Genomic DNA, 72,089 nt, shown 5'->3' with positions numbered 1-72,089 from the left:
CTAATGGACCTCATACAGTGGAACCAGGATGTATTCCTGGTGCACAAAAGGTCTTTGTGGGCACATCCCCCATGGAGGGATACTCCCTTAACATAGAGACAGGAAAGAAGTCCTAGTCCCTACTCCATAAGACTTGAAAGATTTAGGTGACTCCTCCTGGAGAGCATCACCCTACCTATGGAGTGGGGGAGGGATGGAAGGGGAGGGTGGTAGGTGCATGTGAGTGTGGGAGAGTGAGAAAGAGGGAATGAGAGAGGGAGAGATGGAGGGACAGATGGAAGGAGGGAGGAAGAGGATCGATATGTAAAATAAAAATAAAAAATTATTTAATTAAAAAAATTTGAGACTTGAAGAAGTAATTAACTATCAATAGTAGAAGCAACAATACTAAGAATATAAACTGCCTAGAACATGTTCTTGGTCTGGGAAGATAACATGTCAGAGAACAATGAGCATATGAGAAATTGCATTCAAGTTGACCACAGGTGGCTAGATTACTTGAATGAAAAATTGTCAATGGGTTGTCTCTTTAGTGAGTTTATGTTCTGAAGGTAAACTCATATAGACCAGCACCCTCACTGTCACATCCTTGTATAAACATTTGAGATGTGTCTACAGAGGAAGAGTCAAAATACATTTGACAAAGGGGCAGTTGAGTTATGGCTGTACTCTGACATCCTAGAAAGAAATGGAGTAACTGCCCTTTGACTTTCAACTTCAATTTCATTCTCATTTTGTTCCTGATAACAAGATATACAATCACTTGTTTTTCAAGGGAGCAGACTTGGGGTATAGGGCAGATCTGAATGTAAGTCCTCTATTTTTGTCATTTATTAGCTAAGAAGACAATGACAAACCATCTCTATGACCAGCAGCAATGATGGCCACAACAGTAAGGAAAGTCAATGCATCGACTGTTGTGTATTGTGTCCTGCTTAAGCACTGTGCTAAAAGTGTTTATATATCCCATCAGTTTTTTACTTTTTGAAAAGAAACTAAAATATAAAGAAGTGGAGTTATCTATAAAGAGTAGAAATAACAAGACTAAAAATATAAACTGCCCCTAACATGTGATAGTCTTTAGTCTGGAAAGAAAATTATGGGCAAAGAACAATGAGAAATATGATAAATTGCATGAATTCAGTTGTTTGTCAGTTTATAAGTAGGACTTAGTGAGTAATCAGAAAAGCCCACACCTGAACAGTAGTCATCTGATTAAACAATTACCCAACTGTTTTCAACCAGCTTGGTTGCTCTCAAGCTCTGGGGCTCTGCAGCCACCACTATTCCTTTCAGACAATGACAATTTCACACTCCAGCCCTTTTTAGAGAGTCAAACTCTTCATGTCATATAGTGGTAATAGAAAACCAAGGTTTGTATGTGGGGTATATATTCCTGTATACCTCACATATATTTGAACAGGAAATCCTGGAGGTGGCACATATAGGAATATTCACCAGGTGAGGAGAGGGACTAATTGTCTCTTAATCCCCAAAGTGAGGGAACTCACAGAAGATAAACTATCAGAAAACCTATATTACCTTTTTTCAATTTTTTTATTTTAAAATTTTTACTCATCTTAAATCCCATCTATAGTTCCCCCCTCTATCTCCTCCTCCAACTCTCTTCTCACCTCCCCCAAACCCTCCCCCCATCTACTCCTCAGAAAGGACAAGGCCTCCCATGTGAAGTCAACAAAGCATGGCACACTGAGGAAGAACCAAGAGCCACACACACCCCTGCTGCTGCATCAAGGCTGAGTAAGACAATCCCATCATAGGGAATAGGTTACAAAAAGCCAACTCATGCACTAGGGATAGCTCCTGGTCACACTGCTAGGGGTCCTTCAAACATATCAAGCTACACAACTGTTGTCCACATGTGGAGGGCCTAGTTAGGTCCCATACAGTCTCCCCAGTTGGTCTAGTGTCCATGAACTCCCATGAGCTTGGGTCAGCTATCTCTGTGGTTTCTCCATCATGATTTTGATTCCCTTGCTTATGTAATTCCTCCTACATCTATTCAACTGAAGTCCAGGGGCTCAGCCAGTGCTTGGCTACAGATCTCTGTATCTGCTTCCATCAGATGATGACAGTTAGGGTACTCACCAATCTGAGTATAGGGGAAGGCCAATTCACTATTGCTAGGAGTCTTAGCTGGTGTCATTCTTGTGGATTCCTGGGAATTTCCCTAGCACTGGGTTTCTTCCTATCCCTAACATGGCTCTCTCTATCAAGATATCTTTTTCACTGCTCTCCGTCTCCATCCCTCCCCAACTCAACCATTTCATTCCCTCATGTTCTCATTCTCCATCCCTTCACCTCTACCACACCCTGTCCCCAGTTTACCCAAGAGATTTCATCTATTTTCCCTTCCTGGGGCCCTCCTTGTTACCTATCTTCTCTGAAGTTGTGGATTGTAGTCTGGTTATCCTTTGCTTTACATCTATTATTTACTTATGAGTTAGTACATACTGTGCATGGGTGCATTGGCTGCATGAATGTCTGTATACCATCTCTGGGTACCATATGAGTTCAGTGTCCACAGAGGTCAGATGAAGGTGCAGATCTCCTTGCTGGAGTTACAGACAGTTATGGATTGCATTTAGGTTCTAGGAATTGAACCTGGATCCTCTGGAAGAGCAGTCAGTATTATATATTTATTTATTTGCAGTCAGTCCTCTTAACCACTGACCCATCTTTCCAGCCCCAGAAAAACCTATATTTATCGTGGTAAAATAAGGATCGGGGAAAACAGATAGGCTGAATAGATGTTTATTCTGGGAGAAATAGCTTACAACAGAGATAGATGAATGCCAGCACGTTCCAGTCGCAAGGATGCCTCTGGATGCTCTCTGTCTTAGTCCAGGAAGCAAGAGAGAGCTCCGGGGTTCATGACCCCAGACCGAGTTCTCCCAGGTCACACCTGCCCCTGCCCCGCCATGGGCATGGCCAGTGCAACAGGAGCAGGCAGGGTTGATATCTCATTACATATATCATTAGAGGGTAGTGATAGATAGTCTTTTATATAATGTGCTAAATGTATGATCTAGAAAAGCAGCAATTGGTAAACCATGCTTCCTTAAAAATTAAACTTTTTTTGCAAAGGATACTGGGAAAGCAACAAATACTAGTGAGTGTGTGGGCCAGGAGGGAAGGAAAGTTGCTCATGGTAGGAGGGTTAAGGACCATCACCATCCTCAGTACCTCAGGCCTCTGAGATAGAAAATTCTGCCTCTTAAGAAGTAAGCAGAATGTTCAGCAGAGCATTCCTACATACAGGCTTGTGATTTTACAACCAGTTAAAGAACAGCTCAGGATAGTCTTCCTGTTACAGCTTTACAGCCAGTTAAAGAATAGCTCAGGATATTCCTCCTACTGCAGTTTTACAGCCAGTTAAAGATTAGTTCAGGGCATTCCTTCTACTGACCCTTTCATCCTGCCCTCTTGTAAACCCCAGCTCATACCATGCCCATGGTCCTATATAAGCCTCCCCTGAAAAAATAAAGTTTGGCAGCTTCATCAGAATACTGTCTTGCTCTCATCCTTTTTTGTATCCCTTGTTCTTTGATTCCCCTAGGTGTTTCCCGGTTCGTCGTTGACTGCTCCGCAGGTAGGGGCATACAGCTATTATGGAAACTAGTGTAGGGGTTTCTCAAAAAGGTAAAGATAGAACTACCATATGACTACCACTTCTGGGTGGTATACAGCTGCTGGGCTGTGAATTCTACCAGAGAGACATTTGCACATCATGATAATGTCACACACACAGCATATTATAATGAAATTTTATTCAGATGTAAGAAAAAAATGAAACTATGAAATTGGCAGTAAAATGGATAGGGTTCTCTAGAGAGACAGAACTTGTGGAATAAATCTCTCTTGTGGGACATTTTATCACACTGTGAATCTCTGAGACTGCATTAATAAAATTAACCTTGGATTGGCAGCTAGTTGATAGGAATTTGCCATAGAGAAGACAGAGAAGCCAGGAATACAGATATAGAGACACACAGGAAGGAGCATGGTGGGACTTAGAGATTCACAGTCATTTTCCATTTGGAATGAGCAGAGAGACACTTCTCTTGCTGGGTCTCCATCCAAAAAGCAAGGTCAGCTGATTGCTTTTGGCTTCTCTGAGCTAGCAGGTTTCAACCCCAACATCTGACTGCTGAGTCTTTATTGGTAAATAAACTATAGAGACTTTTTCAAAAACTACATTTGGTGGCTTCAGCTGAGTCAGTTCTGACTGGACTGGAAATCCATCCAGGCCATGGTCTGAGTAGCAGACCACAGATGACAGTTAAAATATTAATAGATTCAGATGTGGTTACTAAGCTGACAGAAAAACAACAAATTCTCTCTCTCTCTCTCTCTCTCTCTCTCTCTCTCTCTCTCTATCTATCTATCTATCTATATATACATATGCAGACTGTCATCCAGCTAGTTCAATAATGATTGTCTATGAACAGAAGGCCCAAGAATCCAGTAGCTGTTCAGTCTACAGTGCTGAATGATTCATCTGGTCTTCAGTATATGCCATAATCCTAAATGAATAGGCTCTAAGGCCAGTGAAGAAATGGACTTAACAGTGAGAGGAGGAAAAACAGGCAAAGAAAGAGATTCTTTTTTCCATGTCTTTATATAGACTGCCAGAAGAAGGTGTGGAGAAGATGAAAAATTTGTCTTCCCATTTCAAAGACCCAGATTAGAAGCAACTCTTCCATTTGAAATGATTCATAAAAAAAAAAAAATCTCACAGGTGTACCCAAGCATTTGGGTTTCAGATAGTTACAGATGTAGTCAAGGTAACAACCAAGAATAGCCATCGCTATCTGGAGAGCATTATACTAAATAACTGACCCTCAGAAAGCCCCATATTGTATATTCTGTCCCCATGTGAATCCTAGCTTATGAACTCCATATGTGTGGATGTAAGTGGAGTTGAGTGTGAATACAGACTGTGAAACTACAAAGAGAATCATCAGAGAGTGGTAGAAAAAAAGAAGTTGCTGGACAAGTGGTAGAGGGATCAAAAGGCACACATGACATGAAGGGGAAGGGAGGCTATGAGAGATGGTAAAATACTGAGCTGAAGACCTTAGCAGACATTTCATCAGAGAAGATACACAATAGTCAATAAAAATATAAAAAGTTAGTCCACTTCAGCTATCAACAGGGAATTGCAAATTAGAGAAACAAAGCACACAGCAGTTACAATAACTAAGCAGAGAGTTGATCTAGGAAAAGTGGGGGCTGGCGTTGATCAAAATACATTGTAGGAAATTCTCAGAGGATTAATACAATAAGTAAATTTCCCCAACATAAAAATATTCATCCACATACATCTATACCCTTAATAATCATTGCTCAAAGGTATGCCCCTGAGATACTGAAATGAAGTTAAAGCAGTCTGAGTTTAGTTTCAACATCTGAAGGAAGCCTTAGGGATCTCATCCCCATGGAGTTAGCTCTGGTAACTATGACTCAAATTTTCTCTATTTAGAGCAATCACAGAACAAACTTTCTTGAGAAGTCATCACACAACTATCATTCTAAGAAGGCTCCCAGAACCAGATTTAGCAAAATTGAAACCATGAGGCTCTGCCTGGACTTCTGCCTTTGCCTCTGGAATCAGGACAGCGCTGTCTTTTGAGATGAAAGCTGAGAAAGTAACATTATGCTGGGACCCTGAGATAAAAGGGGGGGATAAAGAGTTGAGGTCAGAGAAGGGAGGTGTATCGCCCCTTTGAGCAGCTATTAGTCCGGTCTTCATTTCCTGTTACTCTTCTTAACCAGCTTCAGCCAGAGGAGAAGAATAAAGTTGGATGCTGGTTGAGAGGCAGATTTGGAACCAATTGCAGACATGCAGAATGCCAGCTTCTGGAGAAAGCTGGAAGCAAAGATTTTTGATGTGGAGGGGAGCTGGAAGAATCTGTCTGCCTTCCTGGCCATTTCTTAGAGTCTTGTACATCTTTCCTTTAATCTTTGTAATTTCAGACATTTCGTAAATTAGTAACTCTCAAGATCCACCGGAAATCTGAATCTCGGTTTTGGGGTTCTGTCTATTTTGACCTTCAGGTCATCTATGACACAGGTTTTGGAGAAAGCAAAATCCACAGCATTATAAAAAGAACCATTGAATTCTTGTCGTCATATCCTAGAAACATGGGATAAAGACTTGCTGAGTTCTCATGATTTAGATCATTGAATATGTTAAATAACAGCTTCTTGTATATAGCTGGATCAAAATCAATGGAAAGAGTTAACCAAACCACCAGTGTCTCTGAATTCATCCTGCTGGGACTTTCCTCTCGGCCTGAGGACCAAATGCCACTTTTTATCCTCCTCCTCACCATTTACCTGATCACCATAACAGGGAACCTGCTCATCATTCTGGCCATCCACTCCAACCCTCATCTCCAGACTCCCATGTATTTTTTCTTGAGTTTTCTGTCTTTCACTGACATTTGCTTCACTACTACCATTGTCCCCAAGATGCTGGTGAATTTTCTGTCAGAAAAAAAGACCATCTCCTATGCTGGATGTCTGACACAAATGTATTTTCTCTATGCCTTGGGCAACAGTGATAGCTGTCTTTTGGCAGTCATGGCCTTTGACCGCTATGTGGCCATCTGCAACCCCTTCCACTATGTCACCATCATGAGCCACTATAGATGTGTCCTACTGGTAACCATCTCTTGCTCTCTTCCTCACCTCCACTCACTGCTGCACACACTTTTACTGAATCTTCTTACCTTTTGTGACTCCAATGTTATTCACCACTTTCTCTGTGACCTTAGTCCTCTGATAAAATTATCCTGCTCCTCTACATTTGTCAATGAGATTGTGATAATGACAGAAGGAGCAATTGTTTTGGTGACTCCATTCCTATGCATTGCTTTCTCCTACATAAGAATCCTCCTTACAGTTCTAAAGATTCCTTCTGCTGCTGGGAAACGCAAAGCCTTTTCCACCTGTGGTTCCCACCTCACCGTGGTAACCTTCTTTTATGGAAGCATCTTCTATGTATATTTACAGCCAGTGTCTACTTACACTGTCAAGGACCATATAGCAACAATTGTCTACACTGTTTTGACATCTATGCTAAACCCTTTCATCTACAGCTTGAGAAACAAAGACCTGAAGCAGGGCCTGAGGAAGCTCATGAGCAGAAGGAAAGCCTAAGACACATCCTCTTGACAGAACTGCAAGTATGTTCCACTGGGACCTGGCTGGTTTCTGCTGCTTTCTCTGTGAGCAGCTTAGGTGTCAGAGGTCAGTGTTTGTTAGTGCACACAAGCAAGGTAATGGTGACAGTACATCACCAATATACTCCATGGTGGCTACCAGTTATTCCTCACAACTGTATAAGCACAATGTCCATATTCCCTATTTCTTTGCCTCCATCACATTCTCTGTTTTTCAATCTTCCAAATACTGCTTTTAAATAATCTTTTTTAATGTTTTTTAAAATTTAAATTAGAAACAAGCTTGTTTTACATATGAATCCCAGTTTCTGAACCTTCTCACCTTCCCCTGTTTCCTCCACCACCACCAACCCCCCTCAAATCCCCAGTCTGATCACCAGGGAGGGCAAGGACTTCCATGGGCAGTCTTCAAAGTCTGTCATATTATTTGGAGCAGGGCCCAGGCCATCCCCCATGTGTCTAGGCTGAGAGAGTGTCCCACTATGTGAAATGGGCTCCCAAAGTCCTTTCCTATACTAGGGATAAATACTGATCCACTACCAGAAGCCTCATAGACTGCCCAGTCCTCCCAACTAACACCACATTCAGTGAATCTGGGTTGATCCTATGCTGCTTTCCCAGCTATTAGACTGGAGTCCATGAGCTCCCCCTTGTTCAGGTCATCCGTTTCTATGTATTTCTCCAGCCTGGTCTTGGCCCCTTTACTCATCACTCCTCCCTGTCTGCAACTGGATTCCAAAAGTTCAGCTGTGAGTGTCTGCTTCTGTTTCCATCAGCTACTAGATGAAGGTGCTAGGATGGCATATAAGATAGTCATCAATATTATTATTAGCAAAAGGCATTAAAGTAGCCTCTCCACTATTGCTTAGATTGTTATTTGGGGTCATCCTTGTAGGTCTCTGGACATTTTCCTAGTGCCAGATTTCTCTAGAAACCAATAATGGCTCTCTCTCTATTATGATATCTCTTTTCTTGCTCTCCTCCATTCTTTCCCAACTAAATCTTCCTGCTCTATCATGCCCTCCTCTTCTCCTTAACCCCCCTCTACCCTCCCCACATGCTCCCAAATTACTTGAGAGATCATGTGCCTTTCCCCTTCTCCAGGAGACCATACATGTCTCTCTTAGGGTCCTCCTTGTTTCCTAGCTTTTCTGGTGGTATGGATTGTAACTTCATAATCCTTTGCTCTATGTCTAAAATCCAAATATGAGTGAGTAAATATCATGTTACTCTTCTGTGACTGGGTTACCTCATTCAGCATGGTTTCTTCAAGTTCTACCCATTTGCTTGCGAATTTCAAGATGGTGTTGTCTTTTCCACTGAATAGATTTCCTTTGCATAAATGTACCACATCTTCTTTACTCATTCTTCAGTTAAGGGGCATCTAGGTTGCTTCCAGGTTCTTGCTATTACAAATAATGCTGCTATGAACATAGTTGAACAGATGTCTTTGTTGCGTGGATTTGGATCATTTGGGTATATGCCTAAAAGTGGAACTGCCGGGTCCTCTGGAAGACTGATTCCCATTTTCCTGAGGAAATGCCATACTGACCTCCAAATTGGCTGTACAAGTTTGCACTCCCACCAGCAGTGGAGGAGTGTTCCCCTTTCTCTACATCCTCTCCAGCATAAGCTGTTTCTGATTTTAGCCATTCTGACAGGAGTAAGATGGTATCTTAGAGTTGTGATTTGCAATTCTCTGATGGCTAAGGATGTAGAGCACTTTATTGTCTTTCAGCAATTTTGGATTCCTCTATTGAGAATTCGATATTTAGTTCTGTACCCCACTTTTTAATTGGATTATTTGGTGTTTTTATAACTAGCTTCTTGAGTTCATTGTACATTTTGGAAATCAGCCCTCTGTCAGATGCAGGGATGGTGAATATCTTTTTCCATTCTGTGGGCTTCGTTTTTGTCTTGCTGACTGTGTTTTTTGCCTTACAGAAGCTTTTCAATTTCAGAAGGTCCCATTTATTAATTGTTGATCTCAGTGTCTGTGCTACCGGTGCTATGTTCAGGAAGTAGTCTCCTGTACCAATTCGTTCAAGGGTACCTCATAATTTGTCCTCTCAGAGGCTCAGTGTGGCTGGATTTATGTTGAGGTCTTTGATCTATTTGTACTTAAGCTTTGTGCATGGCAATAGACATGGGTCTATCTGCACTCTTCTACACACCATCATCCAGTTATGCCAGCACCATTTGTTGAAGAGGCTTTCTTTTTTTCCATTGTATAATTTTAGCTTTCTTGTCAAAAATCAGGTGTTTGTAGGTGAGTGGGTTAATATGAGAGTTTTCAATTCTATTCCATTGGTCTTCCTGTCTATTTTTGCGCCAGTATCAGGCTGTTTTCATGACAATAATTCTATAATAGAGCTTGAAGTCAGGGATGGTGATGCCTATGGAAGTTCCTTTATTGTTCAGGGTTGTTTTGGCTGTCCTGGGTCTTTTGTTTTTCTTTCAATGTCTGTGAAGAATTGTGCTGGGATTTTAATGTAGATTACTTTTTGGCAAGATTGAAGATTGCCAGTTTTACTATGTTGATCCTATCTGTCAAAGAGCATGGAAGATCTTTCCATTTTCTGGAATCTTCTTTAATATCTTTTTTTAAAGTCTCAAAGTTCTTATTATATAAGTCTTTCACTTGTTTGGTTAGCATTACTCCAAGATATTTTATGTTGTTTGTGGCTATTGTAAAAGGTGATGTTTATCTGATTTCTTTCCAAGTTTCTTTATTGTCTATATATAGTATGAACACTGATTTTTTTTTTCAGTTAATCTTGTATCCTGTCACTTTACTGAAGGTGTTTATCAACTGTAGGAGTTTCTGGTAGAATTTTTTAAGCTACTTATGTAAACTATCATATCATCTGCAAATAGTAAGAGTTTGACTTTTTCCTTTTCAATTTGTATCAAGTTCAATATTGAAGAGATATGGAGTGGGTTGACAACGTTTTCTTGTTCCTGATTTTAGAGGAATTGCATTGAATTTCTCTCCATTTAGCTTGTTGTTTGCTGTTGGTTTGCTGTATATTGCTTTTATTATGTTTAGGTATATTCCTGTTATCACTGATCTCTCTAATACCTTAATCAAGAAGGGCTGTTGGATTTTGTTAAAGTCTTTTTCCGCATCTAGTGAAATGATCATGTGGATTTTCTTATTCAGTTTGTTTATGTGGTGGTTTACATTGATAGATTTTCATATATTGAACCATCCCTGCTTCCCCAGGATGAAGCCTACTTGATCATGGTGGAGAAATTCTCTGATGTGTTCTTGAATTCGATTTGCCAGTAATTTATTGAATATTTTTCATTAATGTTCATGAGGGATATTGATTTGTAGTTCTCTTTCTTAGTTGTGTTTTTATGTGGTTTGGGTACTAAGGTAATTTAAGCCTTTTAAGCCTTGTAAAAAGAGTTTAGCAATGACTCTTCTACTTCTATTGTGTGGAATGCTTTGAGGAGTGTCAGTATTAACTGTTCTTCGAATTTCTGAAACCATCTGGCCCTGCACATTTTTTTTTTTTTTTTTGGGATGGGGAGAATTTTGATGACTGCTTTTATATCATTAGGTGTTATAGATCTTTGTAAATTGCTTATCTATTCTTGATTTAATTTTGGTATGTGATATCTATTCAAAAAATTGTCCATTCCTGTTGAATTTTCTAATTTTGTGGCATACAGATTTTCAGAATATGACCTGAAGAGTCTGTAGATTTCCTCATTGTACATTGTTAAGTCCCCATTTTCATTTCTGATCTTGTTAATTTGCATGTTCTCTCTATAGCTCTTGGTTAGTTTGGATAAAGTTTTATCTGTCTTGTTGATTTTCTCAAAAAACCCACTCTTTGTTATATTAATTTTTTTGTGGTTTCCTTTATTTCTACTTCATTGATTTCAGCCCTCAATTTGATTATTTCCTGGAGTCTACTCCTCTGGGGTGAGTTTGCTTCTTTTTGTTCTAGAGCTTTCAATTGTGCTGTTAATTCTCTAGTGTGACTATTCTCCAGTTTCTTCATGTGCATACCTAGTGCTTTCAAAGTGTTCCATAAGTTTGGCTATGTTGTACCTTCATTCTCATTGAATTCTAAGAAGTCTTTAATTTTTTATTATTATTATTTCTTCTTTGACCCAGGAATGGTGCAATTGTGCATTGTTCAATTTCCATGAGTTTGTAGGATTTCCACAATTAGTGTTGTTGGTGAATTCTAAGTTTAGTGCATGGTAGACTGATAAGATACATGGGATTATTCCAATTTTTTGTACCTATTGAGGTTTACTATATTGCTGAGCATTTGGTCGATTTTGGAGAAGATTCCATGTGGCACTGAGGAGAAGGTATATTCTTTTGTGTTTGGATCAAATGTTCTATCAATGTCTGATAAACCCAATTAGGTCATAACTTATGTTAGTTCTTTTGTTTCTTTGTTAAGTTTCTGCCTGGTAGACATGTTTAGTGGTGAGAGTGGGATGTTGAAGTCTCCCACTATAAGTGTGTGTGGTTTTATGTACAATTTGAGTTTTATAATGTTTCTTTTATGGATGTGGGTATCTTTGTATTTGGGGCATACATGTTAAGATCTTGATGGATTTCTCCTGTGATGAATAAGAAATGCCGATCTTCACCTCTTTTGATTGATTTTAGTTCAAAGTCTAATTTGTTAGATAATGAGATTGTTACACCTGCTTGTTTGTTGGGTCAGTTTGATTGGAACATCTTTTTTCTAACCCTTAACTCTGGGGTAACATCTTTCTTTGAAGTTGAGGTGTGTTTCTTGTATGCAGTAGAAGGATGGTATATGCGCACACACACACACACACACACACACACACACACACACACATATTTAAACAAAAAATGTGAAGAGGACTGTGAGTAGAGAGAAGAGGCCTAAAAAATGGGGACGCAGTAGAAAAGAGCAATGGAATATTTGTGACGTGAATGCAGGGACTATTTGAGGAAAGAAAACCAGTAAGAGGAAGGTTCAGGAAGACAGTGCAGAGGACACTTTAAAAATAAATAATCAATAAAGCAAAATATCTGTGGATGTCAAACATATGAAATAATATATGAATGGCAGCAATTTAAAATAGTATCAATCAAGAAATAAAGATGTGGTTATTTTATAGAATACTATCATATGCTGCAAGTTCAAGGAATCAAATATATTTTACTGCTGCCTTGAAAAGCTATTGAGGAGCAAGGATCAAGATGTGGGACAAAGCAGGGTATGGAGGCACTTGCCTCTAATCCCGGCACCTGTAGGCAGAGGCAGAGGCAGGTGGATCTCTGAGTTTGAGGTCAACTTGGGCACATAATGAGCTCCAAGTTAGACAAGGCTATGTAGTGTGACAATGCCTCAAAAAGTTTTTAAAAATGGAACAAAATGAATATACATGTGTGTAGTGCCTGCCAAGAGGGGAAGTGTGGGGAAGGATAAGGCAGGGTACTTCTACTTTCTTGTATCCATTCATAAAGTTGAAATTTGTTCAAATAAAATCTGTTGAAAATTAGTTTTCTAAGTACATGAGTATCTGAAAATATTATTTGGCACAACAGCTTTAGGCAGATAACTTGATAACCCTGCAAGATACAATTATAGAGGTCAAAACTTGTCTTTGGAGAATTTGTTTTATTTCATCTTGTGTTTTTTTAATTCAAATTTTTAGTTTATTTATTAGATCAAATCCACTCCCTGCTACCCCACTCCAAGTCTTCCCAGACCCGGCCAAGTCTTGGCTTTATTTCCTGTTTGTATAACCTTCTGTCCGTGATGCCTATGAATGAAAGGATGTGGGGTCATCCTCGGAGCATGGACAACCTATCAGAACTCCATCCCTAAAGAAAATGGACTCTCCCTACCGCTGTAGCCTTCAACAGCTAATGACTTCCCAGCTACAGATGGGGCATTGTGACCCCTCCCCCGGTGTATACTGGAACTTGGAACAGTTTGATCACGCAGGTAACAATTGCCACTGCGCATTCATGACTTCACGAGCCTTGCTGTATCCAGAAATATTGTCTGTAGGAGATATCCTAAAATCCTGACTTTTCACTCTAAATTAAAGACTTTCACAAAACATTGTTTTCGTTGGGAAGAAATTAATGTATCACCCACGAATACATGTAAGACAAAATAAGTAAAAGAGCTAAAGGTCATAACTTATAACAAATATGTCTAATTGATTTTTAATAAATAAGAATCTCTGAAGTCAGTGAATAATTGAATATCTAGAAAGGCTATCTCATGGAGTTCCCTGGAGGACATGTTCAGATAATCTTTTTTATTCTTTGATATTTCATGTGTATATATGATTAAATATGATAATAGACCCACAATTTCCCTCCAGCTCTCCCTATATTGCCCTAACATTTTTTAAAAAAAGTTTATAGGTATAGGTATTTTGCCTGCATATATGGCTATTGTCACATGCATGCCTGGTACCATACCCCATCCCAAGGGGCCAGGAGAAAATATTAGATAGCATGGAACTGGAGTTACAAATGATTGTAAGCATCAGATGGCTGATGAGAATTGAACCTGGGTCCGTTGGAAGAGCAGCAAATGCTCTTAACCACTGACTGAGCCCTCTCTCCAGACACACCACCTAACATTTAAAACAATTTTATTTTAGTGATCTTGAGCTCCTAGTAGTTAACTTTAAATAGAGAAAAGCAAAGAGAGAGAGAGAGAGAGACAGAGACAGAGACAGAGACAGAGAAAGAGAGATCTACTGAAAAATGAATATTTCAAAGTATCCAGCTATCCAACCATAAGCAAATTATTTAAAACAGGATTAAATATTGATATAAACATCCTGATTAAATCTTCAGTGAATGGTATTAATTGTGAAAACAGTCAGCACTCTAAAGCTTGCATACTATGACTCCATTCCTAGCACACTCTTGAATTAGAAGATTGCATGAGTGGGGAAGGGTTTGGTGACTAGGGTTGAAGAAGAGGGTTAAGGGTAAAAGCATGAAAAAAAATGCATGTGGCTACAAGTGGGGAAAGTAGGAGAACCTAGAAACTGTGTAAGGGTTCTGTTTGTTGACTGTGCACAGGTCAGTAAAATAATTGTGATAATAATTTTGAAAGGTTATCTTTGGATGGAAACTCCTTAAACAGTACATAGAGATCTCCATATTATTTCATATAATTGCATATAGATGTACAGTTACATGCATGATAGATATCTTTAAATTAACCTCTGCCATTAACCTCATTTCCACATCCCCCACCCTCTTCATGCTTGAACATTTCTACCCTCGGTATCCCCCACCAAGGTATAATTTTACTTGCATTTATTTTCTTCCTCCCTTGAGGTGTCCACCTTTAACGGCCTACTTCTATTTTCCCAGCTTGCACAAAAGATTCAAAGATAGAATCTGCTCATGAAAAAAAAATACAGTGATTATCTTTCTGATCCTGGGTGACCTCATTCAGTTCATTTTTTCCATTTCCATTCATTTACTTGCAAATTTTATTTTTTCCCTAAACCTGAATAATATTCCATTGTGTATATGTAGCAAATTTTCCTTATGTATTCATAGTAGATAGATATATTGGTTGATTTCAATTCCTAATTAATAACTGAGCCTCAATGTCAAGTATCTCTGTACTATTTATATAAAGTCTTTCAATAATATATGTCAAAGAATGGTATAGCTGAATCACATGATAGTTCTATTTTTAGTTTTTTGAGAAACCTCTAGAGTGATCCCCAAAGACTGTACTAGTCTGCATTCCCACCAGCAGTGTATGAGCTTCTCCTTTTGCCACATCCATGCCACTGTTTATTGACATTTGTATTCCTCACTTTGACTGCTGTAGCTGAGATAAAATGGATGCATAGAAAATATAAATGGGATCTTCTGATCTTCCCAACCAAGAAAAAAATGTCACTTAAGGGGGACTGTAGAACACAGATGACAGGAAAAGAAAAGGTTGCTATACTTGGGTTAAAGGTATAAGAGGGGATAGGAGGCTTGAGAATAGAAGAGGATAGAAGGGTCACAAAGACCAAGAAGGTGTGAAGAAATCTTATAAAATATGCTAATATATAAAATTGAAAACACACACACATTTTAAGGAGAAATTTGAAGAAAATCAACTACTCGAAGAAAACAGGCTATTAAATGAAAATATTGAGTATACCTCTCTATGAATTATTCATCATGGAGTTTGAAGAGGCACCCCAAAACAACACAGGCTACTGTCATTATTCTCAGTAGACCACCATAACTAGGTGGTAAGACCCTATTGCTAAAGACAGTTTCACACTTTGGATGAAGGACATAGAGACACCAGCCTTAACTGGCCAGAAAATGCTCTCCATGCTGGCTAGCTCACATAAAGTGGAAAGGTGATATACAAACTATAAGGGGAGAAAAGACATCTACGGTCCTACACAGCTCTGAACCCTATGTTACAACAATGACCTGCTAGCAAGATTTGCACACTAGTATAATAGAAGTGTGATGGCTGTGGGGGGCAGCCAACCACTTTCTGATGGGTTTGAGGCCTGCTCCATTGGTAGAAATCAACAGGCTCGGTTCTATAAACCAAAAGCCTATGAGTGGGGATATCACAGGCCTTGGGTGGGGGTAGCCTCTAGTGTTACTGTTTTGCTAAACACACTGTCAACACAGCCTTATCAATACTGATGCTTATGCTTACAGATTTGTGTTGTTCTCAACTTTTTTCATAAAGGGTTCTTGTTATGAGTAGGTTTTTCCACTGGCCTGGCTCCACCACTGCACCAGCCCCAAATAACACACAGAAACGCTGTATTAGATATAAAGCTGTTGGCCCATTACTAGCATTTCTTATTGGCTAGCTCTGTCTTAAATATTAACCCATTTCTATCAATCTCAGTATTTCCACGTGGTCTTACCTTACAGACAGAGGGCCTGGCGTTCTACTCTCTCTGTTCTCCATGTTGAATCTCCTCCCTACTTCTTCCTCTCTCCTCCTAGTCTCCTAGTTCCACCTATTTTGCTTTCCTATTAGGCAACAGTGCTTTATTCATTAACCAATAAGAGAAATATATTTACAGAGTGACATCTCCCATCATCTCATCTTTTCTGTCTAAAATAAAAAGAAGGGTTTTAACTTTAACATAGCAAAATATATACAAAACAGTTATCAAATAAGAACCACAGTTAACAATATTTAGTCCATTAACATTTAGTGAGATTTAAAGCAAATATTCTATCATCTAAAGTCTTATACATAACTTACCTTTAACTAAGGAAAACTATAACCAAAAAATGTGTTATAGGTAACCTAAGTAAAGACTCCCTTCTGATGGATTAGCAAGAAGCACTCCTTAATTTAGAAAAATGTAAATTCAATAAAACAAGCTTTCACCTAACAAAACTAGAGAAAGAAGAGAAAATTAAAGCTAGTGGGAGAAGTAACAACAGTTAGAGCAGAAATCTAAGAAAATGCAAAGGAGACATCACAAGTCAGGGACAAGGATAGCAAAGGCTGATTGTATACAAAGATCAGCAAAATGCACATCATCTCAGAGACAGGGTTTTGTTATGCAGCAAAACTATCCTTGAACAGAGATTCCTGTAGCTTTCACCTTCTAAGTGCTGAGAATTGAGGCATGAGCCACTATAACTCAATGCAAAAAAAAAAAATCTATAAAAATGTTGTCTCTAATAGGAAAGCTTGATAGCAAGGGGGCAGATAAATAAGAGGAGCAGGAAAGAGAGGGGAAGGGGAGAGAGAAACTGAAATCAGAAGTGATTAAATACAGTACAGATCCACAGTGTGAAACAAATGACAAAGAGACGTTATAGGAAACTCCGCTCTCACAAGTTTGCTAGTCCAAATGAAATAGACCAATTCCTTAAAAGTCACATCTTCTCAGGATCACACAGGAGAAAATTTACAAAATCAATAGTTGTACATCTATTAAACAAATAATGTAACTTTTAATGCTTTTGCCAAAGGAGACACTGACCTCAATAGTTTCAATGATAAATTCTATCAAACTTTAAAGTAAAAATGAAGCCAGATCTTTATAATCTCATCTAGAAAATAGAAGCTGAGGGAGTGCCCACAATACTAAAACTTGAAAAACATGGTATATGAAAGAAAACCTGCTAACCAATATTTTTCAGGAATTTTGATGCAAAATCTTCCATAAAATTCAGAAAAAATTAAATGGAACACTGAAGCAAAAGAATTATACACAACAACAAACTGGTATTTATCCCAGTTATCCAAAGCTATTTAAAATGACAAGAGTAATTATTGTATATCTGGAGCAATAAGACAGTAAAAGGAGATCGAGGGGATAAAAAGGAAATAAAAAGGAAGAATTCAGAAGTTCACTATTTGCAGATGTTAGGAAAGTTTATATAAGCAACATAAAAATTACACCAGGAACTCGTACAGCTGATAAACAACTTCAGTAAAGTGACAAGATACAAGATTAACAAAACAGAAGAAGAAGAAGAAGAAGAAGAAGAAGAAGAAGAAGAAGAAGAAGAAGAAGAAGAAGAAGAAGAAGAAGAAGGACTCTGAACAAAGGAGACCTGCCTATGCACACGGAAACACCCATAATTTCCACCTGCTTGGTCTCTGACCCCACCTCCAGCCCTCTGCTGGAGTCCTGGGCCCCTCCCAGAGATCTGCCTATCTCTGCAGGTCCACTCTGAGTTGCTGCCCTCAAGATCCCTGACACCCAAAGCAGGGCCTCTGCTAAAGAAAGAGGTCTAAGCTGGAGAGTTCCAGTTTCCAGTGAGATCCATCTATCCTGAAAAAAACTTCCCAAGTTACAGCTCAGCCTTTGTCCTCTTTCACCAGCCATTGGTTAGAGCCATTGGCTAGATGCATCTTCTACTGGATCCTCAGCCCTGACCCATCCCTCCATAGAATTTCGACCAGCCAGAGCTACAGATATTGGATCTCTGACTCACATAAGCCCACGGGGGAAGTACCACAGAGAGAGGGGGAGACCTTACCAACAACTACTGGAACAATGTGCAATTGCACCAGACCTGGGTCAAAGAAGAAATAAAGAAAGAAATTAAGGACCTTCTAATATTCAACGAGAATGAGGATACAACATACCCGAACTTAAGGGACACCTTGAAAGCAGTGCTATAAGGGAAGTTCATTGCACTAAGTGCCCATATGAAAAAAACAGAGGATAGTCACATAAGAGAATTAACAGTGCAACTGAAAGTCTTAGAACAGAGAGAAGCAAACTCACCCCTTAGGATTAGATGCTAGGAAATAATCAACTAGAGGGCTGAAATCAACAAAATAGAAACCAGGAAAACAATACAAAAAAAATCAATGCAACGAAGAGTTGGTTTTTTGAGAAAATCAATAAGATAGACAAACCTTTATCCAAACTAACGAAAAAGCAGAGAGAGAGCATGCAAATTAACAAAATCAGAAACAAAAAAGGGAACATAACAACAGACACAGAGGAAATCCAGACAATTTCCAGGTCATACTTTGAAAATCTGTATTCCACAAAAATTGAAAATTCTAAGAAAATGGACAAGTTTCTGGATAACTATCACTTATCAAAATTAAATCAAGAACAGACAACTTAAATAGACCTATAACCCACAATGAAATAGAAGCAGTCATTGAAAGCCTTCCAACCAAAAAAAGTCCAGGGTCAGATGGATTCAGTGCAGAATTCTACCAGACATTCAAGGAAGAACTAGTACCACTATTCCTCAAACTCAACCACAAAACAGAAACAGAAGGTTCATTTCCAAACTCTTTTCATGAGGCCACAATAACCTTGGTAGTCAAGCCTCACAAAGACACAACTAAGAAAGAAAACTACAGACCAATATCCCTGATGAATATTGATGCAAAAATACTCAATAAAATACTGGCAAACCAAATTCAAGAATACATCAGAAAAATCATCCACCATGACCAAGTAGGCTTCATTCCTGGAATGCAGGGATTGTTTAATATAAGAAAATCTATCAACTTAATACACCATATAAACAAACTGAAAAAGAAAAACCATATGGTTATCTCCCTAGATGCTGAAAAAACCTTCGACAAAATTCAACACCCTTTCATGATAATGGTCTTGGAGAGATCAGGGATAACAGGAACATACCTAAACATAATAAGAGCTATATACAGCAAACCAACAGCCAACATCAAACTCAATGGAGAGAAAATTAAGCCAATTCCTCTAAAATCAGGAACAAGACAAGGCTGCCCTCTCTCTCCATCTTCAGCAAACTAGCAAGATACAAGATAAACTCAAAAAATCAGTAGCCCTACTTTTTTCAGTCGACAAAGAGACAGAGAAAGAAATCAGAGAAACATCATCCTTTATAATAGCCACTAACAACATAAAGTATCTTGCGGTAATGCTTACCAAACAAGTAAAAGAACTATATAATAAGAACTTTGATGCTCTAAAGAAAGAAAGTAAAGAAGATACCAGAAAATGGAAAGATCTCCCATGCTCTTGGATAGGTAGAATAAACATAGTAAAAATGGCAATCTTGCCAAAAGCAATCTACAGATTCAATGCAATCCCCATTAAAATCCCACCACAATTCTTCACTGACCTTGAAAGGATAATAACCAAATTTATATGGAAAAATAAAAGACCCTGGATAGCCAAAACAACCCTATACAATAAATAACTTCAGGAGGCATCACCATTCCTGACTTTAAGCTCTACTACAGAGCTACAGTCCTGAAAACAGCCTGGTATTGGCATAAAAATAGACAGGTAGACCAATGGAATTGAATTGAAAATCCTGATATTAACCCACACATCTATGAACACCTGATTTTCGACAAAACAGCTAAAAGAATACAATGGGGCGAGGACAGCATCTTCAACAAATGGTGCTGGCACAATTGGATGAGAGTGTGTAGGAGACTGCAGATAGACCCATGTCTGTCGCCATGCACAAAACTCAAGTCCAAATGGAACAAAGACCTCAACATCAATCCAGCCACATTGAACCTCTTAGAAGAGAAAGTAGGAGGTACCCTTGAACAGATTGGTATAGGAGACCACTTCTTGAACATAACTCCAGGGGCACAGACACTGAAAGAAACAATTAATAAATGGGACCTCTTCAAACTTAGAAGCTTCTGTAAGGCAAAGGACACAGTTGACAAGACCAAACGGCAGCCCACTGACTGGGAAAAGATTTTCACTAATCCTATATCCGACAAAGGGCTGATGTCCAAAATATACAAAGAACTCAAGAAACTAGTCAACAAAACACCAAATAACCCTATTAAAAAATGGGGTACAGAACTGAAGAAAGAATTCTCAATGGAGGAAATCAAAAAGGCTGAAAGACACTTAAGAAAATGCTCCACATCCTTAGCTATCAGGGAAATGCAAATCAAAACAACTTTGAGATACCATCTTACTCCTGCCAGAATGGCTAAAATTAGCAACAATGACCAACCAAATGACCACTTGGGCTGGAGAGGATGTGGAGAAATGGGAACACTCCTCCACTGCTGATGGGAGTGCAAAGTCATACAGCCAATTTGGAGATCAGTATGGCGGTTCCTCAGGAAAATGGGAATTAGTTTACCACAGGACCCAGCAATCCCCCTCTTAGGTATATACACAAATGATCCACATCCATGCAACAAAGACATGTGCTCAACTATGTCCATAGCAGCATTATTTGTAATAGCAAGAACTTGGAAGCAACCTAGAAGCCCCTCAACGGAAGAGTGGATAAAGAAGATGCGGCACATCTACACAATGGAATACTACTCAGCAGAAAAAAAAATGGTATCTTGAAATTCACAGGCAAGTGGATGTCACTTGAAGAAACCATCCTGAATGATGTAACCCAGTCACAAAAAGTGGAACCTGGTGTGTACTCTCTCATATATGGTTTTTAAACCTATAGGAAAGGCTCACCAGCGTATAATTCACACCACCAGAGGAACTAGGATACAAGGTGGATTCTGAGAGGTTCATGTAAGGTCCTGTGAGCAGAAGCGGGAAGGGACAAGTCCCTCAGAGCACATTGTAAGTTTGGAAGTGTGGGGGGGGGGCTGTGAATGGAGAGAGAACTAGGAGAAAGAGAAGGGGCAAGAGGAAAGCAAGTGCGACTATGAAGATTGAATCAGGTTGGAATAGAAGACAGATAAGAGAGGTTGAGAGAGAGTGAGAGGTCCAGAGAGAGAGAGAGAGAGAGAGAAAGAGAGAGAGAGAGAGAGAATGAATATAAAAGAGGGAGCCATTATTGGTTTGAAGAGAAAACTGAACCTAAAGAAAGGTCTGGAGAGGTACAAGACTGCCGCCAAGTAACAATTTGAGCAACCGTGGAAAGGCCCTTCCCCAATAGTGAGATCAACAACTAACTTATCCACCATCATGGAGCTCTCATCTATCATCTGTTGGAAACAGAAGCAAACACCCACAACTAAACACTGAGTAGAACTTGAATCCAGATGCAGAGGGAGAGGAAAAGATCAGGTTTCAGAAACACATAGAGACAGCTGACCTGAACAAGGAGGATCTAATGGGCCCCCAGACTGATAGCTTGGAATCCAGCATGGGACTGACTCAGACCCCCTGAATATGGGTCTCAGCTAGAAGGACTGAGCAGTCTAAGGGACCTCAGACAGTGGAGCCAGGATGTATTCCTGGTGCACAAAAGGTCCTTGTGGACACATCTCCCATGGAGGGATACTGCCTTAACCTAGAGACAGGAGAGAAGCCCTAGTCCCTACTTCAAATGACTTGACAGATTTACATGACCCCACCTGGATGGCATTGCCCTACAAGTGGAATTGGGTGGGGGTATGGGAGGGGAGGTTCGTCAGGGTGCATGTGAGGGGGCAGAGATGGTAAGGGGTTGGAAGGAGGGAGGGTTGACAGGAGGGAGGGAGAGGGAACTTGGATTAACATGTAAAATAAAAAATAAACGATAAAAAAGATTTTTTAGTTTAAATAAAAAATTAATTAAAAATTATTATAAATCATTACATTAATAAACTAGAAAAAATTCACATAATACATATGAACAATATTAGACAAAATTCAACACTCATTCATATGTTATCAATAAAAACTCAGAAAATTGGAAATACAAGGCAACCACCTCCACTTGATAAAGAATATATCTGAAACACCCAGATAACATCATACTTAGCCTCCTTCCCACTAAAATTGGAAATAGGCATCAAGGTTCCCTTTCATCACTATTTTTCAATGACATTCTTGAAATCTTAGCTCATATAATATGACAAGACAAGGAAATTAAATATGTACAAATTGGGAAGAAAGAAAAGTCTTTGTTTGTTAGAAAGCATAATCTATGAAGAAAATTTAAGAAATCGCTAAAGAAACCCTCATGGAACTGATAAGAAATTATAGCAAGATTTATAAAATGTAATATACAGAATTCATTTTCCCCTTTTAATATTTTTGACATTGTTTTGAACTTGATGTAGCTCATGCTGATTCTTTTTCCTCAAGTTACTTTGTGCTAGGATTATAATTTTTTTTCAGTGACGTTTACATTTTATTTACGTCAGTAGCACTAAATACATTATGCCTTGTGGGTCACATTTCCACAACACACATTAATACCAATCCACACTCCATGGTAACTGCCCACACTACCTCCCACTGAAACCAAGCAAACACAGCAAACACTTCGTGGTCATGCCCTCAAACCTCAGGTGACTGTCCCAGGCTCCTAGTTATGGCAGTGCCCAAAACCCACAAAACTCCCCCTTTTCACGCTACTGAACCCAACTGCTGGCATCGCAAGCCCACCAACACTTTCTGTGATGTTCTCCTTTCCAAGGAGACAAAGTTCCAGCAACAGATCCTTGTGGCCAAAAGGATCGCGTCCCCAAGAGGCACATGTAGCCCAGAAGAGAGATGACCACTCAGTGCTCAGTGCGAACGGCAGGTTAGGTGGCGGCAGAGCATGGGTTTGTGGCAAGATGCTTGTAAAGGGCCATGCTTGCAATCTGAAGAACCGAGGTCAAGCTTCTTGCTGGATAGCTGATTAATTCTGCACGCACCTGTGTGTGCTGTGTGTTTGTGTAAACAGCCAGGTGGCACTGGCCTACGAAAGCTAGAAATGATATTGCTAAGTAAAACCTTTTGACTGAAGGAAAGACAAATATTCCTCCAAGAAGAAAAGATGAGATTTCCCAAAAACTAAACTACATTTGGTATCAAATTTTGTCTACCTGGAGAAGATTAAGAGTTGAACAATAGATATAAGCAGCCTCTACGTCTGAAGTGGCTGAAGTGGCTCACAATGGCCTATGTGTTGCCAGAGTACCGAATCGAAAGTACCCTAACACCTATGGCTCAAACGCAGCTTACATTACCTGTTCCGCTGTTCTAAAACTGCACACTGTACCGCCGCCAGGAGACAGTCATGAACAATGAACACATATCCAGCTCCCTATGGACCCTACTGGACTCCTACAGCTAACAAATACCGCGGTGCTGGGAGCAGGGCTTGGACTGCTGAAAAGAATGAGGCAGATCCTTACAACTCAAGAGGAAAACGTTACAGGTTTAGTGTTGGGGAAAAGCAGAGTTACAAGGCTAAGGCTGTGTCACAAGCTTATACTATACAGGCCACCCGGGATTGTCGCCTCCATCTCCAACTCCCCTGATCCTACCGATCCATGGGCACATGTCCATAATCCTGCTAAGCGAAGTAGCCCTGGGCGTCACCGAAAGGATGCTGCTGCCGTGCGCGTGCGCACCGCACACCAGAGCGGCTGCTGCGGCTGCCGCCAAGTCCAGCCTAGTGGTTCCCTTTGGTCGACTTCTTCTTGTTCTTCGAGTCCTCTTTCTGCTTCTGCTTCTTCCTCTTGCCACCTTCCTTGAGCCCTGCTGAGGTCATGGGGGCATCCCAGTTGCCAGGAACCCGCTGCCTGTCCTGCTCTTCATCTTCCCAGTTGCTTTTAGACACAAGTTTGGCCATCGGGGCAGGCCTGGGTGGCTTCTGTGGGCGGGTGCTGACAGAAGAGGCCTGAGTCTGGGCTGTTGGTGGGGCCGGGGGCCGGGCCGGGGAGGGGGCCCCGGCCGTTGGTGGGGCCGGGCCATGGGCCAGAGCTGGTATATGTTGGCCTCTCCGCTGGCATTCTTCTGCAAGAGCGTTCTCGTCGGCCACACCATTTATCGTCAAGGACTTTAACTGTCCATCTTCAACTTCTACTCTTTCTTGACCATTCTCCACAATTCTCTTTGTAGTGATTTTTTTTTGCCATTAACTATCTTAGTAGAAGTTGATATTGATTTGAAGTTGCCCATTCCACTGCCACCAAATGATGCTGAAGAGAACGAAGTGAGACCCCCGTGCCCTAGTGACCCGAACGAAGTGAATCCTGTATCAAAAGCAGGAAATCCACCTCCAAAAGAAGGAAATCCACTGAAGGCAGAGAAAAACAAGCCTGCACCACGGCTTCTATTTCCTCGGGAACCCCGTCTGTTCCCAAAAAAGTCATCAAATGGGTCTTCAAAGAAGTCAAATGAAAAAGGGTCCCTCCCACCAAAAAATTCCCTGAAGACATCATCTGGATTCCGGAATGTGAAGCCAAATTCAAACGGACTATCAAAATGACTTCCACCTCCTCCTCCACCACCATTTAATCCTTCTTTGCCGTATTTGTCATAGATGTCCAGTTTTTATTTTGCATCTGATAACACCTCATATGCCTCAGCTACTTGTTTGAACTTCCGCTCTGCCTCTTCTTTGTTTTCAGGATTTTTGTCCGGATGCCATTTAAGTGCCTGTTTCCGATACGCCTTTTTAATGTCCTCAGGTGAGGCATGTCTCTGCACGCCCAGAACTTCATAGTAATCCACCATGTTTTAACAGATTGTTGGAACAACTCCGAGGACTCAGCGGCCGGCGAGGGGGGAGAAGTCGGGCGGCTGGTCTCCTCGCGGCTCTGGCACAGCTGCCTAGGATTATAATTTTTTTGCTATATTCAAAGAGAAAACAAATGGTATTTAAAATTAAAATCCCATTAGAATTTACTTCAATGACAACTCAAAATGACAGATATGCCCATGTAATAAACTATATAAAGGCTCTTTATGGAAAGTTTTATTATTATTTACTAAAAAATATTATGACTGTAAAAGCTCTCTGACTTTTTATAATCCCAATTCCCACCAGACTAGTTTTGATACAATCATTGTTCTCAAAATTTTCAGCCTATTTGAGTTTCTTAGAATTTTAAGAAACATTTCATGTAAAACCCCAGAGAATGAATCATGTATAATCAATTTCAAAATTGGCACAATGTAGACACTTAAGAACAGTTTTCTTTCAAAATATCTATGACATTAACAAACTGTAATGAAATGAACAGTGAGGAGATAGCATAGTGTATTACATTGATATTTGTCTCTAATGGTCATTGCTCAATACTATCCTTAGGCTGTTCTTCCAAAACCTTCTTTGTCATGGTCAGCATGGTGTGGCAAAATAGAAGTCACAGGTTCTGGAATCAAATTTACCTGGTTTTGGAAACTTACTTACATCCTATAGGTTTACACCTTCTTTCAAATACCTGATGAGTGATAGTGCAGACAACCAACAGATGTTTGATTCCTTGTCCCTTCATTTCATTGCATGCTTGCCTCAATGACTGCAGAATAAACAGCATACGGACTCAGTCCATCACAGCTGATATGCTGGTTTTAAAGCTGAGGATCAGGGATGGTGTTCTATTGTCAACAGTAGCTGTCATACTGAAGCTAAGAAAGATCAAATCATAAAACCTCATTTCACATCATAGCCTATTTTTCCATTTTTAGCTCAGGGGTTTGATAATAGCATTAGGATTAAACATTAGAGTTATAGTAAGAAGACTGCTTTTCCTCCACCTAAATTTTGCTCAATTCCTTCTTCATGTCTCTTTTCCCCAAGCTGTAGATGAATAGGTTCAACATGGGAATGACAATCATGTAGAGAATGGCAACCCTGCTTTCCCTCTCTGCAGAGTGAGTTGATGGCGGAAGTAAATGCACACCCATCAGAGATCTATAGAAGAGTAGAATAACTGTAAGATAAGAGCCACAAGTAGAGAAGGCTTTCCAATGCCCTCCAGGAGAAGGGATGCCCAACACAGCCCAGGAAATGCAAACATAAGAGAAAACGATCAACATAAGAGGAATAGCAAGAAACACCAAGCCATGGGAGTATTTGAAAAGCTCTTTAAGTTGGTGCATTAGAACAGAGGTGGAAATCTTCATCATCACTCCCCCTCTTCTCCTAATACATGCACAAACACACAATCACACACACACACACACTGAAAACATCTTTGAACTTTTCTCTATTTGGGAGCTTTGGGAGCATGGGCTGAGGGCAGTCATAACCCACTCTTGTGGCTACTTTAAGATGCCCAAACTCTCCCCTTTATCTCTTTCTCCCACCCTTTTTTGTATCTCCCTGTGGCAATCTGGGGATTGGTATTTAAGACCTTCTTTCTTCTTCACACCTACTATTTTATTACATCTCTCTGTTACTTGATTATCACCAGCTGGAAAGAAAACAAAGATTTTTGGGTCCTTTTTTTTTTTTTTTTCTCTTCTGCAATCAGCTTTGTCTATTGTTTTGGGATTCAGTGTAAGATGGTATTCCACAGCCTTTGTAAAGGTGTGGCCTTAAGAATATTCTTCATCTTTCAGTTTTCTCTTTGCTTGGTGGTTCATAAGAAGCTTCTAATGTTAAGAATAGACTTTGGTTGCATACCAGTAAAATGATAGCCTATTTGGGGAAGGGGGGAGGTGTGTGTGTGTGTGTGTGTGTGTGTGTGTGTGTGTATGGGTGTGTGGGTGTACATTTGAGCATTGGTGAAGGTAAATCTTATCCCATCCAGGTCCTCACCTGTCACAGTGTGTATCAATATGAAGCATCTTTAGATTATCAAGTTTTCTCCTCTAGTGTAATATTCTCAGTGAAGATCTGACAGAGACCTTTTCTGACTGACATGGTCAGGAAAAGCTGGCATCCACTCAGTCTAGTTTTCTTTGAGAACAGCTAGTATATGACTCAATTTCTGCTTCCTTGAATCAAAAAAGGACAGGGATTTCTTAGGGCTATAAAGTTTCCTTACAGATCATTTCCCAACTCACTTACTAAAGACAACTCCAGTGTCATTGTAGAGCCTGCTCTCCAGACAGCTCTGTCTGGGTCCTAGGGGACCTGGAGGCATTTCTGTCCTCAAGGGTAAACTACCAGGTGCAGGTCTCTGGAGTGTGATTCTGAATCTCTTGGTGGTGTATCCTTTAGCTCCTTGGGCCTCACACCTATACAATGGAGAACTCCTTAGTTTTTGCCCTCATTAAGATAAGATAGAAAAAGGAATATATATTGTGATAACAGCCATTTTTATCGGTTTATGTAGGGCCCTGCATGGACCCCCGAGACACCTTGAGCAAGCCTGAAGCTGTTGGCTGGAACTCCTTACCCCAAACCTGTTGTTGGTACTCTTCCTGTTTTGCTAACACACACCTGGTGGGGAGGAGCTAAGCCTAAAATTCCTGTAATTTTCCACTGTGCTGTAAGTCAGTATATAAGCCCATTCCATCCCCTCAATAAACGGCATTCAGCAGTTGGCGTTCCGACATTGCCATTGAATGAATGACCCATTGTCTTGTCTCTCTATTTCAATCTCTAGGCCTTCGCCCAATTTGTGGAAAAGATTGTAGCATGGGCGCTACAAGTGGAGGTCCCACCGAGATCGGGAGATAAAGGATAACCTAAGAGATCACCCTTGGAGGCTGGACAGCAAAGTAAGTGAATGAGGTTGTATTGAAGGATAGATGCCAGTAACTATAAGGAAATGTTCAGTGGGCAATTAGTGGCCCTATTGAAAAGACATGGCACCAGGATTAAAACAAGACAGCTAAAGAATTCATTGCCATAAAGTAAAAGAAAAAAATGGCAGAGATGAATAGGACTTTTGAGGAAGTACAAGATTTAGAATCTTCAATCTATCAGGGAATGAGAAGGGATCCCAACTAGGAGATGATAGTCCTACCATAACTTATGAAGAGGATACTTTGGAATCAGAAACTGAAACTGATGAGTGCATATGCCATCCGTCATGGCACAACCCCTTTTGTGATCCCTTTAGTAGGGCCCTGCACCTCCAGGGTTAGAAGAAGAGGTCAAAGATTTAGTAATCAAGATAGAAGCATTAGAGAAGGAAAGACAAGTGTTTCCAGTGACTGAAACAGTGGATCCTCAGGATAACAGGGTTAGGGAGCACAGCCCATTAAATTTTAAGGATACAAAACAGCTTAAAGAGGCTGCCACTGCTTATGGGCCCCATGTTCCTTTTACTCAGACTAATTTTTAGTCTTTCACAGCGTTAAATTGTACCCCTAGTGATTGGATGCAGCTCTGTAGAGCCACGCTGAGTAGCTCTGGAGAGGCGAATTTCAAGAATTTTGCAAGGAAACCACCCAATTCAATGCAATGCTACTGTTGGGTTTTCTGCTAGGAACTTAGACATGCTCACAGGCACTGGGCAATATGCTACTGTTGCAGCTCAAATTCTTTTTGACCCAGCAGTCTATGCACAAATTGCTGTTGCTGCTACTAGAGCTTGGAAAGCCCTGCCTAATAAGGCTTCAGGGGATCAACTATCTAAGTTATTGCAGGGACCGTCTGAGCCCTATTCAGAATTTGCAGACCGCCTCCTACAGCTGGCAGGTCGCATTTTTGGTGATGTTGAAAATGCCATGCCCATAGTTAAACAATTGGCATTCTAAAATGTAAACTAGTGTTGTAAAGAGGCTCTATGTCTCCCTAAGGCCAAAAGTCTTAATTGACTATATATGCATATGTAGGAACATAGATGGTCATTACATTATGGGCCAGATTATACATCCAGTCATGAAAGGAGGTGGGAACAATGGAGGAGCCAGGCCAAAGACTTGCTCTGGATATGGACAACCAGGACATTTCAAAAGGAACTGCTCCAATGGTGACCCTTACTGCAACAGGAGCAAGGAATGTAGGTCAAAAGCAGATGCCCTTGGTAATCCTTTGCCGGCTCAGGGAAACTGGAAGCAGGGCCAGCCTCAGGCCCCTCAGGCCCAGGTGTAGGGGGCAATGAATAAACCTGTAACCTGCCCAATAAAGATGATCCCTCAGAGAAACCCCTTTATGTCCAGAGCCTTATTAGAAGTACCCCAGAAAGTGCAGGATTGGACCTGTTTCGACACCTGAGCAATATTAACACCACAAATGGGCACTCAAGCCTTAATCACAGGAGTCTTTGGGCCTCTTCCCCCTGGAGCAATGAACTATTGTTAGGATGCAGTAGTGCCTTGTTGAAAGGAATTAGCGTTATTCTAGGAGTAGTAGATTCAGATTTTCAAGGAGAAATAAAAATCATGGTTAGGGCAGAAATGGGGATATTAATGATACCACAGGGCACTCGGATAGCACAATTGGTTCTTCTCCCTATGTTCAAAACCAACAATCCCTTTTTAAAGGATACCAGTGAATCTGCTGGTTTTGGGTTCACAGGCTCCATGGGTCCTTTTGGGTATCAAGTCTTGAACAGCGCCCCATGCTTACCCTTACCATACAAGGTAGACGATTTTCTGGAATTGGGAACATGGGGGTGGACTCCTCAATAATAGCAAAAGAAAAAAAAGAAAACCATTGGCCACAAGCATGGCCTCTTCAGCTGGCCTCCACTCATTTACAAGGAGTGGGAACTGCTGTGGCTTCAGAATGTAGTACTCAGTTTCTTAAATGGTCAGATGATGAAGGACATACAGGACTTTTTCAGCCTTTTGTGTTAAGTCATATCCCTGTTAATTCTTGGGGGAGAGATGTGATTCAGGCCATGGGAGTGGTCCTTACTACTAAGCCTGTTAAAAATATGCTGGCTGACCAAGGTAATGTACAAGGAAAAGGACTGGAAATATTCCTACAAGGTGACCCTCAGTCTGTTGCATCTAAAAATTTAATTATCAAAAGAGCTGGAGATCACTCTGGGCTGGGAAATTTTCCCTAGGGGCTATTGCTGTGCAGCCTGTTCCTGTTCCTATTATCTGGAAAACTAATAACCCAGTATGGGTGGAGCAATGGCCCTTATCTATTGAGAAATTGCAGGCTGCACATCAACTTGTAAAGGAAGAATTGTAAAGGAACATATTGTTCCTTCCACTTCCCCATGGAATACTCAAATTTTTGTTATAAAGAAAAAAAATCTGGAAAATAGAGGCCCCTACAAGATCTCTGAGCAGTTAATGATTGTATGCAAATTATGGGAACTACACAACCTGGCTTACCTTCCCCTGTTTGTATTCCTCAAGGCTATCATTTACTAGTTATAGACCTAAAAGATTGCATTTTAGCATTCCCTTGTATCCTCAGGGTCAGGCCATGGTGGAGTGTGCACATCACACAATTAAAGCCTATCTTCATAAAAAAAAAAAAAAAAAAAAAAAAAAAAAAAACCAGGGGAATTTACAGGGTCTCCTCATAATCACCTTTCTCTTGTCCTTTATATTTTAAATATTTTAACTATTGATGGTGCTGCTCGATCTGTGGCTGACAGGCATTGGCACCCTTGGTCATCTGATTATGGCTCATTTATATAGAAGAATGTCACTACTAGACAATGGTGCAACCCCAACTCAGTTCTAGTATGGGCCAGAGGGTCAGTTTGTGTCTTTCCACAAGATGCAGCTAACCCTGTTTGGGTGCCTGAGCATCTGATTTGCCATATGGGGAGGGACCGTGATTGTAATAGCCAGAAAGAAGGTCTGATGGGCCTTCAAGAATCTACCCATTCTGATGCCTGTGGGTCTGAGTAGCCATATGTGGCCCTTTTTCTTGACCACTAATTATAGTTTGGGTCAAGCAGCTATAAATTTACACTCTGACCCAAAGGATACAAATTTCACCTTCATCTCAGGCACTTGTATTCTGGTTCCCTTCTTTTTGTTGTAAATAATGCTATTAATTTTGGAGAAAGTTTCAATTGTTCTCAGCAGGCCTGCCAACTGGTTAGCTGCTGGACATAAGAAGTAACAGCTGTCGTGAGCCATATACCCAGGTGTGCAGCAGAGAAGGAGATTTCGGGATCACGGCTGCCAGTGCTGCCTCTGCAACTGAAGCAACAATTTCTATGATAGCCCTCTCCCAATCTGTAAATACTGCAAGCACAGTGGATCATCTATCAGGTGATTTGGCTGAAGCCTTAGCCAACCAAAGCACACTTGATTATTTAGTACAAATTGGCATTTTTAAACTAAATCTACAAACTAGCCTCCTATATGGACACTTGAATTTTTTGTGAGAAGCTCATATGGCTTCTTGTTCTCTGTCTTTCATACATATCTGTGTTAATGCATCATTTTTCTCCAGGGATCCTGGAGTGATCAGTTTTTAAATTTTACACATGTTTTAGCCATGCCGACCATTAACATCAGTGGAATCTGAATACCACCTGCTAGTGCAGAAGACCTTTTAAAAGGACATCAACTTGTGGGAAGATTACTGGGGTTTGTAGCCCTTGTACTTGGTGCTATGTTGTCACAGCATTAGACAGGCCCAGACCAACTTTCAAACAACACAGATTCTACTGTCTTTGCCTCAAGAGATAATGCCTCTGCCCACGTGTGGCTGACAAACTATTCACTAGAGATGGGTATGGCAGAAGAGGGCAAATATCCAACCTAAGACAGGAAGGTTACGGGCCTGGGTGACCTCTCCAATGATGGGTAAGGAATTATGCTGAAATCCTCTGCCACCTAAGACAGGTGTTAGTTTATATTAAGAGAAAGGGGGAACTCTAGGGCCCAGCATGGACACCCAAGGCGCCTTGAGCAAGCCTGAAGCTGTTGGCTGGAACTCCTTGTCCCAAACCTGTTGTTGGTACTCTTCCCGTTTTGATAACACGTACCTCATGACATCTCGTGGGGAGGAGCTAAGCCTAAAAATCCTATAATTTTCCATTGTGCTGTGCTGTAACTCAGTATTTAATCCCATTCCATCCCCTCAATAAACGGCATTCGGCATTCCAACACTGCCATTGAACGAATGACCCGCTGTCTTGTCTCTTAATTTCAATCTGTAGGCCTTCGCCCAATTTGTGGAACAGATCGTAGTGTAGGTTTATATGTTGATTTTCTGGGTAGTGAGATATTTAACTTGTCTGCACCTGTCGAATAGGCCATGTCTGTGGGGGGTGGAGACAGGGCCAGATGTGACCTGGGGGAACTAGGTCTGAGGAAGGGGCTCAGAGAGCTCTCTTGCTTGCAGCAAGGGGACAGCAGCACTTCCGGAGGCATCCTTGGGACCAGGAACCTGCTGGTGTTCATCTGTCTATGTTGTGAGTTATTTCTCCCTGAATAAACATCTGTTTGGTCTAATTGTTTATCCTGATCCTTATTAAACTGCAATATCTGATGTCAGAAGCAGGATCTGGAGTTTCACCGGACCTGGTTTTCACCAGGCAGCAGACACCGCTCCCTTCCCCCACTGGAAGAAGGTATGGGAAGATGACAACAACAGAAAGACCAATATGACACCACCAGAACTTAGGGACTCTATACCAGCAAGACCCAAACATCCTAACACAGATAAAACAGAAGAGAAGAACCTTAAAAACAACTTTATGAAGATGTTAAAGATCCTCAAAGAGGAAATGAGAAAATCACTTAAAGAAATGGAAGAAAAAACAAGCAAACAAAAAATACAAGAAGCAAAGGAAAAGAGAAACCAAAAAATTTCAAGAAATAAACAAATCTCTTAAAGAAAGCAAGAAAAGCCAAAGCAAAAACAACCAAACAAGGGAAGAAAACAATTTAAACAGTTCAAGGCTTGAAAGCTGAAATAGAAACAATAAAGAAAACACAGAATTAGGGGATTCTGGAAATAGAAATTCTGTGTAAACAATCAGGAACTACAAATGTAAGTGTAACCAATAGAATTCAAGAGACTGGAGAGAGAAATTCATGTATTGAAGATTCACTAGAGGAAATAGAGTCATCCACCAAAGAAAATCTTAAGTCCAACACATCCTTAACACAAAACATCAAGGAAATATGGCCAAACCTAAGAATAATAGGTATACAGGAGGCGAAGAAATACAGCTTACGGTAACAGAAACCATATTCAACAAAATCTTAGAAGAAAACTTTCCCAATCTAAAGAAAGACCTGTCTATGAAAGTATAAGAAGTTTACAGAACACTAAATAGACTAAACCAAAAAATTTCCCATGCCATATAATAATCAAAACACCAAACATACAGAATAAACAAAATAATATTAAGAGCAGCAAAGGAAAAAGGCCAAGTAACATGTAAAGGCAGACCTATCAGAATTATGTCTGACTACTTCATGGAAATTCTGAAAGCCAAAAGGTCCTGGATAGATATTCTACCAGCACTAAGAGACCACAGATGCCAGGCCAGACTACTATACTCAGCAAAGATTTCAATCACTATAGATGGAAAAAAACAAGACAAAACCATGACAAAATCAGATTTAAACAAGACATGTCCACTAATCCAGCCCTACAGAAAGTACTGCAAGGAAAATTCTAACCTAAGGAAGTTAACTACACTCACAAAAACATAGAGAGTAGATAATCCCACTTTACCAAACACCAAAAGAAAAAAAGGGGGGGGGAATCCACACACAATACCACCACCACCACAAAATCCAAAACAAACAAGAATTAACAATCAATAGTTATTAATGTCCCTCAATTTCAATGGTCTTAATTTGCCTATAAAAAGACAGGCTAAAAGAATGTATACGAAGACAGAATCCATTTTTCTGCTGCATACATGAAACACACCTCAAATTCAATGACAGACATTATCTCAGAGTAAAAGGTTTGCAAAAGATATTCCTATCAAATGGACTCAGGAAAGAAGATGGTGTAGCAGTCCTAATATGTAACAAATTAGACTTCAAACTAAAACTAATCAAAAGAGATAAAGAAGACCATTTCATATTTATGACAGGAAAAATTCATCTGGATGAAATCTCAATTCTGAACATTTATTCCGCAAATACAAAGGCACCCACATTTATAAAAGAAACATTACTAAATCTTAAATCACTTATAGTAGGAAACTTCAACACCCCACTCTCACCACTGTACAGGACCACCAGACAGAAAATTAACAAAGAAACAAAGGAACTAAGAGAAGTTATGGCCCAATTGGGATTAACAAACATTTATAGAACATTCTATCCAAATGCAAAAGAATAAACCTACTACTCAGCACCACATGGAACTTTCTCTAAAATCTACCACATTCTTGACAACATAGAAAAATTCAATAGACATAAAAAATAAAAATAACCCCCTGTATGTTACCAGACCACCATGCTTTAAAGTGAGAGTTCAACAACAACACAAATTGCAGAAACCTTACAAACTCATGGAAATTGAACAATGCACAGTTTCACCATCCCTGACTCAAGGAAGAAATAAAGAAAGAAATTAAGGACTTCCTAGAATTCAATGAGAATGAAGACATAATATACCCAAACTTATGGGACTTTTTGAAAGCAGTGCTATGAGGAAAGTTCATAACACTAAGTACCTACATGAAAAAACTTGAGAACAGTCACACTAGAGAAGTAACAGCACAACTAAAAGCTCTAGAACAAAATAAAGTAAAGTCACCCTGGATGATTTCCTGGATGACCAGGAAATAATCAAATTGAGGTCTGAAATCAATAAAGTAGAAATAAAGAAAACAATAAAAAGAATCAATGTAACAACAAGTGGGTTCTTCAAGAAAATCAACAAGATAGACAAATCTTTATCCAAACTAACCAAAAGACAGAGAGAAAAACATGCAAATTAACAAAATCAGAAATGAAAATGAGGACATAACAATGGACACTGGCAAATCCAAATAATCTTCAAGTCATACTTAGAAAACTTGTACACCTCAAAATTTGAAGATCTAAAGGAAATTAACAAATTCCTGGATAGATATCATTTACCAAAATTAAGTCAAGAACAGATAAGCAATTTACATAGACCTATAACTCCTAATGAAATAGAAGCAGTCATCAAAAGTCTCCCCATTAAAAAAAAAAAAGCCCAGGGCCAGATGATTTCTATGCAGAAATCACAAGAAATTCAAAGTGCAGCTAATACCACTACTATTCAAAGTGTTCCACACAACAAAAGCAGAAGAGTCATTGCCAAACTCTTTTTATAAGGCTACAATTACCTTGGCACCCAAGTCACACAAAGACACAACTAAGAAAGAGAACTACGGACAAACATCCCTCATACACATTAATGCAAAAATACTCAATAAAATGCTGACAAATCGAATCCAAAAGCACATCAGAAAAATCATCCACCATGATCAAGTAGGCTTCAATCCAAGAATGCAGGAATGGTTTACCATATGAAAATCCTTCAACGTAATCCACCATATAAAAAAGCTGAAAAAGAAAAACCACATGATCATTTCACCAGATGCTGAAAAAGCCTTTGACAAAATCCAACACCCCTTCATGATAAAGGTCTTGGAGAGATCAGGGATAACAGGAATATACCTAAACATAACAAAAGCAATATATAACAAACCAACAGCCAATATAAAACTAAATTGAGAGAAACTCAATGTGATTCCTCTAAAATAAGGAACAAGACAAGGTAGCCCACTCTCTCCATATCTCTTCAATATTGTACTTGAAGTTCTAGCTAGAGCAATAAGAAAACAAAAGGAGATCAAGGGGATACAAATTGGAAAGGAAGAAGTCAAACTTTCACTATTTGCAGATGACATGACAGTTTACATAAGTACCCTGAAAAACTCACCCAGGGAATTCCTATAGCTGATAAACTGATAAAGCAAAGTGGCAGGATATAAGATTAACTCAAAAAATTAGGAGAAATGTTCAGAGACCTACAAGGATGACCCCAATTAACAATATGAGCAACAGTGGAAATGCTACCTTAAATGCCCTTCCCTGATAATGAGATTGATGACTAACTTATCTGCCATCATAGAGTCCTCATCTAGTAGCTAATGGAAACAGAAACAGACACCCACAGCTAAACACTGAGCCAAACTGGAATCCAGTTTCAGAGAGGGAGGAGTGATAAGATAATGGGGTCAAGACCAGGCTACAGAAACCCACAGACACAGCTGACCTGAAGAAGGGGGTGCTAATGGGCCCCCAGACTAGATAGCTGGGAAACCAGCATTGAACTAACCCAAACTCCCTGAACATGGGTCTCAGTTAGAAGGCCTGAGTTGTCTAAGGGACCTCTGACAACAGAACCAGGATGTATCCCTGGTGCACAAAAGGACTTTGGGAGCACATTCCACATTGAGGGATACTCCTTTAACCTAGAGGCAGGAGGGAAGGCCTAGTCTAAATGACCTGACAAATTTTGTAGATCCCTCCTGAAACATTTCATTCTCCCTGTGCAGTGGGGGGGGATAGGATTGGAGGGGGGTCAGGGAGCATGGGAGGGAGAGGGAACTTGGATAAAAAAAAAAGAAAAAAATTAGTAATCCTAAAATACAAGAGGATAAAAGGAGCTGAGAAAGAAATCAGAAATATCCAATTTAAAGTAGCCACAAACAACATAAAATATCTTGGGGTAACACTGACCAAACAAGTGAAAGACCTGTATAGCAAGAATTTTGAGTCTTTGAAGAAAGAAATTAAAGAAAAAAAAACAGAAAATGGAAAGATCTCCCATGCTCTTGGATAGGTAGGATCAATATAGTAAAAATGGCTATCTTGCCAAAAGGAATATACAGATTCAATGCAATTCCCATTAAAAGTACAGGCACAATTCTTCACAGAACTTGAAAGAACAATACTCAACTTTATATGGAAAAACAAAAAATTCAGGATAGCCAAAACAAAGGAACTTCTGAATGCATCACCATCCCTCACTTTAAGTTCTACTATCGAGCTATAGTGTAGTGAGATTTCACTGTGTCTGCACCTGTTGCACTGACCACGCCCACTGGGGGTGGAGACAGGTGCAGATGTGACCTGAGAGAACTAGGTCTGCGATAAGGACCCTGGAGCAGTCTTTTGCTTGCTGGACAGAGACAGAGTGCATCTGGAGGCATCTTTGGGGTGGGAACCTGCTGTCATTCATCTGCCTCTGTTATAAGTTATTTCTCTCTGAATAAACATCTATTCAACCCATCTGTTTTCCCAGTCCTTATTATTCCACAATACTATAGTAATGAAAATAGTTTGGTATTGGCACAAAAACAGACAGGTACACTAATGAAATCGAATTGAAGACCCTGATGTTAACCCACACTCCTATGAACACCTGATTTTTGACACAGATGCTAAAATTATACAATGGAAAAAAAGAAAATATCTTCAATAAATGGTGCTGGCATAACTGAATGAGGACATGTAGAAGATTGCAAAATGCATCCATATCTATCACCATACATAAAACTTAAGTCCAAATGGATCAAAGACCTAAACATAAATCCAGCCACACTGAACCTCTTAGAAGAGAAAGTAAGAGGTACCCTTGAACAAATTGGTACAGGTGAACACTTCATGAACATAACACTAGTAGCAAAGACACTGAGATTGACAAATAATAAATGGGACCCCCTGAAACTGAGAAACTTCTGTAAGGTAAAGGACAATGTCAACAAGAAAAAATGGCAGCCTACTTAATGGGAAAAGATCTTCAACAATCCCACATCTAACAGAGAGCTGATTTACAAAATATACAAATAACTGAAGAAGCTAGTCACCAAAACATCAAACAATTCAATTAAAAAGTAGGGTATGGAACTAAATAGAGAATTCTCAATAGAGGAATCTAAAAGGTCTGAAAGACACTTAAGACATCCTTAGCCATCAGGGAAATGCAAAACAAAACAACTATGTAATACCATCAAAAACACCAATGACAGTCTGTGCTGAAGAGAATGTGGAGAAATGAGAACCCTCCTCCACCCCTGGGGGGAGTGCAAACTTGTACAGCCACTTTGGAAAGCAGTATGGCAGTTTCTCAGGAAAATGGAAATCAGTCTATCTCACGATCCAGCAATTCCACTCTTAGGCATATACCCAAAGGATGCACATTCATACAATAAGAGCATATGTTCAACTATGTTCATAGCAGAGTTTTTTTTTTTTTTTTTTTTTTTTTTTTTTTTTGCAGTAGTCAGAATTTGGAAGCAACCTAGATTCTCCTCAACTGAAGAATGGATGAAAATGTGGTACATTTACACAACAGAATATTCCTCAGCAGAAAAGCAAAACAAAACAAAAAAATGGAATCTCAAAATTCTCAGGCCAATGGATGGAACTAGAAGAAACCATCCTGAGTGAAGTAACCCAGTCACAAGCATGGCATGCACTCACTCATATATAGATATTGAACATTGAGCAAAGAACTACCAGACTACAATCCACACCATCAGAGAAACTAGGAAACAAGGAGGGCCCTATGGGAAAAAAATGCATGATTCTCCAAAGAAGGGGAAAGGTATAAGAACTCCTGAGAAAATTGGGAGCATGGTGGGAGAGGTTAGGGAGGTAGGAAAAAAAGAAGGGAGAAGATGAGGGAAGGAGGAGAACAAGAGGGAGCAGGAAGATTGAGACAGGGGAGGAATAGAGAAGAACAAGAAAAGAGACACCTTAATAGAGGGAGCCAGCATAGATTTAAAATGAAATCTGGCACTAGGGAAATGTTCAGAGATCCACAAAAATGACCCCAACTAAGAATCTAGGCAGTAGTAGAGAGGCTGCCTTTGATGGCCTTCCCCTATAATGAGATTGGTGACTACCTTAATTTCTATCCTAGAGTTTTTATTCAGTAGTTGATGGAAGCAGAAGCAGGCACCTACAACTTATTACTGAACATACTCCTGGGAAGAGAGGGAAGAGAGATGAACAAAGGAATCAAGACCGTGCTGGAGAAACCTACAGAACTGCCGCAAACCTTTCAGTGGGCGACGGGTCTGTGGGGAGACCAAGACTCGGATGAACAGGTCAGGAGTGGCTTTGGCTTGACAGACAGACACAAACACACTAGAGAGCATCGGGTTTTTATGCAGAAAGTTCAAAGAACAGATCTTTGGCCACAGTTTAAAGATTTACAGACATAAAGATATCAGCAATTGCTTTGAAGCATGAGATCATAAATACATTTAAGCAAGTGTGTAGCTGTTTATTTTGGCCTGCTTGTGGTCAGCATATCAGAGATTTGATTCACTGAGTTTAGGGAGTAGTCATTGCCTCTGATTATAATCTTTTAACAGCATTGATAAGAACTCTTGTACTGTAATTGATTTAGGGGCCCTAAGATCTCAAGTTAGAGTTTTGTAGTGAATCCCACAGCAGCTTTGCTACAGGCGGGCCAATTACAGGCAGGGTCACATTATGGGCTTATTCCTACATCTTTAACCCTAATTGTTTATTTGACCTTGGGCTAACATCTGGAGTCATAGCTGGTACTGTGGGATTTGTAACTGAGGGCACAGAGGGCAACATCTATCTGTTGATTGCTGGTTTGTATCTCTTTCAGTTCCTGAGACTATATCTAAGTGTTTTCTGGGCTTCTCTGAATTGACAATGGAGCTACAGGCCAAAACACCCATGATCAAAAGCATTATTGTTATCATAGCACAAAATACATCTAGCACCCATTCCAGACCACCAGTCAAGCAAACACCTGCAGGGACCTGGACCACTTTTCCCCAGGAGGCGTAACCACATGTGGTATGAACCTCTGGACAGGTAGCCATTGAGATTTCTCTCAGCCATTGCTACACTGTCTCCACTGGGGCTGGTGTGGCACAGAACCAGCTGACCTGACCTACTGAGAACACTGGAACACCAGTCATAAGGCTGGGGAACCAGCATTGGATTGAACCAAACCCTCTGAATATGGGTGCCAGTTGAGACCTCTAACAGTGGAACCAATATTTATCCCTAGTGCACAAATGGACTTCAGGAGCCCATTCCCTATGTAGTGATACGATTTCACCCCCAGATACAAGAAAGAGGGCCTAGGACCTCCCCCAAATGATGTGACAAACTTTAATGATCCCCCATGAAAGGCCTCACCATCCTTAGGGAGTGGGAGGGGTTGGGTTGGGGGCTTGGTAGGGGGTATGGGAGAATGGGAGGGAGAGGGAAGGGGGAGATTGACACGTAAAATGAGTATTTGTAACTAAAAAATAAATTCATGTTGCTGTATTTTTCCTTTTTCCTACTGAAGTGTTTGTACCTTTTAAAACAAATATTAGCAACAATAAGATTAAAAAAGATATTTTATGTCCTAATCCTTATCTTACTCAAAAGTATTTTTGTACTCTAATTGTAGTTATTTTCTTTGTAATTTCTCCCCAAGTATCTTTATACTAAAATATCCTGTTCCAACTACTGAATGGGGGTAAGTCTACTTAATTATTTCTTATAAGTGTATTATTTTATTTTTAAATCATTATTGCATTGTATAGATGTTTTGGTTGCATGTATGTCTGTGCATCACAGGTATGCCTAGTGCCACAGAGGCCAGATGAAGGCATCAGATCTCCTGTAACCAGAGTTTCAGATGGTTGTGAGCTGCGATGCAGGTGCTGGGACCTGAACCTAGGTTCTCTGGAAGAGGATCCAGTGCTCTTAACCACTAAGCCATCTCTCCAGCTCTCTTCTAAATTTTAAACATTGAATTTAAATATTTAGGTTAAAGAGTTAAACTAAAAGTTGTTTTGATAAAGTGAGAGGGAAAAATCTACCTGTACAAATATCTATTTGCATCAATACTGTTTCACTAATTCATGCATTCTACATTTCTTAGATTTGAACATCTGCTGCTGGTGTTTCTACAACCTGAAGCAGCTCACAGTTGGACATCAGAGCTCTGAAAGCAAATAGCTTGTGAGCAAGGATTCTAAAAGGTCATAATGGAAGCTCAATGATTTATTAACATTTGGATTGTAGCTTATGGAAATCCAAGAATCACACATTCACTGCCTTTTGAGGGGAACATAATTTATAGTTATAAAGTTTCTAAAGTAAATGTAAACAGAAAGGAGTTCAGGAGCCTATATCTGGAGGAAAACACCTCCAAAATTTAGTCAAGTTGGGGGGCTACATTCAGGCTCACTGATCTATCTGTATTCCAAATTCCAAATTTTTGTTACTATTATTTACTGTCCTTATTGCTCTTGTCTTATGGCATTTGTGCCTTTGTAAAAAGCATCACCAATAGTAGTTATGACTGGAATCAGATGCATGAGTTTAATATGACTACTTTAACTATAAACATGAAAATTCTTTTTAAAGTGCATGTCCTGTGACGTTAAACTGCATGCATGGTGAACATGTGCAGATTTGGTAAAAGTCTAGGAGCAGGAATCTTGTTCCATGGAAATATGTTTATTTTCTTACATTTTTACTATAACTGTCTATAAACCAATGCAAATCAAAACAACTTTTAATGTCTCTCCATAGCAAAAGAAATAAACCATCACTTTTAAGGGACACCAGTGCTATCCAAACTTGGTCAGTTACAGTGCAGAGAAGAGACCTGAAATAATTATGCGTGTTTGCACAAACAAGGCTCAAGGGAACTCTGTCCCCTGAGTCCTTGTATATGCAAATGTCCAAAGTGGAGACTGCCAAGTCTCTTCCAGTGCTTAGACTGATAAGCTATCATCTCTGTTTCTCTTTAAGTTCAGGTTTCAAACTAAAAATATACAATGCTTTAACATTCCTGAAGACTGGGTTCAGGTGCAATCTGAGCACCATGTGTCCTAGGTCATCTCCAGGGGTCCACTCAGAGCCTTTCCTCTTGTGATCTTTTTCTTCCAGCCAGTGAACGCAGCTGTGACTGCAACAGCATCCCACTCAGACACTACCTTGACTTGCCTTTGCAATCATTTGCTAACCTCTTGACTCTTTACCTAGAACCTTTGAACCTTTATCTCCTTTTGCCCCTGCCATTGCCCCTTTTAAATTATATTTTCCATCTAAGCTTATATAAATAATTTCATGTCATTTTCTGTTTATTATTATTATGACCCCTAATTCTTATTGATCTCTCACAAAGTCTCTCAGGAAGACTGAACACTTTCCCCTGGGTTAAGGGAACATTTCCAATGCTTTCTGCTCATCGGCCAGGGTAGAAATTAGCAGTGGAACTTGAGTCATGTCAGCACTACTCTCTCTACTATTCCTGAGCCAACTGTTACCTTTTTTGATTGACTTAGTAACAGAAAACACTGTGAGGGTAAGTAAAATTTCTTAACCTTGGATGTCAGAGAGAGAGAGAGAGAGAGAGAGAGAGAGAGAGAGAGAGAGAGAGAGAGAGGAGAGAGAGAGAGAGGTTTCCCCAAGTCTCTTGAAACACATCATTGGTATTTAAAAATGTATATAGTTTCTTGAGGCCACAAATAGCAAAATGAGGGCAAAATTTTTCAGGAAAGAGTGAAGTGAAAGGGACCAGTATGGACAGAGTAACAAATGAGAAGGCAAATGATACACTTCAAGTGCATTCAAGAATGTGGGAGGTGGTTCCTACACTGACATTTCATGCTGTAGACTGAAGCACCTCCATATAGCAATGTGCTGACCAATGCATTGCATGCTGGCACAGCTAATACAAGACTCATTATTCATTCCTAAAATGATTTACATTTTATTTTAAAAGATTCAATGGAAATGAATAGATTTTCCTACTGGAGAAAGGTATTTGATACCTTACATACTCATTGTCTTGACTGGGTTTTAATCCATTGGGTATTAAGAGACTTTGTAATTTTAACTTGATTATATGTTAAGTAGCAGATTCTAGCCTTTACATGGCATGGTGTCCCTCATCATGAGACCAAGGGAAAGAAACAGCTTTCAGCTCTCAGATCTTTCTGGAAGGTATTTAATTCTGAAATGGTATCCAATTCAGTTAGTATAAAATATAGGAGGAGAGAAATATGTAACCATTCTCAGTTATCTCTCTTCTTAACAAAGGAATTATTGACTTGCAAAATGAGTAATATTTAAATATCTCTTTAATTTCAGGTAAGTCGTCTTTAGGTCTGGATTCTTACTAACAAAATGTGCGTCCAACTCTGACTTAGTAGAGCCCTAATTGAGAGTCTAATAGAGTGTACTATATAGTTTGCTATTCCACACATTCTAATGCATACTTTTTCAATCACCTTACATTTGAACCCAAACTTACTTATCCATGACTCAAACACATATGTGGAACTAAATTAACATATCTTAACATCAAGAACACTTGAGTTTTCAAGATCAGTTTCACAGACTGTATCATAGAAAATTAGTTCAATAGTTCTCAATGGATAATAAAAATTTATGTTTTTTAACACGCATTTGATATGGTTCTGGTTAACTGGCCTACTGTAAAAGGTAAATCTCTGGGCCAGCTGATCTCTTATATTCTGCTCAGTTCTTGAACATCACATTTGCTCTTCTAAAGTCAAGGAGGCAAAATAGTAAGGACCAGTGAAAAGTTGTTAAACTAGGAATCATGGGAGGTCAAATATAAATGAAAGTGATATCTGTATTTATGAGTGGTGGGTGTCTGAGAAAACCATGCAAAGACTTCCATCCCTTCTCTCTGTAGGTAATAGTGCCAGCCTCTGTGCCTTAGTTTATTTAAGGATGTAGAGAGTTTGTGTATGTTCTTAACATGTCTGGCACTTAACAAGTGGCTAGTAAGTGTTACATAAATAAAGAATGTAAGGCCAATGGTAAAGCCCTCATGCAGGATTTGATATTTGTATTGACACAAGTGATGAAAATAAGTAGACAGGAGTTATCCAGATACATAACCTACGGGATAAAAGGAAGTGCTCTCTCTCTCTCTCTCTCTCTCTCTCTCTCTCTCTCTCTCTCTCTCTCTCTGTGTGTGTGTGTGTGTGTGTGTGTATTAGATAATTTCCCCAAGAACATAAAATTATCCTACTTCAGCATATTCATGAATACACCATACTGTGCTAATGGAAATGATATGATCTAGAAACATAGGCTAAGGCTTGATAATGCTAGAAAGAGCATGCCTTGAAGATCAGGCTGTGTATACAACTTCTAATGCAGAGAAGAGGGAATATGAGAATAATCCAAAGAACATGAACATGAAAGAAGGGTGGTCATGCTGCAAGTAACAAGAGTGAACTTAAGTACAGATGGCAATAGAAGGCTCAGAAGCCAGTGCCTACAGCTTGAGAATCAGCCCTCCAATCTCACTATCTTTTCTTACCTCCAGATGCTGTAGGCTCATGGAAAACCAGTCCAGCGTCTCAGAGTTTTTCCTGCGAGGAATATCAGGGTTTCCAGGGCAACCACAGCTATTCTATGGGCTTTTTCTGTGTATGTATCTTGTCACCTTGACTGGGAATGGGCTCATCATCCTGGCCATTGTCTCTGACCCACACCTCCACACTCCTATGTACTTCTTTATGGCCAACCTGTCTCTTGCTGACATGGGTTTAATATCCTCTACAGTGACCAAGATGTTGTTTAATGTTCAGACTCACTGTCATACCATCTCCTATACTGCTTGTCTAACACAAATGTACTCATTCATGATGTTTGGTGATCTGGACAGCTTCTTCCTGGCTGTGATGGCCTATGACCGTTATGTGGCCATCTGCTGCCCTCTCCATTATTCCACTATCATGAGTACCCAATTCTGTGCTCTGATGCTTGCCCTGTGTTGGGTTCTCACCAACATAGTTGCCCTGACTCATACTCTCCTCATGGCTCGACTGTCTTTCTGTGTTGTTGGGGAAATAGCTCATTTTTTCTGTGACATTACTTCTGTCTTGAAGCTATCATGTTCTGACACTCATGTCAATGAGTTAGTGCTTTCTGGCTTTGGAGGCACAGTACTCATGGTGCCCTTTGTAAGTATTGTCATATCCTATGTCCACATTGTATTTGCTGTTCTTAGGGTTAAGACTTCTGGTGGGAGTTCAAAGGCCTTTTCTACCTGTAGTTCTCATCTCTGTGTGGTCTGTGTTTTCTACGGGACCCTCTTCAGTGTCTATCTGTTCCCCCCCTCTGTAGAGTCCACAGAGAAGGATATTGCTGCTGCTGCAATGTATACAGTAGTGACTCCCATGTTGAACCCCTTTATCTATAGCTTAAGGAACAAGGACATGAAGGGGGCCCTGAAGAGGCTCCTCTGTCACAGGAGTATTTTCTCTTCTTAGATAGAGCAAGAGTAATGTTTAATGAAAAGACAGGACTGAAGTAACATTAAGGGCTTTCAGTTTGGGAACAGTCACCTGCTAGATGAGAGGTTATTGTCCAATTTATTCAGCTTCACTGAACTTTAAAATACATAAATTTAAGACTATGGATAATGTAGCTATTCTTTCTGAGTTGTTTTTGTTTGTTTGTTTGTTTTGTTTTGTTTTGTTTACTTAGGATACAACCCAGGTAGGCTCTGTATATTCGGTAGCTCACAGTATCCTGAAACTCATAACCCTTCTGCCACAGCCTTCTGAGTTTTGATATTAGAAGCATGCACCACTCCAGATAATTCAAGATTTTCTATTTAAAGTTTTAATATTAAGTAAAACATGCCATAAAAGTATTACTTAGCAGTACAGTCACAAATAGTAAATAGTAGATGTTGACAAATGATGGCTGCTCCTGTTGTCCCTCTTTATGACTCCCTCAACTCAGAAGTAACACCTTTGCCCTAAATTAACTTATTCAGTGGGTATTCAGAGTATTCACTATGTTCATAAGCTCTAGTTCGTACATAGAACTAAATAGGTAAAGTCCCTGCTTTCCTGACATGTCGCCCTAGAGCAGTGGTTCTCAACCTTCCTAATGCTGTGTCCCTTTAATACAGTTCCTCATGTGTGATGATCCCCAACTAGAAAATTATTTCTTTGTTACTTCATAACTGTAATTTTGCTACTAATATGAATCATAATGTAAAGATCTGATACATGACCCCCAAAAGGGTCAGAACTCACAGGTTGAGAACTACTGTTCTAGGCCATTTGTTCATAGATAAGTCAAAAATAAGAAGTATCTGTCATGTTTATAGGAGTAAGTGCAGGTTAGAAGTGAGGAAGTAGTGTTAGTTACATTCTAGGAGAGACAAAATAGATGAAGGATTGCCCACAAAATAAATTCAATGTTTAGGTTCCTATGATGGTTGCCCCGCTTCCTATGATCTGCCAAGGGCTCATGGGGGATGTTGTTGGAACTTGTCCACTGCTGGTCAAAACTACAGCTTCCTTAGACCACTGGGTGAGAATCATGAAAGGTTCTTCCTGTATTTGTTTGGAGATTTGATTCTGAATCTAAAATGTATTCCAACAGTTTAAAATTATCTGATAAATAGAAAAAAACATTTGAATGCATATGAAGCTGGTATTTCTGTCTTCAGGGAACTTAGAAATAATAATTTTTAAAAATATGGACCATATAATTTTGACTATTGCATTTTGTGTGGCTACATCCCTCCTTATTGCTGTCTCTACTTTAAGACTGGCTTTTCTAAATAAAGAGCTTTGAATCAGCAAATGTTGAATTGATTTAGTTACTTGTCTCTTCTATGGGAAGTCTAAAAATAGTAGTTATACAATGCTTGGTTTTCCATATTTAAGGCACTTTTGAAGAATCGCCATCCTCCTGGGATTAAACATACCTTGGGGTATTAAAATCTAGCTTGGGCAAGTTTTCTTTAATTTCCAACCATCAAGGAATGCAAAGCACTTGCTTCTTAAATAAGGGTATTTACTTAAGGGTTTTACTCTCTGGCCAGAATTTTAAATGCTAAAGCAACTCTGAAGTTTTAGGAGTCCTGTGGGAGATCAAGGTACTTCCAGGCATTTATGAGCATGTTGCAATTGATTTTAGCTTAATTTCCTATTCATATCTTTAGAAAAGAAGATTTTAAGATGGCCCCTTTTAAAATATTACCAAACAATGATGAAAATTCTCTGAAAGTATCATTATTTTCCTCAATGCTGACCATCCTGCATTTATATACTGGCTTCCTAAATGAGAAATGAAACTAAATTCAAACCTTAGCACCCATAAGCATTCTTAGAGATCTTGCTTTACAATGAATCCAGTCCTGAGATTTAGAGGCACAACTTCTGAATCAGTGTTTCTGGGGTGGAGTCCAAGATTTTGTGTTTTCCTAGGTTCCTCAGGGCCCTACAGAATGTTGACACTGTAGAGCAGTGTTCTCTTTCTCTAGCCCACCCATACTGTAGTATGTGTCTACTTAGCATGGGATCAAACTTATTTCAAACAAACTCAAAACCAAATAAGAGAGATAAGAGTGTGTTGACTTTGTTCTTCCTAGTATTGTGGCAGTAAGGAGTTCTGTCAGTTCAGAGCGTTCAGAGGACCACCAAAGGACACTAATGACCATCACTTTTCACTGTTCTAACACTTTAGTTTCTGCTCAGTCAAAAAAAATCTAGTTGGTTTGAAGTTCTAAATTTCTCCCTTGATATTGCAGAAATAGCCATCCCACCAAGAGCAATTACAGATTCAAATCAGTGTTATAAAGGTTAAGGGGGGAATAATGGAAGAGGAAGGCTTAAATGGGGCTGGGATAGGATGATGGGGTAGGAAGGGAATAGACTGAGGGATAACTAATATTAAAAACCCTTTAAAAAGTCATAGAGAGAATTGCTATTGTGGAAGCTGCTGAAATACATACATATACACACATAAAGATAATGTAAATGGGGTTATTCTCCAACCAGGAAATTATGCCCTCTTAGACACCACAGGGTTACAGATTAAAAAGCCCAGTGTCAGGAATGGTTTACCTCTTTGGGAGTTATTCATTGAGGTTCCAGGATCCCCACAATCATTACAGGATATTACAAATGCTCTTGTCTACCATCCAGACCTTGACAATGTCATCTTATTGCTAAAGACATCACATACTTGAAGTCATGAAAAACACCAAGATGGTATTTTATTGGAAACTTCATCCCTACTGGCTAGCTTACATAGTGATGGAAGGCTCTATGCATACCACTAGAGATGGAAAAGTCATCATTGCTCTTACATAGCTATGAACCCTGTGAGGTACAATAATGAATGATCTGGCAAGACATGCCCATTGGTGCAATAGTGGCAAGAATGTCATGGGAGTAGCCAATAACTTTCTGATTGGATTTAAGGTTCATTCAACAAGTTGAAGTCCACCCCTGACACTATTACCAGGGACAAAGACCTAGGGGAAAAACCTACTTATTATTACTCTGCTAAATTGGCACAGTATTAAATTGATCCTTAAAGACTAGATGAGTTATTGTTATATCCATAAATAAATGGATCTGTAAGCCTCAGCAGAGTAGCTTTTTTTGAAGTAGATAGAGATGAAAACAAACACTGACAGCTGGCCAAGCTATAAAAAACTATGAAACTACTGAATGTTTAGCCATACACGGAACATATACCTCACTCGCATTCACTGGAGTTCACTGTGGAAGGGGGAGTAGACAGATCATAAGAGCTATTGAAGATGTTCATAAAAAAAAAACTCACTGTGGTTGTGATGTTGTGATTGTATTCACAAGACTTGCACAAGCTTGATCAAGACCAAATCCCAGCATAGGAGGGAGGTGATTATGGCATTCCACCCTTTGCTAAATAGGAATTGGCAATTGATAACTGCTACAAAGAGTGAGCTTTCTTCTAGGAGGTGGGCCCTGAGGACTACTTATGCTCCAGTAGACAAATAGGCACCATGAAATGGATTCAGTAGGTTTAGGGGGAAAACACATAGTTAGGAGAGAAACATGGTGGGAAAAATAGGTAAGACAGTGGAGAGGATGGAATGTTGGGATGCTGAGTGCATTTGATCAAAACCCTTTATACATGTACAAAATACGTGAGCAATATAAAAATTCTATTTAGTTTTATAACACTCAAAGATATTTATTTTAAAACAAATATTCTATGCATTATATACAATATTTATTTGTTAAAGACCAAAGGAAATGTTCATGCTAATGAGAAAGATATATTTTTTAGTACAATACAAAAATACACCAATTTGATACATGTTGAAGCATTATTGTAGTTAAATATTGTCTTTTTATTTCTATAATTAGGCCATTACATTTCTATAAGAATTGAAAACTGGCCCCATCGGCAGGCCTCTGCTAGAGAGGGAGGATCCAACAATCCTGCCACCTTCAGGGAACTTCCTGAAGCTGCTCTGAGCACACTAGACCTGCCTATGTATGCAGGACCACCCTGAATCCCTGCCTGCCTGATCTCTGACCCCCACCACCTGTCCTCTGTGGAAGTTCTGGGCCCCTCCCAGAGATCCACCTATCCCCTTGGGACCATCCTGAGACCCTGCCTGCTGGATCTTTGACAACCATTGCCTGGCCTCTGCTGGAGCCTGATCTTTGACCCACATCGCCCAGCCACTACCTGAGGACAGACCTCTTACAGTTTGAATGACACAGAGCTACAGACATTGAACCTCTGACCCACCTAAGCCCACCAGGGAAGTATGAGAGAGAGAGAGAGAGAGAGAGAGAGAGAGAGAGAGAGAGAGAGAGAGAGAGAGAGGGATCCCACCTGCACCTACTGGAAGAAGCAGTGGGAAAATGGCAATACAAGAAAACACCTAACAATAGAAAGACAAGCATAACAGCACCAGAATCTAGGGAATCTACACCAACTAGAACGGAACACCCCAAAGCAAATGAAGCAGAAAGGAACGACTTAAAAAATATCTTCATAAAAATGATAGAGGCATTAAAGACTATGTGAGAAAATCGCTTAACGGACTGGAAGACAAAACAAACAAAAATTGGAAGAAAGGAACAAATCGCTTTTTTTAAATTTTATTTATTCATTTTTTATTTTACATGTCGATCACAGTTCCCTTTCTCTCCCTCCCTTCCTGCTTTCCTCCCTCCCTACCTACCTCTCTGCCCCCTCACATGTGCCCTGGCCACCCTCCCCTCCCATCCCCCACCCCAATTCTACATGTAGGGCAATGCCATCAAGGTGGGGTCATGTAAATCTGTCAAGTCATTTGAAATTGGGACTAGGACTTCTCTCCTGTCTCTAGGTTAAGGCAGTATCCCTCCATGGGGGATGTGTCCGCAAGGTCCTTTTGTGCACGAGGAATATATCCTGGTTCCACTGTCCACGGTCCCATAGACTGCTCAGGCCTTCTGATACCCATGTTCAGGGGGTCTGGGTCAGTTCATGCTGGATTCCCAGCTATCAGTCTGGGGGCCCGTTAGCTCCTCCTTGTTCAGGTCAGCTGTCTCTATGTGTTTCTGCAACCTAGTCTTGTCCTCTCTCTCTCTGCATCTGGATTTTAGTTCGACTCAGTGTTTAGTTATGGGTGTTTGCTTCTGTTTCCAACAGGTACTAGATGAGGGCTCCATAATGGTGGATAAGTTAGTTGTTGATCTCATTATCAGGGAAGGGCATTTATGGTAGCCTTTCCACTGTTGCTCAGTTAGTTGGAGTAAGTCTTGTAGGTCCCTAGACCTTTCTTTAGGTTCAGTTTTCTCTTCAAATCAATAATGGCTCCCTCTTTTATGTTCTCTCTCTCTCTCTCTCTCTCTCTCTCTCTGTCTTCTATTCCTCCCCTGACTTTCCTTCTCTTTTTCCTAGTTCTCTCTCTCCTCACTGCCCCCCCACTTCCCATGTGCTCTGGAGAACTTGTCCCTTCCCCCTTCTGTGAGGGACTTTATATGAATCTCTTATAATCCACCTTGTATCCTAGTACCTCTGGCAATATGAATTATAGGCTGGTGATCCTTTTCTCTAGGTCTAAAATCCATATATGAGCGAGTACATACCATGTTCCTCTTTTTGTAACTGGGTTACCTCATTCAGGATGTGCTCAACTATGTTCATAGCAGCATTATTTGTAATAGCAAGAACCTGCACGCAACCTAAATGTCTCCTCAACTGAACAATGGATAAAGATGTGGCATATCTACACATTGGAATACTACTCTGCTGAAAAAAAAACAGTGGAATGTTGAAATTTGCAGGCAAGAGGATGGAACTTGAAGTGTCAGTTTTAAAGTATAATTCAGAGTTGTGATGTTTCTCACTGGGTAAAGGTACCTGCTTCCTGTCACCCCACATAGGATCCCCTGAGCCTGCATAATAGAAGAGAGAAGTTACTCTCACAAGATGTCCTCTCACCTCTGTGTGCATGTCGTCATGACTTTTACACACACACACACACACACACACACACACACTGAGTGAATGTAATAAAAACAATTATAATAATACATAAGTCCATATTCAATTCATTGATATAGACTTATTCATTCTGAATGCGTTGTTTGATATCTTATATTTGAGAACTTTGTTTAAGATATCTTCAGTTTTGGTGGATAAATTTATGTTTCTGTACAATTTTCCTACCATGAATGAATAAAATGTTCTTTAGAATTTCTACTTTTTCAACCTAATATATTAAATATTTTTAATGTACAACCCTTACCTTGATTGTACATAGTTATTTTACCAATTATCCTGTTAATAATAAACAATTTCTTATAATGAAATTGCTAATTATTTCCTCTTTTAACATTTATATATGTTTTATGAATTCCTAGAAATGGACTCAGGAGGAATATAGATTCATGATTTGATAGATGGTCAATTACAGAGGCTGAAGTGTTGAGGACATTGAACTCTAAATGTTCTTTTAGAAAGGAGTGCTAATTCACAAGGCTGCCTTTTGAAAAATGCAGATAGGCTCTCAAGTGCACTGTGTGGTGACAGTTGGGTTAGGGCACATGAAGAACAGACTATTCACTCCTCTATGCAGCCTGGAGAGGTATCAGGTTGCAGGATTACAAAGAAGCTAGATTATGAAAATCCCTTCCAGTTTAGTAGAACATTCTACTTCCAGTCACAGAGCTGTGGGAACTATTGGTGCATCCAAGAAAGTGCTTAACAAATAAAGTAGCTGCATATATAAATGACTTTCTGAGTGTTGTTCACAGGAATCCACAATTGTTTTAATAATTTAAACATAACACCCACTTATGCTTGGATTTTTGCAGCAAAAAAATGAATGAAATTGAAGGGATGTGGAGTAAATTTGGAAGAAAGTCCACCAAAATATACTGAGAGATAAAGATAAGCAAGAGGGTATATTTTCCACTCTCTTCTCAAGAAATAGATACAGACTAATTTTTAATGAAATTATTATATATGGATTAGGTTTTATGCTATCATTTCAAAATTTGGATAGTCCAGTTAAAGAAAAATTTCCACCTTGAGTTATTGACATTCTATATTAGACATGGAAATCACAGTTAATATCACACTGTGGATATATACAAATGCACAGACCCTTCAAACATCACTCAACATTTGTCTCTATACCTTTTCCATATGACCTCTTAGGTGATGAGAACAAATACCTTCAACTTAAAAGTTGGCAAACTTCTTCCATTTATTTCATGGTCACATAGAAGGTGGTAAAGCAGATGGTATCTAAGGACTTCCAAATCACAGTTCAGCAGGCAAAAGAATTATAAGATCACAGGCAAACAAGACAGATAGAGCAATATACAATGACATGATTTATAATTTTTTAAACCTTCAAGAGGAGCATCACCTAGCTCAAATTAGAGAAAGTCGGATATAATTGCTTTATTGCCTGGATCCCCTCTGGGAGTGGAGCTACTTACTGAAGAACACATAAGGGTTTTCCCTTAGAGAACCCATGCTGTTAATGACAAAATAACCAACAGGAACTTGGTGGTTCACAAAGATTTTCCATTTTCAACTTCTCTCAAGGAAAATGTAATTCAGAGTCTGTAATAACCCAAACTGAAGGTTAAGAGTGATAACCAAAGTCTCTTGCTTGTGAACTCTTAAGACATTTTGTGATGTGGGGGTATACATGTGCAAGGTTGAGTGCATACACATGATGTACACACATGTGTATGAAGGTTGGAGTTCAATGTAGGGGTGTCTTTCTCACCTATTTTCCTAGCTGTTTTTGAAACCAGGCCTCTCATTAAAACTGTAGCTCACTAGATTGTTCGGTCAGCTATCCCATGAGACAGTCTTTCTCCATCTCCCGACTGCAGGGACTATAGTCAAACAGTATCAGATTCAGTAGTTTTGTTTTTTAAGTATTAAATCTTTGAGAATTTCATATTTTATCTTCAATTCTTTTCCCATTTCAACCCAGATCCACTCCCCATTTCATACCCACACAACTTAGTGTCCTCAGTTTTTAAAAATCCATCAAGTCTCATTGGTGTGTCTATATACACTTAGGTAGATTAGACCTTTCACTGCACGGCTGACTCTTCCAAGGGCCATGCTCTTGAAGAAAACCTAATCTTCTTCTGGAAGCAATTTATTCCCACAGCTCCAAATAAGACTTCATGCCCACACCTACCTCAATGCTGTGATTTTATGTGGCTTCGGGTTTTATAGGTCTTGTTCACGATATCTTAACCAATGTCAATTTATATGTAATTATCCTATTGTGTCCATAAGGACACATATACCCAAATCACACTGTGGATGGCCACAGCAAGCTAATTTTTATGTGTATGTGCATGTGTGTATGTATGTTCATTGTGTATATATAGGAACATACAGAGGTCAGAAGAGGTGATTGGATCCCATGGATCCAGAGTTACAGGATGTTGTGAGATACTCATGTGGGTACTGGAAACTGAACCTGTGTCCTCTGTAAGAGAAGCAAGTGCTCTTAATCACTGAGCCATCTCTCTAATCCCAAATTACATTTCTGATGTTTAATTTTTTTCAAGTTAAAGTAAATAGAGAGGAGTTCAGAGATTTAGAGCTGGGGAAAGTCTCAGTGATGGAAATATTCAGGCTCACTGGTCTATCCAGCTTCCAACTTCCAAATTTTTATTACTATTATTATTCTCTTTGTGGGTTTTGTCTGTTAAAAATCACTTGTAGAATATAATCAAATGAGTGAAATTTAATAGGTGACTTTTTTGTCCTTAATCAGAAGCATGAGGAACTTTTAAGAAAGCAGTAGGCACATTTAGACTCCTTTAGTAAAGGAGCTTCTGAGGAGAGACCCTGATCACAGAGGCAGATAACACCTTCCTAGAAACCATGCTTTACTGTAGACTTGTGGTTCTTGGTCTACTCAACATTTTGACCCTTAACACAGTTCCTCATGTTGTGGTGGCCCCAACCATAAAGTAATTTTGTTGCTACTTTATAGCTATGATTTTGCTACTGTCATGAATTCTAATGTAAATATTTGACATGCAGAATATCTGATATGTAACCCCAAAAGGGTTGTGACCCACAGGTTGAGAACTATTGCTATAGCTGGAATTATTGATCAGTGGCAAGAGTGTTTAATGTGTAAAGAAAACAGTGAAACATCCCAGATTTTATGGAGCCAAGTGCTGTACTAATTTGGTCTATTCTAATAGGGACAGAGGGGAATCAAGTATTATAAATGTTCACTAACAAGATTCTGTGTTCCCTGACTTCTTGAATCTATAGACATTCAAAGAGGATTTGTTCACCCACTTATAGCCTGATGAAAAACTGCAGCTCTCTCACTATTAAATTGGGCTTCAAACTGAAATCATAAAATACTTTAAAATTCCCCAAAACCTCATCCAGGCAGAATCATATTTGTCTCAAGTCATCACAAGTTTTCAGAAAACAAAACAAAAACAAAAAACAAACAACTCATCTTTCTGGATTTTTCTCTTCAAGCAGATAAATGAAGCCATGACTGATTCTGCCTCCCATTACAAATAGGAATTTGACTTGTCATTTCAATCTTTTGTTCACTTCTTGGACTCCTCTTCATCTAGAACCTTGATACACTTTTCTTCAAGCTCCTATTCTTTCTGCATAGTTTTCAATCTTCATTTAATAATTTGACTTTTGCCTTGGTCTATTTGCTGTTTTTATTTAATATTCTTTACTCACAACCTGGATTCCAGTCAATTCCATTAAAAATCTTTCAGGAAGATTGAGTCATTCTTCCTAACTAAATACTTTGTATGATTTCCATCTCAGTGAACAGGGTGGCAATTAGCACAGGAACTTACTTAAAACTTTCATAGTTTTCTTACCATAAGGCTCACACCCTCTCACCTTGTTAACTGGAAGAGTAGATGAAGAGGCAGTGGTGGTAAATAAAGGAACTTTCTTGACTTGGATGACAGGCTGTGAGCCAATTTATGGAAATATCTCATTGATGTTTCAAAGATATGGTGAGATTTCTTAGGCTAAGATTCCAAGAAGGAAGATAAAGCTTTCTAAGGAAAATTATAACCAAGAAATAGAGCAGGAGGTACTAATGCAAAGTACTGAGGAGAATAACAAAAGACAGAACATAAAATCTTGGCCCTACAGGGCCACAGGTAGCTTAGTGTGTAAGCACAGCTGCTGCCAAGCCTGTAAATCTGAGTTCAAGTCTTAGAATCCACATGGTAAAATGAAAGTACTGACTCCTCTTAGTTGTCCTCTGACCTCTACACAGGCGCAGAAACAAACACATACATGCACACACACACACACACACACACACACACACACACACACACACACACACGCACATACACACACAATAAACAAATATTTTCAATGACTTTAAAGTGGAGATATTTGGACTCCTCTATTGAGAATTCTCTATTCAGTTCTGTATCCCATTTTTTAAAGAGGGCTATTTGGTGTTTTGGTGACTAGTTTCTTGAGTTCTTTGTATATTTTAGAGAACAGCCCTCTTGTCAGGTGTGGGATTGGTGAAGATCTTTTCCCAGTCTGTGGGCTGCCGTTTGGTCTTGTTAACTGTGTCCTTTGCCTTACAGAGGCAGTCTCAATGTGCTACTGGTGTTATGTTGAGGAAGTGGTCTCCTGTACCAATTTGTTCAATGGTACCTCCCACTTTCTCTTCTAAGAGGTTTGGTGTGACTGGATTTATGTTGAGATCTTTGATGCATTTGGACTTGAGTTTTGTGCATGGCAATAGACATGGGTCTACATGCAGTCTCCAAAATGGCTGAAAGACACTTAAAGTGCTCAACATCCTTAGCCATCAGAGAAATGCAAATCAAAACAACTCTGAGATACCATCTTACTCCTGTCAGAATGGCTAAAATTAGAAACACCATGACAACTTATGCTGGAGAGGATGTGGAGAAAGGGGAACACTCCTCCACTGCTGGTGGGAGTGCACACTTGAACAGACATTTTGGAGATCAGTATGGCAGTTCCTCAGGAAAATGGGAATCAGTCTACCACAGGATCTGGCTATCCACTCTTGGGCATATACCCAAATGATCCACATCCATGCAACAAAGACATCTGTTCAACTATTTTCATAGTAGCAGCATTTGTAACAGCAAGAACCTAGAAACAACTAGATGCCCCTCAACTGAAGAATGGATAAAAAAGATGTGGTACATTTATAGAATGGAATACTACTCAGCTGAAAACAAAACAAAACAACAACAACAAAAACCAATGGAATCTTGAAATTGAAATTTACAGGCAAATGGATGGGACTTGAAGAAATAAGGTAACTCAGTCACAAAAAGAGGAACATGGTATGTACTCACTCATACATGTATTTTAGACATAGAACAAAGGATCACCAGCCCATAATTCACACTGCCAGGGAAACTAGGATACAAGGAGGGACCTAAGTGATTTATATATGGTCCTGCACAGAAGGGGAAAGGAACAAGATCTCCTGAGCATATTGGTGGTGGTGGTGGGGTCAGTGAGTGGAGAGGGAGTTAGGAGAAAGAGAAGGGGAGGAGAGGAGAACATGTGGGACCAGGAAATTGAGTCGGGGGATGAATAGATGAGAGCAAAAGAAGAGATACCATAATAGAGGGAACCATTATAGTTTTGAAGAGAAAACTGACTCTAGATAAATGTTCAGAGACATAACAACCTTAAATGCCCTTTCCTGATAATGAGATTGATGACTAACTTATCTGCCATCATAGATCCCTCATCTACTAGCTGATGGAAACAGAAGCAGACACCCACAACTAAACACTGAATTGAACTCCTGGAATCCAGTTGCAAAGAGGGAGGAGTTATGAGAACAGGAGTCAAGACCAGGCTACAGAAACCCACAGAGACAGCTGACCTGAACAAATGGGAGCTCATGGACCCCCAAACTGATAGCTGGGAAACCATCATTGGACCAACCCCTGAACATAGGTCTCAGTTAGAAGGCCTGGGCAGACTAAGGGACCTCTGACAATGAAACCAGGTGCACAAAGACTGTGCGAGCACACTACCCAAGGAGGGATACTCCCTTAGCTAGAGGCAGGAGGGAGGGCCTAGTCCCTACTCCAAAGGACTAGACAGATTTTGATGATCCCTATCTGTGGAGTGGAGGAGGGTCAGGTGGCATGGGAGAGAGGGAGAGGGAACTTGGATCAATATGTAAAATATGAAAATGTATACACACACATACATATATACATATATATATATATATATATATATATATATATATATATATATATATGAAGATGTGTGGATTTATTTAAAGCAGTGGGAGAACTTACTCATGTGAACTATTCATTGCCATAGCAATAGACTGGTGCATTTTATGTGGTACAGGCAATACAAGACTTGTTTTTCTCTATAAACCCTGTAGACCCTTGGAAAGGCTCATTGGAAATAAAGACAGAACCTGGAAGTCCAGAATCATGAAATTATCAGGCAACTTGCATTCAAGTTGTGGCATTTTAAGATGTGTTAGTTGATTCAGATAGCAGTGGACTCAGGTTCAGTTCCCAGCACTCAGGTTAGGTAGCTGACAACCACCAGTAACTCCAGCCCCAGGAAATCCAACACAGAGGAAAAGAGAAAGAGGAACAGATACACAGAAGGAGGGAGAGAAGGAAAGAGAGGAAGATAGGAGATGGTGGTGCTCTTAGTGGCTACAGCTGAGGGTGTATGTATCCTGTCAGAAATCTCAGGGCAGACCAATACAGATGCCTGAATACTAACACAGGTGTGCATATAAACAAAAAATTTAAAAGCTATTTAAAAATAGAAAAAGAAAAACACTCCTAAAACAACAAGAAAAATGATAAATATCAGCAGCCCTCTTGAGACCACTAGATGAACATTATTAAAACCTCTTTTATTTATTTTTAAAGATGTATTTTTATTTTTATTTAAATTAGAAATGATCTTGTTTTACATGTCAATCCTATTTCCCTCTCCCTCCCATACTCCCCTGCCTCCCCACCAACTTCCCCAATCCCATCCCTCTTCTGCTCCCCAGGGAGAGTGAGGACTTCCATGGTGAGTCTTCAAAGTCTGTCATATCATTTGGGGCAGGGCCTAGGCCCTCCCCCATGTGCCTAGGCTGAGAGAGCATCCTTCTATGTGGATAAATACTGTAAAACCTCTTTTCTTATTTGATTGTAAACTTTTCTTAGGTCTATACCAGTCATCAGAATCTTAGCTTTAGAAAGAGAGAGAGAACATGATGTGTAAAAGTGCTTTAGCTTTTCCCTCTTCAAGAATCACACAAGTGTTAAAATTTTAGAGTATGTGCCATTGTAATTTTTCTATTTGGCTTCACCATTGTCTACTATCTTTCTACCTAAACTACCGAGCAAATATTACTACAGTAGTAAGTGTTTAGGTAAGCAGCTCAGCATATGAAGGACCACCAAAGGACATGATTGCTTGTCCTTGGTCAACTGTGTCCAATCTTAGATTTCACCCAGCCAAGCTAGTTACCATTATATTAAAATTCTAAATGTATTTCTTTCTTGATATGTAATTGTGGTAAGGCTACCATAAATGCCCTTCCCGGATAGTGAGATCAACAACTAACTTATCCATGGAGCACTCATCTAATAACTGTTGGGAACAGGAGCAAACACCCATACATAAACACTGAGTTGAACTAGAACCCAGGTGCAGATGGAAAGGACAAGACCAGGTGGCAGAAACACATAGAGACAGCTTACCTGAACAAGGAGGAGCTAACAGGCCCTCAGACTGATAGCTGGGAAGCCAGCATGGGACTGACTCAGGCCCCCCTGAATATGGTTCTCAGCTAGAAGGACTGAGCAGTCTAAGGGACCTCAGACAATGGAGCCAGGATGTATCCCTGGTGCACAAAAGGACCTTGCTAACACATCCCCCATGGAGGGATAACTGCCTTAACCTAGAGACAGGAGAGAAGCCCTAGTCCCTACTTCACATGGCCTGTCAGATCTATATGACCCCGACTGGATGGCATTCCCCTACATATGGAATTGGGGTAAGGGGATGGGAGGGGATGGTGGTTAGGGAACATGTGAGAGGGCAGAGAGGGTAAAAGGGAGGGAGGGAAGGAGGGAGAGGGAATTGAGATCGACATGTAAAATAATAAATTAAATTTAAACAAATCTTTAGTCTTAGATCCAAAGTTCAAACTTCTACCTCTTGAAGGCCACCCATTCCTAATGTGTTTTTGGAAGTTCAGTGGTTTACACTGAATTACGGATTACTGTTAAGTCTTTGTGCTCCAGCACAAATTACAATGTAATTTTCACTGGGATCAGAGATGAGTGAGGAGCAGTCTGCTCATGCATCTTTCCTACTTAAGGCATTGGCTTTTTATCTGCTTAGAACTCATATAGGAAAAGCAGGTCATTTCCAAATCACTACCCTAGTTCCTTAAGGTTGTTAAACATATCTAAATTATTCCAGCTATCTAGGCTACTATTCTTCCTTAAATATCTGTTTATAAAGCCAACAATTAAGAACATTCCTGAGAAGTTGTGGCACTGCTCCCCTTTATTACTATTACCTGCCTGGTATGCTTCCATATTATGCTCTTTCCATCCTTATATCATGATATTCTCTCAGGCACTTACTGTCTACCACCCAATGTATAATAACCAATCCATTGCCAAATTATCTGCATTGTTTACCTAAGTTTATAAACTCTTTAATATGACATCCTGAACAATAAAACACTTATCTACTTGTCTAGATTAATATATAATTCTCTCTGGACTCTAACACAGCTGTGATTTAGTAACACAAACCTTTTTTTTAATTTCCCTGAACTTAACATGCTACTATAATACTTCTGGTTTATTCTATCTCTTCTGGCAGGACTGTCCTTTGTCTCATTGGATACTAATCCTGCACATCCTCCATAACTCAGTTGAAAACTTTCCTCCTTATAATATTTTTGCTGCAACCTACACAGCATTTCCTGTGTCCTCTCTTGTGCTATTTCATGTAATTATGTCATTGAGCTAAACCTCAATTTTTTAATTATAAAATACACATAATAGTCTGTACTGTTATGTGGGTCAAAAGAGATAATACAGATAGGCAACACTGCTAACACATGGCCTGACATATAGGATTATGGAAGAAAGGATGACCATTTTGTTATGTTTCTAGTGAGGCATTTTTGGTACTCTCATATTTCACTCTGTGTTTGCATAGCTAGAAGGTGGGCTAGAGGTATGTCTTTTTCTTGTTCTGTATGAGCAGAGCTAGACACACTGCCTGCCATAGAATAGGTAATATGTTAAATAACTACTAATTGAAAGAATCTATAAAATAAGGGAAGTAACAATCTAACTTTTCTGAATTAATGATAATATATTAATTTTATGTATGTGATAACTTTGTTTCATTTGCAACTTCTTTTTTGAAAATTATATATAAATAGCATATATGCATATAGAACCAGTTGGGATTTAGTTTGTGGGCAACATGACTCCATGCTTGTAGCTTAATCAGGGAAATTATGAAGAGGTTTTCTGTGTCACTGTTCTCAAAGTCAAGAAGCCTCAATTCCTGATGTGTAGTAATTGACCTCGTAACAGAGTTTCCAGGTGTTAAAGAAAGTACAATATATTTTCTTCTCCTGACCCATCTTCATTAGAACCAATTTTTAAATAAAAAGAGTGCTGGGTTGGAGGAAGGAAATTATACCTATTTTAAATGTCCCCATTCTTTGAACTTTCTATACCAATGGTGGCATCCTCTAACATAATTTATGAACAAACTTATTTCTAGATTTCTAGGAAATAAAGAGAATGATTTAAATTACTCTAGTAATTATAATTTCCAAATCTAGAGGGAAAATAAATGGGCAACAATAACACAGAGTTCAATTTTTACACTAAAGAGATGCTAGGAAAATAGTGAATAAGTATGCCAGAATGCTGTTTAAGTAATCAAATATTTACTGACTATGCATTCCATGATGAGACCACAATTGGAGGTATAGTATTTGGAGAAATGAGAATACAGAAGTTTATTTTGAGGAAATGAAACAATGTCATCAAGTTGAGATTTCTGGCCTGCTTAAGAGCTTCTTTAGAACCTCTTTCATATGCTATAAATGGAGGAGTTCAGCAATGCAGTGACTCCTGCGTATATTGTAGAAGCAACTATGTTTTTGTCACTGAAAGTACTGGATGAATGTATAAGATAAAGTCTAATAATTGCAACATAATACAGAGACATCACAGACAGGTGGGAGCCACATGAGAACAAAGCTTTGCAGATCCCTTTGGTAGATGAAAATTTCAGGACAGTGGTCCTAATGTGGCAGTAAGAGATCAAGATGCTTATTAGTGGCAGAGTAATCACTGCTATGCCCACTGTGAAAATTATCAGACCCTTGGGGGAGGTGTCTTAGCATGAGCGATTTCAACAAGACAGCGAGGTCACAGAAGGACAGCCAGGGCAGTAGGAGAGTGTGGAGTAGAGCACTAACACAGGCTAGGATTTAGATATACAGCTCTCTCTCATGATGGTGGTGTAGAGGAGGGGATGGCAGATGGCCACATATGATCAAATGCCACTGAAGTGAGAAGACAGTTGTCCAGATCCAAAAATAATATGAATTACATATTATTATACTACATAGGGAATTGGTGGATGCTAAGTCTGTATGTTTCTTAGCATCTTGAGGATAGAGACAGATGAGAAAGAGATGTCTGTGAAGGCCAAGTGGCTGAGGAAGAAGTACATGGGGGTGTGGAGGTGAGAGTCCAGCCTGATGAGCAGGATGATGAGCAGGTTCCCCAGCACCGTGGTCAGGTGCATGGCCAGGACAGGGCTGGGTACATACCTTGTACCTCTGGCTGGATGGAGAGCCCCAGGAGGATGAATTCAGACACAGTGTTCTGATTCTCTCTCCCCATGTTATTTTTATTGCTATGAACAGAAAGATATTGAAGAATGAGGAAACAAACATACTGATTTAGAGCAGGAGAGTAAAAATATGATTCCCTTTACAGGTGAATATCGTATGCTGGTATTAGTCATTTAAAGTGGGTTGCACAGTAAATGAGATAATTTGCCAACAAAGAAGAGAGTTAATAAAGTGGCATCATTGGCATTCATCAGCATCTGGGACAAAGCAAATGAGATCATGTGATGTCTTGAAACTGTACAGTCAAGAAGAACCTCCATTGTTTTAGGAGAAGCCTTTACACCTTCAAATTGCAGTGTCACATTTCAAAATGTGAATTAATTAGCATTAATAAACTATAAGGTGGAGATTTCAAAGACTTTAATAATAAAGACTTAAGTAAAATTAGCTCAAAAATTAATTTCTAGGGACAAAGAACATTGCTAAATCATGCCCTGGGTTCAAGCCCAGGCCTGGAAAGACAAATGGTCATTGCAAAAATAATAGTGATAAAGTTGGTGAGAAATCAAAAGTATCTTTTCATTATGCTAGCAAATGGTAATATTATTGATAATTACACATTTATTGACAGTTATCCCACTTATCAGGACTTTTTAAGATCATTTTCTGATCTCATCCTGTTACAATGACCTTTCTTGAAGCCATGAAAATACATAATGCAACAGAAAAGAGGGTTTGTTTGTTTTGTTTTGTTTTTAAATCAAGAGATTTTAAAAAACAAGAACCACTGCTATTCCCTTCTGTCCTGTTTAGCTTTCTCATTTGGGCTTCCAACATCTAGACCATTTACTGAGCATCCCTGTCAGAGCTCCAGAGTCCCAAGGCCACAGTATCACATATCTAAAAATATTTGTCTGTGGCCTTCCCCCAAGGCTGTTGTCTTCTCTCAGAAATATTTCAGAGTATAAGTTACAAATGCTGCAAGAATGTAGGAAAAGAGAATTTTAAAAAAAATGCTAAGGACCTACTACACTAGTGCAGAGTGAGTGAGGTGAGGTGTCAGGAATTTTATTGCAGTTCTCAGTCACAGCGAAGCTAGAAGAGCTTGTGAGGTTAGAGGTTCCTAACAATTCTTATTCTCCTTTCTGATTTGAGCATCCTCCTGTATGCCATAAGCACACCATGTCTGTGTGGCCCTTACTCGCCAAATAACTAATGAGAATCCCAAGTAGACAGGAATGGCAGAACACCCAGCCCAGGTCCCCAGGTTTTCATTGCTCACAAGCGTTTTGAAGCTGCTAGATGCTGTGGTCCGAACCATGAAACAATGAGATTGAGCATGGAGTGGTGGTGAGTCAAGACCAGCAACACAGAGGAAGAGGGGTAAAAAAAAAAAAATGTGCAGCCGGCTTGGCTATAGTTAATCACTGTAGTGTGATGTGTATACAACTGTTAAAATTTGTGGAGAGGTCATTGTTAATTTTTCATTATCATTATCATTTTCTTCACTTACAAAAGCAGGTTTCCTTATGACATTTTCATAATACTCCATTTTGGCTGACCTTTTACATCCTCCCTTTCCTCTTCTCCTGGCTCCTCATCCCTGACTAAACTTTCCATTCCCTGAATTATTCCCCCTTCCACTTTCTTAAAAATTAATAAATATTAAAACAAATATTTAAAGTGAAAAAGAATTGTTGATGAACATGCAATGACTAACTTAAAAACTGAGAAACTAAATATAATATGAAATTAAAATATCAGTTAAAAAGAAAGTTAGACATTGACCTGAACTGGTATCCAGATGCAGAAAGGGAGGAGTGATAAGAAAAGGATCAAGACCAGGCTGCAGAAACACACAGAGACAGCTGACCTGAACAATGGACCCCCAAGTGATAGCTGGGAATCCAGCATTGGACTGACTCAGAGCCCCTGAATGTGGGTCTCAATTAGAAGGCCTGGGCAGTCTAAAGGACCTCAGACAGTGGAACCAGGATGTATTCCTGGTGCATGAAAGGACTTTGGGAGCACATTTCCCATGGAGGGATACTTCCTTAACCTAGAGACATGAGGGAGGGCCTAGTCCCTACCCCAAATGACTTGACATATTTTGTTGGCCCCCTCCTGGAAGGCATCACCCTCCCTGTGGAGCATGGGGAGAATGGGATAGGAGGGTGGTCAGGGGGTATGGGAGGGAGGGAGGGAGGGAGGGAGGGAGGGAGAAGGAAGGGAGGAAAGGAAGGAGGAAGAGGGAACTGGGATCTATATGTAAAATAAGAAAAAAATAATAGTAAAAAAAGAGGAAAGTTTGACATGAACTATTTCAAAGTTTTGATGGTAATAATAGCTTGGTAGTTGATTGTTTATGGTCACTATTTTTTCTATCTTTAAAAAATACCTTTTTTGAGAATATCATTAAAATATATTATATGAAACTTTCTAAGAATAAGTAAAATTGGAAAAGGTCATTTCCCTACTTTTATCTGTGTGTGTGTGTATTTTTTTTTCCCAAAAAAAAAAAAGTTTCTTTATTCTAAAAATGCTAGAGCATGCTTCTGGATCAGTGAGTACCAGACTGTGCTAGGGAGTGGATAAAGGAAATCATCAATGGATTTTAATAAGAAGCTGAGAAATTAAGACTGTATTTAGTATGTTAAGCTTTCTAAGTAGACATATTTTCCAAATATACTTCCAGTGCCATCTAAAATAGAGCCTAAATTGAAGAGAAAGGTTACCCTAGACTGGTTATTCACTGTTTACTCTAAATAAGTGCACATGACAATACCTATAAACGTTAGTGATGATATCAGATCTGTAAATGTGATGTCTCTAGTGTGTGTGTGTGCCTGTAGTGAACTATCTCAGTGTCCCTTCTTCAATTCCTAAACTGTTGGAGCTAAATACAAAGGAGTTATTGGCCAGAAATTACTTCAGCAAGAGCACAGAGGAAGCAGATAGACAGACATGCACGCATGCACACACAGGCACACACACACACACACACACACACACACACACACACACATACACACACACAGCTACTCTGGCTCTTGTCCCTTTCCCCTTCCATGGGAGACCTTGTATGTCTCTCTTAGGGTCCACCTTGTAGCCTAGCTTCTGTGTCAATGGATTGTAGGCTGGTGATCTTTTGCTCTATATCTAAAGTCCATATATGAGTGAGTATATACCATGATCATCTAGTTCCATCCATTTGCCTGTGAATTTCAATATATATATTAAAAATTTAGAAGGAGGAAGAGGAGACAGCAGTAATAGCTTGGAATTTTCATCTAGGCCCCAAACTCCTGGGAAGAGGAGCTAAAGATTGAGTTAACAATTGAGTATGCCTACCTGAAGAAACAAACTTACACAACAATACCTTAAGGATGAGGTTAGTGAACACATCTATGCTTTGGGATGACAATATAGACCAAGTTCCATGGTAAAACATCTCTGACACTTAGCAACTTCAAGCATGCCTACATGTGCATCCTCATCTGGCTGTTCACCTGCATCCTTTAAATCCTTATAAATCAATAAATGGAAGAGTTCCTTGAGATATCCTACCACATTACTGAACCCAAGGGGGTTTTAGAAACACCAGCTTTCAGTTGATTATCCAGAAGCCTAAACAACGTCTGCCTAAACTCAGGGAAATAGCATGGATGTCCATTTTACAGCTGGCATTCAGCATTATGATGCAAGTTCTATCAAGAGTAAGTGGGAATAAGAACCAAAAGATGATTCTGCAGTTCAGAGCTGTGGAAGAGATGAAATCTGTTCCTAGCATTCATAGGAACTATAGGAGATCCAGCAACCATAAGAAACTGCATGAATGTGTGTGTGCTCCTGAGTGTGTGTGCACACACAAACAGAAGAGAGCAGAAGCTAAGGAGGAAAAGTGAGAGGAAGAAATATAAATGCAGGGCTGATGAGATGGCTTAGAAAGTAGATGTGCTTGTCAGATAAGCTTAACACCCTGAGTTTCATACCCCACACTTGCATGGTGGAAGGAGAAATCCAGCTTCTTCAAACTGTCCTGTTAGTCCATGTGCTATACAGTACATACATAACTAAATAAATAAATGCAACAAAAATAAATTTTTAAAAGAAATGACTATGAAAGTGACTGCTTACATAATCACGTTTGTTAGGGTTTAATATCCAGAAAATATTTCTCTTAAAATGTAAAGTGACAATTCAACTTAAAATTAGCAAAGTGGCTGGTGATTATAGCCCAGGTTTATCCTTTACTTGGGAGGTAGAGATGGGAGGATCAAATGTTCAAGGACATCCTCAGCTACTTAGTGATTTCAAGGCAAGCCTGGAATGCATGAGCTTCCTTCTTTCCTACTTTCTTTTTTCCTTTCTTTCTTTCTTCCTTCCTTCCTTCTCCTTCCCTTTCTTCCTCCTTCCTCTTTGCCTCCCTCATCACTTCCCTCCCTTCTTCCTTCCCTCCCTCCCCTTTCTATCTCCCCTCCCTTCCACTATTCTTCCCTCTGCCCCCCCCTCTCCTTCTGTAAGCAGTGTGGAGTTGGAGAGATGATTATGTTTTCTCAATACTCTTGCAGAGGACCCAGGTTTAGGTTCCATCACCCACATAGTGGTTCATTACTATCTGTAACTCCAGTACCAGCATATCTCATGCCCATTTTTGACCTCCCAGTATATTAGGCCAAAAAGATGCATATATGCAAAATATCATAAACATGACAATAATAAAAATTAGAAATGGGCAAATAATTTAGACAGAAATTTCTTCAAACTAAGAGAAACAGCCAACAAACACTACAAAGATGTTCAACATAATCAATAATGGGGAAATAAAACTGAAAGTCACATAAAATAGTATAAGAATAATACAAAATAAGACAACAGTAATTACCAGGATTATAGAGAAATCATAAACATCATTCATGATTTGTGGGACTATAAAACAGTTCAGCAGTATTTAGCACAGCATTGTTACGTGTAGTTAAATTAATTGTAAACATAAACTCAAGCAAATACTTCCACAAGCATGATTATGGAAATGCCATGTATAATAGCTACAAGATGGAAACAATGGAAAAATGTATCAATAGGTGAAGGATGAGCAAATTATGTTACATCAATAGGATGGAATACTGCTGACACATTCAACAATGTGTAGAACCTCACAAACAAGGCACTGAGGGAAAGAACCTGAAACAAGAAAAGTCCCATCTGTCCATGGGAATAAAAAGAGATTTCCAGTCACCGATGCCAACTATGGTAGAAGGTGTGGGATAATAATTCTAGTGAGCATGGAATTTTCTTTACAGATGATTAAAACGCTTGGGAACAAAATGGTCACACAACATAGTAAATATAAGGTCATGAAATTGTTTTCCTTGAAAGAGTTAATTATGTTTTATGTCAAACCCATCTCATGAAAAAATCACTTATAGAAATCAATTGCTGGTATATATGTAAGATGGTTTCTAGAACCTTTATTCCAAAACCTTTATTCAATGATGTTTGTTAATGTTAATTCTTGTCTGCCTAAACAATGCTACAGTGCTTTGATTAAGATGACATTGTGGTGGTACACACATTTAATTGCAGCTTTTAGGAGGCATAGGCAGGTGAATCTTTTCTTAGTTTATAGAGTGAGTTTCAGAACAGCCAGGACTACTCAGACAAACCCTGTCTTGAAAAACCAAAAAGTAAAAAGTATATCATTAAGTAAAAAGAAGAAAGAAAGAAAACATGCAACAATAGAAAGAGTAGTATGACACCACCAGAATCTGGGAACTCTACACCAACTAGACCTGAACACACCAAAGCAGATAAAGCAGAACAGAACAACTTAAAAAAAATAACTACATAAAAATGATAGCGGCCCTCAAAGATGATTCGAGAAAATCCCTTAAAGAAATGAAAGAAAAAACAAACAAAAAAATGGAAGAAATAGAGGACAAGACCAAGCAAAACATGCAAGAACTGAACAAACCTTTTAAAGAAAGTAAGGAAAGCCAAGAAAAAAACAATCAAACAAATGAAGGAAATAATTCAAACAGTTCAAGACCTGAAAACTGAAATAGAGACAATAAAGAAAACACAAATTGAGGGAAAGCTGGAAATAGAAAAACAGGGTAAACAATCAGGAATGACAGATGCAAGCACAACCAAAGTAGAGAAACAGATTCATCAACCAAAGAAAAGCTTAAATCCAACAAATTCTTAACACAAAACATCCAGGAAATGTGGGACCAAACCTAAGAATAACAGGCATAGAGGAAGGTGAAGAAGCCCAGCTCAAAGTTGCAGGAAACATATTCAACAAAATCATTGAAAAAAACTTTCCCAATGGGAAGAAGGGCATGCCCATGAAAGTACAAGAGGCATACCTAACACCAAATAGACAGAACCAAAACAATAAGTGTAAGGAGTACGGCCTCTCCCATCAAATAAGTACCCTTGTTACATAATAATCAAAAACCTAACATACAGAATAAAGGAAAAAGGACAGCTAACACATAAAGGGAGACCTATCAAAATTACACCTAAAGATGGCTGGTCCTCTGCCAGAGGTGAGTCTGGAACCAGTTCAGGTTGAATTCCCCGCCCCCCCAACACACACACAACCTTCCCTGGGAACTCCCTGGGTTAGCCCCGAACTCCCTCCCCCCCCCCTCCTGTGTCCTGTACCTAGCAAGAGTGCTCCTGGTACTCTAATCCACAAACACCACCCCGCCGCACCCAGAACCTGCCCTCTCCTAACCCTGTGCCCTACCTAGCCCACTGCCCCACTGCTCTGGTTGAGCACTGGGCCAGAGGACAGGTCCAACAATCCTGCCACCTCCAGGAAACTTCCTGGATCTGCTCTGAGCACACAAGAACCTGTTTTCCATGCAGGACCACCCTGAGTCGCCGCCTACCTGATCTTTGACCCCCATCAATGGGCCCCTGCCTGAGGAGAGACCTCCTAGAGAACTTGGACTTCCCAGAGCTATAGACAAGGAAACCCTGACCCATCTAAGCCCACCTGTGGAATAGCATAGAGACAGAAAGGCACCACCTGCACCCACGGGAAGAAGCAATGGGAAGACAGCAATAAAAAAAAAAAAAAACCCTAACAATAGAAAAACAAGCATGACACCACCAGAGTCTAGGGACTCTACACCAACTAGACCTGAACACCCCAAAGTAGATGAAACAGAAGAGAACGACTTAAAAAACAACTTCATAAAAATGATAGAGGCCTTCAAAGATGATATGAGAAAATCCCTTAAGGAAATGGAAGAAAAAAAACAAATAATTGAAAGAAATAGAGGAAAAGACCACGCCAAAAAAGAAGAATAACAATGAGAATGAGAAGAAGGAGAAGAAGAAGGCCAAGGAGGAGGAGAAGGAGGAGGAGGAGGAGGAGGAGGAGGAGGAGGAGGAGGAGAAGAAGAAGAAGAAGAAAAAGAAGAAGAAGAAGAAGAAGAAATGAACAAATCTCTTAAAGAAAGCAAGGAAAGCCAAGAGAAAATAATCAAACAGTTGAAGGAAACAACTCAAACAGTTCAAGACTCGAAAACTTAAAGACCATAAAGAAAACACAATTTAAAGTAATGGTAGAAATAGAAAAACAGAGCAAATGATCAGGAAGGATATATGCAAGCATAACCAACAGAATAACAGAGATAGAAGAGAGAATCTCAGATGAAGATAAACTAGAGAAAATTGATTCATTGACCAAAGAATATCTTAAATCCAACAAATCCTTAACACAAAACATCCAAGAAATGTGGGCACCATTAAAAGGCCAAATTTAAGAATAATAGGCATTAGAGGAAGACAAAGAAGCCCAGCTCAAAGGTACAGCAAACATATTCAACAAAATCATTGAAGAAAACTATCCAAATCTGAAGAAGGACATACCCATGAAAATGCAAGAAGCCTACTGAACACCAAATAGACTGGATGAAAGAAAAAAAGACCCCTTGATACATAATTATCAAAACACCTAGAATACAGAATAAAGAAAGAATATTAAGAGAAGCAAATGAAAAAGGACAGGTAACACATAAAGGCAGACTTATCAAAATTACATCTGACTTCTCCATGGTAACTAACAAGGCCCGAAGGTCCTGGATAGATGTTCTACAAGTACTAAGATTCCACGGATGCCAGCCCAGGATACTATACCAAGCAAAAGTCTCAATTACTATAGATGGAGAAAACAATATATTCATGGACAAAGCCAGATTGTCACAATATGTATCTACAAATCCAGCCCTTTAGGAAGGAAAACTCCAACCCAAGGAAGTTAACTATGCTCACAAAGACATAGGCAATAGATAATCCCACTTCACCAGAACCCAAGGGTAAAGCAGGGCAAATATATTCACAATACCACTGCCAACAACAAATCTAAAACAAACAAGCATTAACAATAAATGATCCTTACTTTCCCTCAACATTAATGGTCTTAACTCGCCTATAAAAAGACACAAGCTAACAGAATGGATGTGAAGACAGAATCCATCCTTCTGCTGCGTACAAGAAACACATCTAAGATTCAAAGACACCTCAGGCTAAAGGGTTGGGAAAAGATCTTACAATCAAATGGAACCACGAAGCAAGGAGGTGTAGATATTCTAATATCTAACAAGTTAGACTTCAAACAATCAAAAAAGATGAAGACAGTCACAGGAGATATCCATTACCATAAACTCTCAATTGTGAACTTCTATGCCCCAAATACAAAGGCACCCACATTCATAAAAGAAATGCTACTAAAACTCAAATCTCACATAAAACCTCACACACTCAGAGTGGGAAACTTCAACACCACACTCTCAACACTAGACAGGACCACCAGACTAAAACATAGCAAACAAACAAAAGAACTAAAAGAAGGTATGTCCCAATTAGGTTTCACAGAAATCTATAGAACATTCCATCCAAACACAAAAGAATATACCTTCTTCTCTGCTCCACATGGAACCTTCTCTAAAATTGACCACATACTAGACAACACAACAAACCTCAATAGAAACAAAAAAAAAACTGGAATAGTTTCCTGTATATTATCAGACCACCATGCTTTAAACTTGGAATTCAACAATAACACGAATCGCAGAAACCCTACAAACTAATGAAACAATGCACAATTTCACCATACCTGGGTCAAAGAAGAAATAAAGAAAGAAATTAAGGACTTCCAAGAATTCAATGAGAATAAGGACACAACATACCCAAACTTATGGGACACTTTGAAAGCAGTGTACAAGGGAAGTTCATTGCACTAAGTGCTCATATGAAGAAAATGAAGGATAGCCACATTACAGAATTAACAGCACAATGGAAAGCCTTAAAACTAAAGAAGCAAACTCACACTGGAGCAGTAGATGCCAGGATATAATCAATTTGAGGGCTGAACAGAACCAGGAAAACAATACAAAAAAATCAATGCAATAAAGAGTTGGTTTTTCGAGAAAATAGATAAACCTTTATCCAAACTAACCAAAAAGCAGAGAAAGAACATGTAAATTAACAAAATCAGAAATGAAAAAGGGGACATAACAATGGACACAGAGGAAATCCAGAGAACCTTCAGGTCATACTTTGAAAACCTGTACTCCACAAAATTTGAAAATTCAAAGGAAATGAACATCAATTTCTGGATAACTACCACTGACCAAATTAAATCAAGAACAGACAAACAACTTAAATAGACCTATAACCCCTAACTAAATAGAAGCAGTCATCCAAAGCCTTCCAACCAAAAAGAGCCCAGGACCAGATGGCGT

General features: G+C 39.5%; 3 protein-coding genes and 1 pseudogene across 3 annotated transcripts; 2 read left to right on the top strand and 2 right to left on the bottom strand.

The window, feature by feature from the left end:
- Window positions 1–6,255: 6,255 nt before the first annotated feature.
- On the top strand, window positions 6,256–7,188 carry LOC127222146 (olfactory receptor 1L8). Its single transcript, XM_051184025.1, has one exon. It carries the CDS (start codon window positions 6,256–6,258, stop codon window positions 7,186–7,188), a length of 933 nt encoding a protein of 310 aa, XP_051039982.1.
- Window positions 7,189–23,973: 16,785 nt separating this feature from the next.
- LOC127222838 (dnaJ homolog subfamily B member 6-like) lies at window positions 23,974–25,145 on the bottom strand. The gene is given in 2 exon segments (XM_051185331.1): window positions 23,974–24,447; window positions 24,450–25,145. Coding segments are annotated over 2 exon segments (1,065 nt in total). The 5' UTR covers window positions 25,056–25,145; the 3' UTR covers window positions 23,974–23,988.
- Window positions 25,146–26,081: 936 nt separating this feature from the next.
- LOC127221941 (olfactory receptor 1J4-like) lies at window positions 26,082–62,374 on the bottom strand (annotated as a pseudogene).
- Window positions 44,477–45,412, top strand: LOC127222837 (olfactory receptor 1N1). The gene has a single exon (XM_051185330.1). The coding sequence runs from the start codon at window positions 44,477–44,479 to the stop codon at window positions 45,410–45,412; it is 936 nt and encodes a 311-aa protein (XP_051041287.1).
- Window positions 62,375–72,089: the final 9,715 nt, after the last annotated feature.

Source organism: Phodopus roborovskii, unplaced genomic scaffold (assembly GCF_943737965.1).
Source record: "Phodopus roborovskii unplaced genomic scaffold, PHOROB, whole genome shotgun sequence".
Classification (NCBI taxonomy): domain Eukaryota; kingdom Metazoa; phylum Chordata; class Mammalia; order Rodentia; family Cricetidae; genus Phodopus; species Phodopus roborovskii.
Note: the sequence above shows the minus strand (reverse complement) of the source record. Positions and strands in the feature narration are given on the sequence as shown.

Coding starts and splice junctions, on each gene's coding strand:
- LOC127222146 (XM_051184025.1), top strand. CDS start 6,256: ATGGAAAGAGTTAACCAAACCACCAGTGTCTCTGAATTCATCCTGCTG.
- LOC127222837 (XM_051185330.1), top strand. CDS start 44,477: ATGGAAAACCAGTCCAGCGTCTCAGAGTTTTTCCTGCGAGGAATATCA.